At 46.5% G+C, this 72,089-nt stretch overlaps 1 protein-coding gene across 6 annotated transcripts; it reads right to left on the minus strand.

Moving 5' to 3' along the window:
* Positions 1-15,989: 15,989 nt before the first annotated feature.
* WNT11 (Wnt family member 11) lies at positions 15,990-50,523 on the minus strand. Of its 6 annotated transcripts, none has more exons than XM_074981564.1 (7): positions 48,387-48,452; positions 47,651-47,705; positions 44,671-44,857; positions 33,066-33,301; positions 32,035-32,312; positions 28,396-28,688; positions 15,990-17,405 (listed from the first exon to the last, which is right to left on the minus strand). In XM_074981564.1, exons 3-7 carry the CDS (start codon positions 44,739-44,741, stop codon positions 17,231-17,233), a joined length of 1,053 nt encoding a protein of 350 aa, XP_074837665.1. In that variant the 5' UTR covers positions 44,742-44,857; positions 47,651-47,705; positions 48,387-48,452; the 3' UTR covers positions 15,990-17,230. The 6 variants fall into 6 exon arrangements, with proteins under 6 accessions (XP_074837665.1, XP_074837737.1, XP_074837525.1 ...); XM_074981636.1 differs by lacking the exon at positions 48,387-48,452 and adding an exon at positions 48,313-48,331; XM_074981424.1 differs by lacking the exons at positions 47,651-47,705; positions 48,387-48,452 and adding an exon at positions 49,104-50,523.
* Positions 50,524-72,089: the final 21,566 nt, after the last annotated feature.

The following is a 72,089-nucleotide window of genomic DNA, read 5'->3' on the forward strand; positions in this document are numbered from 1 at the left end:
TTAGCGTGTTTCAAACTTATTTTCTTTGTAGTTCCCTGGATCACACCCGACATACGCTTCAGCTGGTATAAACAGTGACTAAAGGAGGACCATAAGTGTCTAAGCATTTGAGAAGGGTATAAGCAACAAGAATGGAGATGAATTCTGACCCAAGCAGTCATAGCAAGGCATAAAAGGATGAAATTAAGAGGAACACTTCAGCTGACTTTCAGGGAAGGTTTCCACACAGTGAGGTGTGTCAGCTATCTAACAGTCTTCCTAGGGAAGAGGAGTAACCCACAGCACTCTTCCTGACCAGGCTACTTTAAGCACTAGGAAATGTTCTGTAATGAACAATCCTGTGCTGGAAAGGACCATGTAGATGAACAGATCTTTTCTAACTCAGCTTCTCTTATTTACTGCCATCAGTTTCATTCTTTGAAGTTTCTTTTGCCTATTTATGATTCATCATTTGGAATATGCTATTGCCACAGATAGTAAATGTTTCCCTACTGATTTCATAAACAATAATACAGGCAGGGTTCTAGTAATCTGGAATCAGTACTTGGTTGTAGCTACAAAGTAGATGTGGGACTTGTTTATGTTGGTTTTGTTTCCACCTTATATGAAAAAAGCAATTTTTATTTTATTTATTTAGGATAACCTCTGTGATCCCCAGGACCACAATGCTACCTCTGCAGGGGAAAAGCCATCTGTGGCCAGCTTCATTTATATCTATTAGCATATTGGCTTACTTGACTTAAACCCATGTACTCTGGATGAAGCACAGGTCATCTACAAGTCTCCTCCACTTCACTCTGTCTTGGGACAAAACTAACTAGTTCCAGGAATGCCCCAGTTGTTGTCCTTCAGTCTCAGTAGATCTTCTCCATGTTGTCTGAGGTCTTCCTCTTTTGTGTTTTCCTTGCAGATTCCTTGTGAGAGCTTGATGGACTATGCTGGATGATTTTCTGAGAGTGTGGCCCAGCCATTCCCATTTTCTTCTCTTGATTTGAACATCAGGTGGCTCATGTCCTGCTCTCTTCCAAAGTTCCTCATTTGTGACAAAGTCTTGCCATTTGATGTGAAGAGCGTACTTCAGACATCTGTTTATGAATGTCTGTAGCTTGTGATTTGAAGACTTTTTAGTATGCCCGGTCTCACATCCGTACAAGAGCACATTCTTCACATTTGTGTTGAAGAGTCATAGTTTCGTCTTCAAGAACAACAAGAAGTCCTGTCGCACCTTAGAGACTAACAGATATTCTGGAGCATAAGCTTGTGTGGGCAAAGACCCACTTCATCAGATGTGTGAGTGGGAAAGGTGGTTTCAGAAGGGTATTTAAAGAGTGGGGTCCCAGTAAGAGGGATGGCCAGAGCTGACAAGATTATTCAGTCAGGGTGGAAAAGGCCCTTTATCAGTAGGATGTCTGAAGAGAGGAAAAAACAGGTCAGATAAGACGGGGGGATATGGCCCATTGTCAGTCTAATGTGGAGATGTTAACACCTGGGGCAGAGAAGCTCCTTTTGTAAGGTGCGAGCCACTCCCAGTCTCTGTTTAATCCTTGGGTAATGGAGTCAAATCTGCAAATAAATTGCACCTCAGAGAGTTCTCTGTCCATTTGATTTTTGAAATTTCTTTGTTTCAGGACTGCCACCCTTAAATCTGCTACTGAGTGGCCACGGAGATTGAAGTGTTCACCCACCGGCTTCTGTATATTACCGGTCCTGATGTCTGATTTATGTCCATTTATTCTTTTACAGAGAGACTGTCCAGTTTGGCCAATGTAAATTGCAGTGGGGCATTTCTGGCACATGATGGCATATATTATATTAGTAGATGTGCAGGTAAAGGAGCCCCTGATGGTACGGTTGATGTTAGGTCCTGTGATGATATCGTTGGTGTGGATATGTGAGCAGAGTTGGCAGTGGGGTTTGTTGCAGGGATTGGTTCCAGGCTTAGAGTTACTATTTTGTGATCTATAGTGGCTGGTGAGGATTTGGTTAAGGCTGGCAGGCTGTCTGTAGGTGAGGACAGGCCTGCCTCACAAGGTCTGTGAGAGTAAAAGATCATTGTTCAGGATGGGTTGCAGGTCACTGATGATGTGTTGGAGAGGCCTTAAGTGGGGGCTGTATGTGATGGTCAGTGGTATTCTTTTGTTTTCTTTATGTAATGCTGACAGACCCAGGTTGCCAGCACTAGGAATAGAACCTGTGACCATAAGGTCTAAAGCCCTGCATTCTACAATGTGAGCTAAAGGCCAGCTGGCTGGTGGCTGTAGAGCAGAGACTTTACTCACCCCAGATGAGATCTCAGTGCCTCTGGGTAGTACATGCTTTCCTGGGCTGAGGAAGCACCTCCTGAGCTTCTGAGAACTCCCAGCAGTTCTTCCTAACCAATGCACCAGTTGCAACACCAACAGACCTGGGTTGTTAGCACCAGGGATAGAACCTGCATGTATAGGGGCTAAAGCCCTGCATGCTGCCACATGAGCTAAAGGCCAGCTGGCTCTCAGTTAAGGCTGTAGAGCAGAGACTTCACTTGTCTCAGATGAGGTCTCAGTGCCTCTGGGTACTACACTTATGAGGCCTGTCTTGTAGCAGGTGGCTTCTGGGTACCTGTCTGGCTCTGTCAGTCTGTTTCCTCACTTCCTGAGGTGGGCATTGTAGTTTGAGGAAAGCTTGGTAAAGGTCTTGTAGATGTCTGTCTCTGTCTGATGGATCAGAGCAAATATGGTTGTACCTTAGTGCCCGGCTGTATACAATGGATCGGGTAGCATGCCCTGGATGGAAGCTGGAGGCATGTAGATAAGCATAGCAGCCCATGGGTTTTCGGCATAGGGTGGTATTTATGTGACCATCATTTATCTGCACAGTAGTGTCCAGGAAGTGAATTGCTTGTGTGGACTGGTCCAGGCTAAGGTTGATGGTGGGGTGGAAATTGTTGAAATCACAGTGGAACTCTTCAAAAGCCTCCATCCCATGGGTCCTGATGATTAAGATGTCATCAATGTAGAGGAGGGGCGCTAGGGGACGAGAACTGAGAAAGTGTTGTTCCAGGTCAAACATAAAAATGTTGGCATACTGTGGGGCCATGCGGGTACCCATAGCAGTGCTGCTGATTTGAAGGCATAATTTGTCCCCAAATCTGAAATAGTTGTGGGTGACAACAAAGTCACAAAGCTCCACCACCATTTGTGCCACAGTCTCATCAGGGATAATGTTCCTAACAGGTTGGAGTCCATCTGCATGTGGGATATTGGTGTAAAGGGACTCTACATCCCTGGTGGCCAGGATCGTGTTTTCAGGAAGATCACCAATGGATTGTAGTTTCCTGAGGAAGTCAGTAATATCTTGAAAAAAGCTGGGGGTGCTGGTAGCACAGGGTATAAGTAGAGAGTCCAGATATCCAGACAATCCTAACTGCCAGTGGGTTTGCCAGGTTTTTTCAAAAAACTGTTGACCAAGTGCATTTTGCTTGTACACACTCTGCACTTTTTCCCATCAAAAGCCCAGTTTTGCTGGGGAAAGCCTCTGTTTGATGTAGCCATTGCAAATAGGGCAGCAACACTATCTGGTGGAGAATAGGGAGTCTTTAATATTCATACAACAGTAGCAATGGTCCAGCAACATTGGTTATGAATCTATCTTTGCTGTCTGCCCCCAAATTATGGAATATTTGAAGGTCTGTGGGGTCAAGATTTGTATTTTGTAACTGTAGGTTCACAAAACTCCCCAATTTAAAAATATCTCCAGACTTGGAAAAATAAGGTGTGAGCAGAATCAGATCAGAACTTTGAGCTGAAGCCCAAGGCTAACATATAGAATACTAAAAGTTCTAGCAGGTGTGAAAGTATAAGAGTGACATTGTAAAAATCACACTATGATACAATAGTAACAGAGAGTAAGAAGTGGGTCTGTCCCACGAAAGCTCACCTAATAAATTATTTTGCTAGTCTTTAAAGTGCTACTTGATTGATTTTTGTTTTACTATGATACAATGTTGCTCCTAAGCTCAAGAAGGGGAAGTTATGTTGATGCTGTGTGTAGGAATGTAGGGTGGGTTTGGATGGAGCCAGGTGTGCCTGGGAAAGCAGGAACCAGAGCAGTAGGTGCTAGACGGTAATTAATTAAGGTAACCAGAGAGTCATAAATAGGAGATTGCTGAAGATGATATGGAAATGAAGATACCTGACTAGTCTCAGGGGCTAGGTGGGGTGGGTGTGTGTCTGGTTTTTTTCTTTGTTTATTAACCTGCCTTCTTTTGTCTGTATAAATTGAGACCTGAGCCCTAGGTGAGGGCTCACATTTTGCTGAATGTATTAGCAGAGCAGCTTTGCTAATAAACGGAGTGGTCTGACAAATTGTGAGTCTCGAGTCTAACTTTGACACAGGTTTCCACTTCCAGAGGACAGCATTTACTGACAGCTTCCACTGCAAACCGATCTGAGCTATTAGTAATTTCCCCTTGCTGGACTCAATTCTTCAGGGTGATGATCACTCTGGCCCAGCTACAGTAAAACATTTAAGCATGTGCTTAATTTCAATCATATGAATAATCCTGTTTAACTCAATGTTGCAACAATTAGAACCACCATTATATAAAAGAACCTCAATACATTTATTGAGGGTTAAATTCATCCCAGTACAGAGGATAGTTCAATCCTTATACAGAGAGTTGCCACCTTTCACAATTTTGTTACAAGTGTTGCAATACCTGATGGTTTTTTTAAGTCTTGGTTCTCAGTGTCATGTGGCTATGTGAAAATGTCATCCATCATTTTTATTTAAAATGGAAATTTCCAGCCCTCATGAATTGTAGAGAAAACCTTGAATCCAAAAATTTGAATAACCAAAGGGATACATAGTCTTTTAGGTCAAGAGAGACCATTAGATAATAGAATCATAGAATCATTGGGCTGGAAGTGACCCCAGGAGGTCATCTAGTCCAGCCTCCTGCTTCAAGCAGGATCAACCCCATCTAAGTTATTCCAGCCAGGACCTTGTTAAGTTGGGACTTAAAAACCTCTAAAAATAGAGGTTCCACCACCTCCCTAGGCAACCCTTTCCAGTGCTTCACCATCCTCCTGGTGAAGTAATTTTTCCTAATATCCAGCATACTCCTCTCATTCTGTAACTTCAGACCATTGCTCTTTGTTCTGCCATCTGTCACCACTGAGAACAATTTCTCTCCATCCTCTTTAGAGCACCCCTTCAGGAAGTTGAAGGCTGCTATTATATCACCCCTCAGGCTTCTCTTCTGTAAACTAAATAAACCCAAATCCCTCAGCCTCTCCTCATAGGTCATGTTCTCCAGCCCCTTAATAATTTTTGTTGCCCTCCACTGAACCTGATCCAGCACACCCACATCCTTTTTATACTGGGGGGCTCAAAACTGGACAGAATATAGAATGCAGACCATAGAATTTCATTCACTTAAGAACATTTCTTCTTGGTGGTCACTTGATAACGAGTAGAACATCATGTCACCCACCTATTTGTGAGTCCATTGATGGCTGATCAGCCCAATTCTGGAGCTACAGCTCTTATCCCGGAGAAGGCAGGCATTAGTAGCTGTTGGAGAAGCATGGGACAGTTTTTGATGCTCTTTTCTTCTTCTCCATCACTCCTCCACTGCAGTGGGGCCTCTCAAATTGTGCCATCCCCTCACGGATTGCTGTTTTCCGCTGGGGATGGTCTTGGGCAAGGTTATTGCAAGCGTCGACACTGATGCTGCACTTTTTCATATGTGCCTTCAGCATTTCCTTATATCATTTCTGCTGGCCCCCAATGCTCCTCTGTCCTTCCTCTAGCTCTGAAAATAGACTCTGTTTTGGGCGGCACTGATCAGACCTCCGAACCACGTGACCAGTCCAACGAAGTTGTTGGTGAATGATAATGGCTTCAATGCTGGTCATGTTTGACTCTTCCAGAATACTAGTGTTCATGTGACTATCCTCCCACGAGATATTTAGGATTGTCCTGGGGCAGCATTGATGATATTGTTCAAGTGCTTTCAAATGATTCTTGTATGTTGGCCAGGTTTCACATGCATATAGTAGCATTGGAACGACCACTGCACAGTATACAAGGAGCTTTGTCTTGAGATAGATGTCCTGGTTCTCAAAGACCCTTTATCTGAGGAGGGCAAAAGCAGAGCTTGCACAGCTCAGAGGGTGCTGGATTTCCACATCATTGTGGACTTTAGAGGAAAGGTGACTTCCAAGGAATGGGAAGTGCTCCACATTTTCTAGCAGTTCTTCATTGACTTCAATAGAAGGTGCGTGAGATTGTCCAGTCAGTGAAGGTTGGTGGAACACCTTGGTCTTTTTGATGTTAAGTGCGAGGCTGAGATTCTCATATGCTTCATGGAAAGTACTTAAGAAGGTCTGAAGGGCTGTGGGAGAAAGAGCAACAACCATATTGTCATCTGCATACTGGAGCTCCACAATTGAGGTCTTGCTTTTAGCCTTCAGTCTCCTGGGATTGACAAGCTTCCCATTCACTCTATAGATAATCTTCACACCATCCGGAAGCTTGCCATCAGTGAGGTGAAGGGTCATGATGATAAGGATGCAGAACAGTGATGGGAAAATGACGCAGTCTTGCTTGACTCTTGTTTTGATCTCAGAGAGGTAGAACATCCATACTGGGTCAGACCAAAGGGCCATCTGACCCGGTAGCCTGTCTTCTGACAGTGGCCAATGCCAGGTGCCCCAGAGGGAATGAACAGAACATCATCAAGTGATCAGTCCCTGTCATCCATTCCCAGCTTCTGACAGAGCCTTACTAATTCTTGTATTGTATTGATGTACAAGACAAATAAAAAAGAATAAAAAGTGTACTTTAAAATAAAAAAACCTCATCTGCTAATGTAGGGGATTTTTTAAGTGCTAGCAGTTGGCAGCCTTATATGAACCATTTAAGTCCCAACAATGGGGCATAAGCAGTATACATATAACTTGTGTTGTTCCCCATCAGCAGGGTGAAATTCACGTGAAATAAATAAACCATAGATAGCTCTGCTGAGAAGTTTAATCAATGCCTTCCAAATAATGAAACTGGTCTTAGGAAAGAAACATGTGTCTGTTAAAGTCATTAATTCCACATGGATTTTAAGCTTCCTGTTCCGCCTTCTGCTTTTTTGTCTCTCTCTTTCCTAAGCATGGCCCTCCTCTTTTGTTCTTTGTCCCACTGTTGTAGAGGTCAGTGTCTCACACCCTTTCGATCAGGAGCTCACAATCATAAACCTTGAAACCTGAAAGCCTAGCAACACTGTTTCATGTCTTTCTTCCCAACCAGTGAAATGCAAATATTGCTTTGGTGGGTAAAATCTGCGGTAAGCCTGTTTGGGGTTTCACTGCAGACCTATTTGTTACGGAGAAGCAATTGGTGAGATTTTAATCTGAAAAAATGAATCCAGAAAGTGCACAAAAGTTCCACTGCACTGGGCTTCATTTCCTGCTTGGATTTTTGCTTGGTGCCATGAACGATTCCATTAGAAACATATATTTGCACCAAACTCTGAGAGAAAAACAGAGGAGGAGGAGCTGGTTCTATCTCTGTTTTGTTTGTCTGATGATGATGCATGGGAAGGTTGAACAAAAGCACATGGGTGCAACTCAGGATCCCCAGGAGCTGAGTAACTAAATATCCCCATCTCTCCCTTTTCAACCTTTTGCTGAGCAGATAGCAGCTGTAAGAGCAGCACGGCTGGATGTGTTTTTCAAGCTAGCCCCATGCGGTGGTTAACTTAAAAGACATTTGTGGTTGTCTTCAGGGTCTGTTTTCTGACAAAAAACAGGGATATTCCCTCTGGGACTCTTCTATCACTTTCCTGACAAATTCATTGTTAACTGTATTCAGATTTTTGCCCTTCCACCCCCTACTCCTGCAAAAGCCCTTTTTGTTTGGGTGTGGAACACCCTGGCCCTGTCTGCTGTAGTCTGATTAAGGCACTTTCCATCTTTCAGTCTAAAATAAACAAGGGGTTGGGAGTTGTCTATAACAAATGTAATCCATGTAGACAAGAAGAGCAGCCTTAATAATATAAGATGAAAAGAGAGTTTGAAATGCACCACAAATACAGAGCCAACTGGATGCATGAAAAAAATCAAAACCCTGGGATTTGCACAATCACATTAAGGACAAATCATGTTATTAAAGCTTGAATAGTATTGCAAACAAATGTGATGAACCCGCTGACAAATTTTATTCCAAAACAGCTTTTTTAATATTCTGAAATAAAATGTTGGTGAGAATATGTTGGATATAGTTACATAACATAGGCCAGATTCCCAGCTAGTATTAATCAACATGGCTCCACCAAAGTGAATGGAATGTGACCAGTTTACACCAATTATGAGGATCTGGTTAAACATATTAGAGGCAGAGCTGGTGGCATAAGCTAAAGTTAAGATTGCTTCACATTTTCCACTAGAAGACCCTGTTCTCAGTCGCTCATTTCTTTGCTGCACTTCAACCATTAGCTCAAATGCCCCATGCTGAGTAACTACCTTTAAAAACAAACAGATCAATCATTTCCTAGACTGAGGGTAGGCAAAATATATGATTTATCTGTGTTAAAAAAACGCTTATCACCCTTTTGTTGACAAGTTCTAGCGCTTTCTGTAATTGGGAGCAAGGGATTGTAAAGTTATGTAAAAATCTCAGTTCACATGCACTCAGTAGAGATGGGACTTGTTTGGCAGGTCGAGCTGCACTGAGCATGCTCCATGGCAAGGCTGCAAGAGGTAGCCATTACTTGTCTTTCTTACTGCTCTCCTCAGCTGCTGTAGTGCCAGGATCTGAGACTACAGAGATTGTCCATCCTGCACCGTCATAGCCTCTCTCTTGGTTCCCAGGCAGTGTAGAGGAGGAGGAGAAAGTGGACACAGGTTTCAGGGGGATAACAGTGGATATGGGTTGTGGTAGGATAGGATGACGTGGCTCAGGCAACAGTCAATATGATTCCACATTATAGAATTTCTTACATCTCCCAAAATCTGCCATAATAAAACATTAAAGTTTCAAAGCCCAATACTCAGAATTTAGGGAATGCCAAAATTAAAGTTGCCCATGCAACCTCAATCAGCCCCCTAGTGCATTTGCACTACAATACATTCTTTAATTATGTGATCACATGCTATTTCTTCCCATATAACCCTGGCCTCATTTCCTCTGTGGCTGCTTTAGCATTGTGTCGTGAAGGAGGTTGTTGTATGTAGATATAGGCCTCATTCGTTGCAGAGGCTGGACGATGTGCAGTGGAAGAGGTTTGGGATTGCAGGAAAAGAGAGGGTGGTCATATGGCATGAAAGCCTCCTGAAGGACTCATAGACACAGAGAGGGAGAGAGAGTCAGATTCTATCTATTTAGACATCTGTTAACACCAACAGACCCAGGTGGCTGGTACCAGGGGCTGAACGTGTGATGGTAGCGGCTAATGCCCTGTGCTCTACTGCATGAGCTAAAAGCCCAGAGCCTCTCAGCTCAGGCTGTAGAGCAGAGACTTCACTCACCCTAGTATGAGGTCTCAGTGCCTCTGAGTACTACAAATCTATCTATTATGAGTTTGACTATCCACTCACTCAATTTTTCATCAGAATAATTCCACTGAAATGTACTTCTCTAGAATTACAGCAAGACATAATGGATGCAGTGGAACGGCAAATCAGGCACAGTGTGTAACATCAAGAAGTCTTGTGGCACCTTATAGAGGAGCAGATATTTTGGAGCATAAGCTTTCGTGGGCAAAGACCCGCTTCTTCAGATGCATGAGACGTGCACCTGATGATGCAGGTCTTTGCCCACTAAAGCTTATGCTCCAAAATATCTGTTTGTCTATAAGGCGCCACAGGACTTCTTGTTGTTTTTGAAGATACAGACTAACACGGCTTGTCAATGTGTAACGTGTTGACTAATTCTTCAAAATATGGGGCACCCCTAGCCTACCTGAGTAGCATAGGCACCGACTTCCCCTGCAGCTGAGGGGTGCTTGACCCCCTGGTACAACCCCAGGCCCTGCCCACACGTTCCCTTCCATCAAATCCACATCCTGCCTCTTCCCTGCTTCCCCCCCCCATCCCCCCCAAGTGTGCCCCCCCACCCCTTTCAGCCTCTGAGGGCATCCTGAATGATACAAAGTTGTTTGTGGTGGGCTGGAGGCATTGGGAGGTAGGGAAGAAGGAAGTTCTGCAGGACTGCTAGAGAGCAAAAGGCACTGTGGGGAGGCAGGGAGCTTGGGTGCCAGTGGGTGCTGAGCACCTGCTAATTTTTCCCCATGGGTGCTCTAAACCCAGAGCACCCTCAGAGTCAGTGCTCATGTGAATAAAAACATAAGAACAGCCATACTGAGTCAGACCAAAGGTCCATCTAACCCAGTGTCCTGTCTTCCAGCAGTGGCCAGTGCCAGGTGCCCCAGAGCCAATGAGTGGAACAGATAATCCTGAAGTGGTCCATCCCCTATCGCCCATTCCCAGCTTCTGGCAAGCAGAGGCTAGCGACGCCATGCTGGCTAGTACCTATTAATGGCCCCTCCTTCATAAATGTATGTAGTTCTAGTTTGAATTTTCAGGATGCAAACAACTATATTGAGACATGTACAAACTGTATAGTGCTTAAATCTTGGCAAGCCATAGTCCAATGACATTGATTCTCCTGAGATGGAAATTACCATCCTCAACATCCCGTGCAGGGACCGAAGAATTTGCTGCTTCATCACTAACCGTGACTGTCAACTTTCTGTAGGTGAAACTCATCCCCATCAAGAAACCCCGTACGAGCCTCTGTGCCCCAGTGAGCTCTTCTTAAAAGGACACCCTCAATTAGACAACTGCGTGTCTGTCTGACTTTTATGCATGTCACATGTGGGAGTGAGAAGCGAAAGACGTTTCCTGGAGGAAAACATGTTTCTTTTCTCAGGGGGGTTCATTTGCTCCACACATGCTTCCTTTCCCTCCCAGCCACGGCCGCATCTACATACATGGGAACTGAACAGAAAGAGCGTCATTTTGGCTGGGCACCACCCAAGACTTCCTCCATGGTGGGTGAAGTCTCGGCTAGCTGGCTAAGCCGACAGCCCCATTGCCCTGTGGTGCAAAGGCATGGTAGCATCAACAGCACTCTGGGTATGGACCGTCAAGGTATCTAGTAATCCGAAGCATTCGCAGCGGTCCCAGAAGACCTCTGTGCATTCTGTGTAGGATACAGTATGTGGCAGTCAGTGAAATTCTGTTGTCCCTCTAAGGTATTTAGAAACTGCATATCACTTAGTTGCACTGTCTTCCCATTTGTAACAGGAAAGGCTGCTGTTTATAGTCTTAGATTTTCTTTTAGGGACTGTATCTGCTCTATTTATGGCAGGCAGGAGATCATTTGCCCCAGGACACGTGTGCTAATACAGAACACTGCCTTGTCTCCTCCCCGGTGTGGGCTGCCAAAAGCTCATTGCATCCATCTTCAGCATTCTGCTCTGGCTCCTGATAGACCGCAAAGCTATGCTGAAGGCCTCAGCCCTTATCGTCAAGGCTCTCAATGGCCTGGGCCCAGGACTTCTTTAAGAGATTGACTGAAGTGCCAAGATGAAAATCACTGTGGACAAATCTGCTTCTAAGGCAATGGAACTTCTGCTCAAGTCACAGAATTGTAGCATTAGGAAGGGACTGCAAGAGGTCAGCTCGTCCAGCCTCCTGCACTTGTATCAGGACACGTATTACCTAGACCAGGGTTTCTCAAACTTCATTGTATCCTGATCCCCTTCTGACAACAAAAATTGCTACATGACTAGGGCCTAAGCCCCACCACCCTGAAGAGGGAGGAAAAAAATTTAAGTTATTCAGCCCTGGGCAGGGGAGTGTAACCTGAGTCCTGCTGCCCAGGGCTGTAGTCCTCAGTATCAGCTTCAGCCCTGGATGGTGTGGCCTGGATTTTGGCTTCAGCCCGGTGCCAGCAAGTCTAATGCCTGCCCTGGCCCTATTAAAATGGTGTTGTGCCCAACTTGGGGGTTCCAATCCACAATTTGAGAGTCGCTCATCTAGGTCACCCCTGAGAGGTGTTTGTCTAATCTGCTCTTAAAAATCTCTAATGATGGAAATTCCACAGCCTCCCCGGGCAATTTATTCCAGTGCTTCACCAGCCTGACAGTTCAGATGTTTTTCCTGATGTCCAACCTAAACCACCCTTGTGGCAATTTAAGCCTATTGCTTCTTGTTCTATCTTTAGAGGTTAATGAGAACAACTTTTCTCCCTACTTCTGGTAATGACCTTTTAGGTACTTGAAAACTGTTATTTTGTCCCCTCTCAGTCTTCTCTTCTCCAGACTAAACAAACCCAATTTTTTCAGTCTTTTCTCACAGGTCATATTACCTGGACCTTTAATGATTCTTGTTGCTGTTATCTGCACTTTCTCCAATTTGTCCACATCTTTTCTGGCATGTGGTTCCCAAACTGGACACAATCCTCCAGCCAAAGCCCAATCAGTACACAGTAAAGCAGAAGAATTACTTCTAGTGGTGCTTACAACATTTTCGTTAATACCTCCCAGAATTATGTTCATTTTTTGTTTGTTTTGATTTGCAATCACTAACATTTAGCTTTTGATCCACTATAACCCTTGGGTTCTTTTCTGCTGTATTCCTTCCTAGGCTGCCATTTCTTACTGTGCATGTGTGTGTGTGACACAGAGAGAGAGAGAGAGACTGATTTTTCCTTCCTAAACCAAGTACTTTGCATTTATTATTGAAATTCATTCTATTTACTTCAAGTAATTTCTCCGATTTGTCCAGACCGTGCTGAATTTTAATCTTATCCTCCAAAGCCCTTGCAACCCCTCCCAGCTTAGTATCTTTCACAAACTTTATATGTGTACTATCATCTAAATCACCAATGAAGACATTAAACAGAACCAGACCTAGTTCTGATCCCTGCAGGACCCGACTCTATCTATCCTTTCAGTTTCACAGTGAGCCAACAATAACTAATCTCCGGAGACAGTTTTTCAGCTGGTTTTGCATCCACCTTGTAGCAGTTCCTTCTAGCTCATATTTCCCTAGTCTGTTAATGAGGTCAGGTGAAACAGTATCAAAAGCCTTACTGAAGTCAAGATATACTACATCTTCCATTTCCCCCCATCTGCGACGCTTTTTATTCTGTCGAAGAAAGCCAACAAGTTGGTTTGACACAATTTGTTATTGACATATCTGTGCTATAACTTACTTATCACCTAATTATCTTCTAGCTGTGTGCCAGGCATGCCTGCAGGCCGGGACCAAGGGGGTGACTGCCCCAGAGATTCAAATGGACAGGGACTACTGGCCACCACCACTGCTACTGCAGCAGTGATGGTGGCTGAAACGTTGGGCTCTTTAAATCACAGCAGAAGCCCTGTGCTGTTGGATGCTTTGAGGGATGGCTGGGTAGCGCTGTGGTTCTGAGGACTGGCTACCCCCAGCCCTGACTCTTCTGCCTGAAGCCCCTTCTGAGAGTTCAGAGCTGCCTCCCCTACCTTGTGCAGGAGCTTAGCAAGTCTTTTGGCCCCCCGGCATGTGCAAATTGATTGCTTAATTATTTGCTTCATCATCTTTCTGGGTACTGAAGTTAAAATAACAGATCTGTAATTTTCCAGGTTGTGCTTATTCCCCTTTTTACAGCTTAGCCTATATTGTCCCTCTTCCAGCACTCTGGAATCTCTCCTGTCTTCCACGACTTTTTGAAGATAATCATTAATGGCTCAAGTCTCTCCTCAGACAGGTCCTTGGGGGGCATGTAAAATTTTGTAAGGGGGATGGAACACAATCAGCTGCTGCTCTCAGGCTCCTCCATTTCATTAAAAATGTTGAACTATGTTAACATTTTTATTTATATGTATTCACATTTATGTAACAATTAAAGTTTATACTTTCTACAGGCTTATTTTCTTACCCGCGCCAAAAGGGGTTTTCTTCCCCCTCATATGAACATAACCGAAGACAGGTGGGGCAGGGGCCAGGGGAAACCCCTGCTTATTACTGGAACAAAAACTGAAGCCCAACGTAAAAAATTTGCTCAGCTTTGCCTAAGAAACTAGAAGACGTCTAACTTGTCTTAAGTATTTTTTAACTTGTTCCTTCTCCATTTTAGCTTGTAACCCTACCCTGCTGTCCCTGGCATTCAATATGTTTGACATCAATTGCTACTAACCTCTTTTGGTGAAAACAGAAACAAAACAGTCAATTTATCACTTCTGCCATTTTCATATTTTCTGTCATTGTTTTCCATAATTATGTGAGAGGAAGGGTAAAGCTTGTCTGGGCTGTCCCTAGACTGTTGAACAAACTCCCACAGGGACTAAGGACCATCTCAGACCTCACCACTGTCCATTCTAAGTGCCAGATGCACTCCTTCAATCTTGCCTTCTCTAATATAAACACAGAGCAGTGTGTGCAGTAAGAAAACGCTTAAGCACCCCAAACAAAACACCCTGCAGCACGCACAGAATTGTCCCCTTGCGGAAAGGATTTGAGAGCGAACCAACCAGATGTGAAAAATGTTAGGGATGTTGTTTAATGCACTATGTGATGGCACTCGTGGTAAGGAGCAGTGTTCCCCGTAAGCTGAGCACTTGGTCGGCCACCCAGGAGAGATTCGGGTGCCGCCCAGCTGATTAGCAAAACACCCACAGCCAGCAACAGCTGTTTGTATTGGTGGTGCACATGTGTACATACCTTGGTGCATATAACAAAATTTATTCTACCCATGGATAGAAAAATAGAAGGAACAGTGGTAAGGAGGGTAGTATAAGGAGTGGGAGGGATAGCTCAGTGGTTTGAACGCTGGCCTGCTAAACCCATGGTTGTAAGCTCAGCTCTTGAGGGGGCTGTTTAGGGATCTCAGGCCCATAGATTCAATGAAAAACAATCTGCCAAGGACAGTGATAGGTCCTGCTATGAGTGCAGGGGAGTGGACTCAATGACCTCTGAATGTCCCTTCCAGTTGTATGAGACAGCTAGGTAGCCCTTAGAAATGAGAATAATTTCCTCTTTCTTCAGTTGTCTATATATCCATCTCACTCAGCTAAATGTTGGCTACTTCTACTTTAATTAATCTGTGACTAATCATTTTTAATTGATGGTGTGCAGAACGTAATGAACTAGGGAGACAGGGAATGGTGGAACATACTGATCACTTTCCAATGAATATTAGAGGGGTAACTATGTCAGTCTGTATCCGCAAAAAACAAAGAAGTCATAAGAACAGCCATACTGGGTCAGACCATAGGCCCATGAACCCCAGTATCCTGCCTTCTGACAGTGGCTAATGCCAAGTGCCCCAGAGGGAATGAACAGAACAGGTAATCATCAAATGAACAATTCCCTGTCGCCCATTTCCAGCCTCTGGCAAACAGAGACTGGGAATACCCTCCATGTCCATCTTGGCTAACAGCCTTTGATGGACATATCACCCATGAATTCATCTAGTTCTTTTTTAAACTCTGCTATACTCTTGGCCTTTACAACATCCTCCAGCAAGGAGTTCCACAGGCTAACTGCGTTGTATGAAAAAATATTTCCTATGGTTTATTTTAAATCTGCTACCTATTACTTTCGTTTGGTGACCCTAGTTCTTGTGTTGTGAGATGGAGTAAATGACATTTCCTTATTTACTTTCTCCACACCAGTCATGATTTTATATACTTCTATCATATCCCCACTTATTCTTTTTTCCAAGGTAAAAAGTCCCAGTCTTAATCAATTTTGTTGATGTAGCACCTTATAGACCAACAGATATTTTGGAGCATAAGCTTTCGTGGGCAAAGATCCACTACATGCATCTGATGAAGCAGGTCTTTGCCCATGACAAAAGAATCTGTTAGTCTATAAGGCGCTATGGAACTTCTCATTTTTATTCCAGTGAATGTTTCCAGCAATATTCTAACTGCTCTTCTGTAAGGAAAAATTAGACCTCTGTCCAAGCGGAAGGCAATAATAATAAAATAAAATAATAATAATAATAAAGCTCTTTTCTTTGCACCATTGAGTAATTTCAGCATTTATTTCATACTATTGTTAAGCTTGTTTATAATAGATATATTTATAGATAAAGTAGACTAGAGAAAAGCACAAGATATATTTCATAAATATTTCTGTATGTTCTGCAAACAAAATAAAATATGTACATCCACAGATAGTGGTTCTGTGCTGTTGTCATGGCAGGACCATACATATTATTCACCTACTCCAACTTGGTCTGCTTAGAATAGCTGACATCTCGCCTTGCCTGGAATTTCTAAAGATGTAAACACACCTCCCACACTGCTGATGTTTTGGCAATTTCGTGGCTCTGAGCTTATATTTTATAGAGGGAGGAGGGATGGTGCCATATTTTCATTAAGCAAAGGCATTGGAGCAGCAGTGAATCAGGGAGAAACAGCCAACGGTTGAAAGAGAGAGAAAAGGGATACATATGAGTCGACTTCTCCATTTCTGTTTTACTGTGACTTCACTGTGCAATTCATTACATCACACAGCTACTCTCTGGTCACTCAGCCCCTGTGTCTAATGGGCTCCTCTCACTGTACCTAGATCACACTGACACTGGGGTACAATATATTTTTGTGAATACTTGAATTTGACACCTTGGCAGGCTACGCTATGTAGGGACAAGGTGACTGGTCCTTAGGTTTAGCAGTAACTTAAGTCTCAGCACTGGACAAAACAAAAGGGTTAAATCGATTTGCATATGTTTTCATTTCAGGAACAGAACAAGGAATGCTTCTGGCTTTTCTCATTCTGTGTGGGTTCACCTGTTCTAAACATTTAGACTTTGGAAACTTTGGAGGCAAGGATTGTTGTCCTGGAGGCTACTGAAGAATCCAGGCCATTTGTGTAAGGATGCACAAGCAGAGGCAGATCCGGAGCCGTTTTTCCTCCCCAAGAAAATTTCTCTTTGTTTCTCGTAGTGCTAAAGGCACTTGATAGCTGGACGTCATTGGCAACCATAAGGCACGTTTTTTGCAAGAAGGTACCATCCAAAATGCATTTCGATTCAAGTCTCTTGTCTTCTCAGGAAGAATCTGGTTGGTGGGGAAACCTGCCACTTTTTAGAGTTTAAAAAACAATGCATGTTTATTATTGGAATTGCATTCTCTCTACATTGTGCCCAAGGCCAGGTCTTTGCAAGATAAAGAATGTCTAGTTCAGGGAAGGCTTCCTCCTCTATGCATAGTGCTTTGGTGCCATTGGCGTCTAAGCTCTTCGACCAAGTGGGAGATGTTTCATTTGCACACGTATCTTTCAACAGTCCTCTCGCATTTTTTACAGGTCACATAGCAGCACCAGTGGTATTTGCAGTGGCACCGCTCCACCACTTTGTCCATGTAAGGGTTGTAGCCTCGGCCACAGCACATCAGGTCGCAGCTGTCACTGCCATTGGAGGTCTTGTTGCATTGCCTGGAATAAAGGAGATAAGGGGAGTAAGTGCAAATCACCACAGAGCCTACTAAGAAAGGAAGAAACTGTCTATTTCTGCAGTTATGGCTTGGCCTGTGCGGGTGCATTGGGCCTGGAGGAGGGGCCATGGGATTGATCATCAGTGGGGCTACCTGGCTGCTTAAGCCACATGGGGACCTGCCCAATGACAATGCCACATGCCAGAACCTGCAAAGCAACCAAATAAAGTCCCAGTCCCTGTGCACTGGGGCCTGATCCAAAGCCTGCTGACGTCATGTGGGTGTTTGGAATCTCCTACTATACAAACGCTGGGCATTCTAGCCCCAGCCCGAGCACTGGTCAGCCTACAAAGGTGAGATGGATGAGAGGAAGTCAGTCCTCTTATGCTATTGCCCAGATGCCTGCACACTGGCCAGCAGCACTAGGCTAGCAGAGGAGCCAGCACTGTTCACTCTTGAAAGTGTGCAGGAAGGCCCACACGCTCCCTGAGGGACTTCAGAGGCCAGGTGCACAATGTCTGAGACAGGGAAAGTCACCTCTCTGTCTTAAAGCCTTGATCTAGCCATGGGTGCATTCTAGCTACCCACACCAAGGTAGGACTTTGCCCTTCTGGACGGGCTTCCACAGGACTTCTCCTTGCCTGGCACTGACGCTCCATCTTGTTGCAGGCAGTGGGGCATGGGAACATTGTGGGATGAGACATGGAGCTTGTCCCATAGACTTAGTCCTTTCCTTCCTTCCCCTTGTCATTCAATCCATTCTCCTGAGATTCAAGTCTGTAAAATCACCAGTCAGTTTTGAAATGTCATCTCCCCACCACCCCCAACCCTGCTACAAGTTTGGCATGGCTCTGAGGCTGGTATCACACACGGCCATGATAGAGCATCACAGTGACTAAAATCATCACGTGGAGAAAGCTGGTCTTATGGCTATACTAGTAGCTGTCCACATGACTGAGCTTTGAGTTCCATTCCTGCCTCTGTTTGACCTTAGAGAAGCTTCTTTAATCTCCTTCTGACTCTGGCTCTCACCTGTACAATGCCAATAATGCATCTTGAGTAGTTAAAATGTAAACTCTTCCGGGTAGAGACTCTCACTATGGGTACTTTGAGCACCCAGCATAACGAGGCCTCTGACCAAGCTGGGGTCTCTAGACACCAGTAACAAGGAAGAAGCCTTTCTCTAGGAAACATCTCAGACATCCTTTCCAAATCATATTTTGCTTAAGTTATTTTGGCCAGGAGTATTTTTGCATTAGATGAGAGTGGGGGGAGGTGGGAACAGCAGAGGATCGAGGGGAACGGCACATGAGGAGAGAGAATTGGACTCCTGTGCTGGAAATGAATCCAAGAGTTTTTATAGGAATTCCTCAGGAGGCAAAGCTTTATGAGAAGTTACAGGATAAATGAAGTGCTGCAATTTTTTTTTCTTGCTCGTCCCTTATTTCTTTCTGACTCGGGACGACCTCCTGTTTGTTATTTCTGACCTCCATTCGTGGCCATGTTCCAGTTTTAAAAGTTCTCCACTCACGCCCCTCTTCGAGAGTGTTGGATACGTATTTACAAACCTGTGAAAGCTTCACCAAAGCCTGCTCTTAATCGTTATGACCAACCATCAGAAGCTCAGACCGTAACCTCTGTGTGTTTACCTAGCACTGAAGGAACCATGGTGTCGTATACCCCCCTTACTGTGCACCCCTCCAACGGGAAACCTCAGAATTACTCCTCATAAACATAAGTCAATAAATTAAATATTTAGAGCAAAGGTTCAAATACATAAATATTAACATTATGGAGGGGCTTTAAAGGCTCAGTCAGCTTTGATGGCGGTTGGAAAGGTTGAAGCAACTCAATTTGTTTTGCAAGAATCATGAGTTCATAAGAGGCCATAAAATTCACAAGTTTGGGTGTGTGTTGCATCCATGCCCCCTTGTACTGCTTAGCAGAAACTAAGCAGAATTGGCTGGGGCTAGCACTTAGATGGGGTGCTCCAAGACACACACAGCTGCTTCACGAAATGGCCTGGACGATTTGATGTCACACTTTCCTCTGAGTCACAATGGTGTCAGGGACACAGTGTCTTGTAGCTGTATGTGTGTAGCACATTATGGTCAAAGTTACCCCCAAACTAGGCATGGAGCAAAACATTTATCCTTCCTCTTTCTCCTCCTCCTTTCTTCTCACCAAAAGAATGAAGGTTTGGATTCACATTAGGGTTACCATGTTTGAACTTTCCAAAGACAGGCCACTCCTGAGACCGAGTGTATCTAGAACAGTATTCACCTTGTATTAGTGTGCTATAGTGTGCATAATACCTTAATACAAGGTGAGTGAGTAGATATTATTAGAGATACACATATACAGTCCTCTTTTTTGAAAGTTAAAATATAGCAACCCTAATACACAGACTCCAACCCTGTACTACCCACAGAGTTTGGGTTTCCCAAAACTAAATCCACCCCAGTGGGACTCTTATGGGGTGGGGAAGAAAACGTTAGAGGAACATGCCAAACTTGCCTTAATGTTGTCATTTTGGGTCAAGGCTCAGAGCTGCATCATGCTGATTCTGAGGCTGAGAAAATCAGCACCTCCTCACCCCCAACCTGGTAAGCCCACCTTTGCCCCAAACACGCCTTTTGAAAGATTGTGTGTTACTGCCCATTAAGCATCTCTCTCTTTCTCTGTTGTAATTCCCAAAGCCATAGGCGCTGACTCCATAGGTGCCCTGTAGCTGGAGCAGCCCTGGGGAAAAAATGGTGGATGCTAAGCACCTCCCACTCCCCCATCCAGAGACTCCCATCCATCAGCAGACCCCACTGAGCAATGCTTTCCCCTGCCCACGCTTCCTGCCTGCTGGAGTCAGCTGTTGCCTGTGTGCAGGAGGCTGGGGAAAGGAGGAAGGGGAAGGAGTGAGGGCTTGGCCTGCTCGGGGCAGAAGGTGGACCTGGTGGCCTCCTTCGAGGTAGGTATGAAACTGAGCAATAGTGTCTGGAGACAAAGATGAAGAGACACATGCAATAATCAGCCATCCCTCCTCCTCAGTGATCCCAGATCTGCGTCAGTACAGAACACGCAGAGGGGAAAAGATCACTGGCATAAAGACCAAGCACTCTAGCAGGGCTTACTCAATAGCTGGACTGCCATGTACTCCCTACCTGTGGCCTTGCAGCAAAGGAGGGACCATGGTCCCTTCTGAGAGTCCCTGCTCACCTTGCAGTCAAGTCGCCAATTAGAAATCCAGCCAGGCCAGAAGAGCATTAACATGAGAGCAGCTGCCCCTAGCTCCACCCACTCTCTTCCACTCCACAGACCATGCCCGCATGGAAGAGTTTCTACAATGTTCAAGTCCCAGGGCAAAGAATGCACCAGAGCCTCAGCTCGCCTCTCAATGGCAGGTATGCATCCTTTCTAGCCAAGCCTTGCAGCTCTCTGCACCAGGCTGCAAAGGAACAGATAGCCCAACCTTTTCAAAGCACTGTGGGGTGAAAGGTACTCTATAAATAATATAAACGATGATTACACAGACTAGACCAATGAGAACTTGAGCAAGCTTGTCTAGATCAGATCAGATCAGATCATGGCATGATGGCCGCTTGTCCTGCATCATGAAGTCACTCATTGTCCATCACAATGCTTAGAATAATTCTTTCAGTGCTATTATGTCTTTCTTTGTCAATGCGAGTCTGTTGGATGGGGCTCCATCGAGCTACCGTATGCTGATCTCCTATGATGTAACACATGGGGAATATGACAGTCAAAGTCATGTCACTGTGATTTAAAAACTGTACAACTCCATATCTGCATGGACACTGGCAAGATCTGTTCAACAGGATGAACCTCTCTAGTCTAGCACCCTCTGGACTGACCAATGCCTCACCAGAGATGTTGCTGAACCATGGGAGGTCAATAAATATGATCTAGCAGCATTACCAACACTTCCACTGCTTACTGGGCTCCTAGAACACATTTAGGAGTAAATGCGAGCTAAATAACAGCACAGAACACTGAGCACCAGGGCTGGTGGCTGTAAACAAACTTAATGGGACCATGGGAAACTTGGCCACATCCATGATGATGCTAATTAAAATCATGCCAGATTATGGATGTTGCTGGACCAGAGTGTGCTGGACTAGGCAGATTCAACCCGCAGTTACTAATGGGCTGGAAAAAACATACTTTTAGCATGATAAAAAAAGTTATTTTATACAGTAGGTCAAAGCCAGAGGCCAAAGAGCCATTGGGAAAGAATTCCACATGACAAATTGTTTCTCTTATTTTTAGTACTACTGTGACTCCAGGGGGTGAGGTGGTGGGGCGGTTTGAGATTTTCAAAACCAGCTTTGGGAATTAGATACACAATTCCCATAAGAATATAAGAGGCGCATCTCCTACACAGCTTTGATTATCTCAGGCTTGAAGTAGAAATAAAATGAGGCAACTTTGTTTGTAAAGCACCTATCACAGCGAGGTCCTGGCCCACCACTAGGGCTCCTGAACACCGAAATAAAGAAATAAATGCTATAAAAAAGAATATTGTGAACTACCATGTTTGTTGTCTCTAAGGGATCCTGCACCACATCAGTTCAGTCTGCGGGCTGTAAAGGAAGATTTTTCTAGTTTCACCTGAGAACTCTCTGTGCTTTATATAATCTGTCAGCTGTGATAAGGACATAACTGATCATTGTGTTGATAGTAGACTAGGAGTCCCCAAGGGTCTTGGCCATTGCTATTAATTTTAGGAGGAAGGCACTCAACCTACAGCGAGGGATGGTACAGGCTGAACCTCTCTAGTCTGACACCACTGGAACCTGGCAGGGCCGGACCAGAGATGCTGGACTAGAAAGGATCAACTTGGAGTATCAAACTGATAGAGAGTCAGAGAAAGAGAGGATCCAGATAACTCTCCTGTCCTTTAGGGGAAGTGAAAACAAATGCAGTCTGGTAAGGTACACAGCAAAGCAAGAAGGGGTCCCTATGACGCAAGCCTTTCAGGGCAGGGCAACAGGCAGCTGGGATGTGGGTAGAGAGGCCTAGTGGCTGGAGCAGGAGTCAGCTCTGTTGGTCAGAGCAGGAGTCAGGCCTAGAGGGTAGAACAGGTGTCAGTCGGTAACCAGGAACTGCAGCCCCATTTCAGACTCAGAAGCCATGTGCCAGTGCCAAGGGTGACAACCAGAGTTAGAGACCAGATGCCAAAGCCAAGGGTCAGAGCTAGAGTCAGAATGAAGCCAAGTGTCCCAGCACAAAGTCAGATGACAGCAACGGGAGCCGAGGTCACCTGGTTACCAGGACTAAGTTACTTCCAGTGGGGCAAGGCTGGGAACAGGCAGGCGCTGCTGCTAGCACACCTTTCGGCAAACACTTTGAGCAGCCTCTGAACAAGAATAACGGCTGCCCTGAACAGCCAGTCTGGCCTGACCCTTCCAACCAGTCAGGCAGTGTAGTCAATCAGCCAACCTGCCACAGGCCAGGTGTATCCACTGGAGTCCCAAGAGACCAGCTCTGCTACAGGCTGTGGCTCTAACCCAAGGTTCTGTCCAATTATTTTTTCCTAAAACACCACAAGCCAGTGCATAAATGAACAGAGCCGGTCACCTTGCTGCCGGTGGCATGCAGACTGACACGAATGTAGTTAGAAAAACTGACCTAACTATTCCTCATGCATACGACACCCTGTGCATTCTTCCTGTTTCGAACACTCTCTTTTGGCCTGGAAAGAGTCATTATTTGCAAAGTATTGCATGAGATGCAGCCAAAACCCTCATGTAGAATCAAACCCAGTGAATCTGAAAAGTGGGTCTTACCCACGAAAGCTCATTTTCTAATAAACAAACATGTTAGTCTTCAAGGTGCTACAGGACTGCTTATTGCCAGTAAAGCATGTAGGCTCATAATCTGAACATCTTCACCCTCTACTGCAAGTGATGTCTCAAGTACGAAGAACTTGGTGGATGGTAGAGCTTGGGAGAGTACCACTAATTTTTCCAATTCTGCCCTGGCATATACAATCAAATTTCAGCCTCTAGGAAGTTTCCAGAATAAGTATGTGTTATTCATTGGGTCCTGCTTTGTGAAAAACAGATAGATAGATAGATAGATAGATAGATACTCTGTTTCTAAAAAATGGCTAATAAATGGCCAGTGAAAGTTATAAGCAGGTTAGAGGCACCAGCAGTTTGGTATGACTAGTGCTTAGGTGTGATAGGGCCCCATTGTATCATTTCTGCTTCCTACTTGTATGATTGAAACTCCTTAAGCAGGACAATAATTAATATCAAGTAGTAAGTGCTGTTGTACACACACAAATCCCCTTGTCCACATGCAAATACTGGTGCTCCTGCTGCAAACAGCCACTCTCCAAGCAGTCATGCAAAGAAAACCTTCCTTGTGCTACTAATGTTCCTGAGCAGTAGGATGGCAAGAGACACAAGTGTGATGAAACCAACAGCTGATTTAGAATTTGAAAGAACCACTCTGGGTCTTGTTTTAACGCTTTCAACAAGCCCTACTGGTTAGCCTCCAGAAAACCACAGCATGATTTTCCGCAGCCCAGGACTCTCTCCCTCAGCCACAAGCAATTCCATGGTCATAATAAATTTTGTTTTGTGCACCAAGGCATGTGTGGATGTGCACCACCAGTAGAAACGCACGCTGCCAACTGTGAGTGCAGTGCGGGCTCTGCTACTCAACAGGGTGGCACCTGAATCTGTCCTTGGCAGCCACCCAAGCGCTCAACTTACAGGCAACAATGGCCATGAGGAGCACCTGCTGGGCTCCAAAGCCACTCTGGGACAGATCAGTAATAAACAGCTGACTAACCCTTGTGAGATGCTAGCGGAAGGAGCATCCTGTGTGTATGGCAACATTTCCCTTTCATTCACTTTCAGATGGGACTTAAAATGATCTTTGAAGGATGATACGCTACACTTCCATAATGACAAAAGTTAATTATTTTCCCTTTTTCCTCACAGGTTGAATCCCAGTTTCATCATCTGGTATAATTTACCTTTCATTTGAAACCAACCTCACTGGGTTCTCACACAAAAGCCCCAAAACTTTTTAAGATCACCTTTCTCTGTGGGTCAATTTGTTCTAATTATTCGCAGTCATACATTCAGGGATCTGCTTTGTGTAACAGAGTCTCTAGCTGTTTATTTTTCTCAAGACCATTTTTTTTTTTTTTGGTATTTAAAATGTGGCAGTGATACATGGATTAACGTGCTCTGTCCTACATTGATAAGAGCACTGATCAAGACAGATGTTAGCAGAAATGGAGCTGCAGAATTCAGACTCTGCTCCAGACTGGGTAAACCTTAAAGATTTGGGAGTGTTCCGATCTTGGGTCTGGAACAAGGACTGAATTCTGAACACTCTCAAAAGTCTTGGGAGTGTTTGTATTTTAGGAGTTTGATCCAAAAATATTTCTAGTTTCAACATAAAACCATAAAATACCCCAGCCTGACTTAAAAATACTCCCTGGTTCATTCAGAAGGATACGTAAGGTTTCCTTTAGAGTCTTTTGACTGATGCTGGGTTTAGTTCAGAAATCCTTCATTCATGTAAGCAATGTATTACAGAAGTTAGAGATGGAAAAAAAATATTGGATTGTTCATCCGTCCACCTTTGTGGTATTGTTTCCCACAGTATATAATGAAACCCAATATCTACAGCAATAAAACTTGGCTATAAACTTCCCATATTACATAGTCAAATTTGTTCGGATTCATGGGACACTTGAGATACCCTCTTTCTCCACGTGAGCCAGAAAGGTCCCACCCCTTTTTTTGTACTGAAAATTAACAATCCAACCTTTTTAAAACAAGATTTCTTTTGAATTCTGCACTACACAGTGTTTTATGAAAATTACATTGCTTAGAAGCACTGTGCATCATGGCATGGTTTTATTTCCATGTCCGTGGTTCCCTTTTTCCCCTTTCTGTCTACTTCGCCTTGTTAATTTCACTAGACTCTCTTAAGTTAGCAGCACAATTAGCAAATATTTCTTGGTTTAAGAGTTTGGGAATGAGCTCATGTAACGCAATCTAAAATAACAAGAGGGAACACACAGTGCAGGCCTTACATGTCAGGGGAGCTGCAGTGTGCCTGTCTCTCCTCCATGAACTTTTAAACATAGCCAGCAGATCTGAAAAACTATCTGCCAAAAAACTTTGGGCTGGAGCTCTCTTAGCTTGTAGCTAGAAAGGGGGCGTGATGTACTCGGTCATCAGAAATGGACTGTGTGTGATGGAGGGGTGTGAAGTAGAGGAGAGGATGCCCTGGCTGCAGTGTGATTATAACACCTCTGCTCTGTTGATCCCTGGAGCGCTGTTGGCAGCACCGTTGAAGGGAAACATTCTTCCTCCTCTTGTGGTCAGAAAGGGGCCAGAAAGTGAGTGAGAGGGGGAAGGTGTGGAGAAAGGAAACAGGAGGAGAGACATCACTGAAATTCCTTTTAATTACATTCCCTTTTAAGTTCCTTCAAAAAAAAAAAAAATAAAAAAATCAGGCTTTAAGGGAACAGCGAGATCACAGCAAAGTTAAAGTACAGAAAGGATAAAATATTAAGATGCCTTTGGGATCCTGCTTATCAAACAAATCCTGTTTGGAACGTTTCCATATAAGCATTACACATCTTTGCGTAGTACACGCAAACTAGGCATGTATTTCCTGTACATAACAGTGACTGGTTTTTGCAACTTTCTCCTCATCTCAGTCACTGGGCACTATTGCTCAGTTACACGCACGCAGTTGGAATGAGGCCACCATATTTAGTTCATATTACAAGTGCTCTCTTTGGAAGGCAAGCTGAAAACAAGTGTCAGGAGAAGAGGTGAGGATTAGCTACTGCAACCCTGGAGAGGAACAGCAACGATCTGGAAATACACTAGCTATGTGTATGCTAGAAGCATCTGTCGACAGAAGCTGCTGTTGGAAGAGATCTTCTGACAAAACTTCCATTGACAGATCATGCCCACACTCGAAAGCGGGTCACTCTGTTGATCCGCTCTGTCGACACTGAGCAGCCACACCACTCGACTGCTCTCTCAACAGACCAATCAACCAGAAGCACAGCAGACAGGCTGCCCAGGGACCCAGAAGCCCTGTCTATAGACAGAGGGCTCCTTGGAGTGTAGACATGGCTGTTTTGTTGACAGAATCTGTCATTGCAGAGAGGCAGAAGGTTGTTGGTGGAAGTGCTGAGTTTTGTCGACACACCGTCAACAAAATGCATTGTGTGTGTAGATGCTCTGTGGGTTTTGTCAACAAAATGACAGTTTTGTGGACAAAACCCTCTAATGTAGGTGTAGCCAATGTGTGGATTTTGAACCTCTTTCTTTTGCTAATTTAACATAGGCCCCGTCTACACTGCAAATAGTATCACTGAAGCCAACATACTCACTGCAGCATCTTGCATATGGTAAGGTTGGTGGGGCGCTCTCCCATCGACGCCAGCTACTCTGCTTGTCCTGGTCCCAGCATCAACGTGCTTGGAGATCCATTTATCATGTCTAAGCAGACATGATAAATTGACAGCCGGTGGATTGATTGCTGCAGCATGGCTGTCCAGCATAGTGGAGACAAGCCCATAGAAACATGCTGCAATAGCAAAGCTTCTATCACATGGTACTTTACGTGTCCTAGTTCTGAGACACAGGGCTTCTTCTGGAGAAGCAGCTACCAATAACTGTGAACATTATTTTATATTTACATAGTCAGCTGACAATATTACTTGGCGCATGCAACACCCGCAAGTTGGAACTGCACCCTACTTGTCTTACTCCACCTGCCTCTGGGTGAACATCAACCTGGCCTCGTCTGTGAAGAAAGGGCATCATTTTCCTGGGCTGTCTTGAAAAGTCATCACCTTCTTCCTGCCTTACCATCTCGGCCCTTTACATCCTCAACCGATGTCCTGTCCAGTGGATCTTCCTCCATCACACTTTCAATACCAGATGTTACTGGACTCCAGTAACATTTCCTATAGCATTCTGGGGTACACACATGGTCCACGATCTCCAGCTTAAGGTGCTGCCATTCACTTACCAATGCTCAGACTCCATTAGCATAGAATTTGTTTTATGTGGTGTGAATCAAAGGAACCTACAGATACACCATGCATTCCACAGTGCCTGATGAAAACGTGCTCAGCACTGAGGGTGCTGTCGTTAGCAGTAAATGGAAGCAGTAATGTCTCCATTAAAGCACACACACACCCAGGTCATGCTGCAATTTTTCTAATGCTAAAAAGGTGGAATCAAACCCCCCTAGAGACTTGGCAATCTCGCTCAACGTCTCCTGCTGCTAACATTGCCTAGAAGTGTTGGCATTCAACCCAGTCATGCCTGTCCAAAGAGAGGAGTACTTACACCACTGCAGCTCCCACATGAGCTATAACTGTGTAGTGCAGATAAAAGGGGCTTAGTGAAACATTAAGTCAGGGCTTGATCATCATAAATTTCCCAAGAGACAAGTTCATGCAATTACAGCCCTGTAGCATTTCAAATAAATCAGTCAAATCACACATGGGGGAGGTCGACATTCCAAGAGGCCTGTACATAAATCTGTTGCAGCTGCTTCCACTTCCATAAAGAGGTGTATCCTGCAGAGACTACAGGTCCCAGCAGACAGTGCTCCATTTTATCTCATTTTTATCCCTCAGGATGGATCAAGGTTTGAGATGGATCAGAACCAAAACCCTGGATCTAACCAGCCACAAACCTGGAGGCAGTTTGGAGCTGGGTTGAAACTGGATAGGTTGTGCTTATCTGTCATTCAGCTAGAGTGCTGCATGCTGGGATCTGCAGGCCCCATAGGCTATTCCTGTATATTAAAGGCTTAGGCAGCTGTTGTCCATGTTGCAATTTTCCAGGGGTGGCATTAGCCCAGTGAAAGGTGATTTGACCAGCACCTATTAAATGCCACCTGAGCAGAGATGTTTATGCTCACATCTCTGCTTCCATGCACCACCTAAAAATAAAAGAATACGTTTTTACCTGTCTTGTGTCCCATGGGACCCCACTTTTTCATTCTTCATGCAGAAGTCCGGTGAACTCTGCAGATAAATCAGCTCTGTTTCTTTAACAGGCCGGATGTCAATATCCTTGGGCACGAGTTGCTTGCGTGTGCCCATGGGTCTGTGTACCACCTTGGTGGCTGACAAATACTTGTTTTTGAGATCCTGTGCAATGTCTCTCAGTTCTTGAAGACCCTTCCAGCAGGTCTTGATGGAACAGGAACCAGAAACACCATGACACTTACATTTCATTTCAAGAGAGGCTTTCAGGGCCTATGGAGAAACCAAAACGCAATGATGAGCGACAAAGCGACCTGCTCTTTACTTAAATCTCCCACAGGATTAATAAACTCTCTTTACTGGTTTGCAGCAGAGTACAGTCACTACTCTGGTTTCTGCCCTGCCAGGCTAACGTACTTGCTGTGCCAAATGAAAGAGCCCTTACAGCTTGAAGATTGCTATCAGACTAGGTGTTATTTTTGTTGTGGCCCCCGTTAAGGCAGAACCTAGAGCAATGTCATATCCTCTAAACTCTTGCAGAGTAGGAAGATGAAATAATTTGTAAATAAATAATTAATTTTGTTCCTTCAGTATATTTAAATAATTGATAATGCAGATCGCAAAGCTTACATTCATCCAGTTCCATCTGCAATGACCATATCTCTCCGTTAGCTGTAGTGCAGCACAGCTAACTAATACATGATATTGTTTCCTTTGATTTTGTAGTTTGCATAATTCCCAGAATGCAACAGGAAAGATGCTCTGGGGATGAAACTCAATTTTGCAGTGTCCCTTTAGACCAGACAAGAATTTGCCATAGGGGATTAAATATTAAGAATTGAGACATTAAGGAGCTAACAGAAAGAGAGATGTGGTACAGTGCCGAGAACTCAGGTTACCGTGACTCGCTGTGCAGCCCTGGACAAGTCTCTTGAGAACACATTTTATGACCGGCCCTAGAGTGTGTATCTGGGCCAGGTGTTTGGGAAACACAGAGGGAAGAGAGAGAAAACTTTTTCTCCTTTTGTCACAGTGGACGTATCCACCCTACACACTCAGCTGGTGCTCTGATGCAGGTTTGAGCTCACAGCCTCATTCCTATCCACTCACCAATTAAGTCAGTCTTGGGTCAGCAAACCCTTGGGACCTGGATGATAGGCCCCTGTCATAGGGGAGGTTCTGAGCCCGAGTCTCACTTTTATCTGGGTCCAAGCAAGTGCTCCCTCTAATTTTTTCCAGCTAAGGGTGGAATAAATTTTGTTATGTGCACCAAGGCATGCATGGATGTGCACCACCAATAAAAACATATAGAGTTCTCTGGAGCAGCTGCTGAAGTGCTCAGCTTACAGGGAATGCTGATAAGCCCTGTCATTTTGCACTGTGAATGCCCCTCGAACCTCACACTGAAGTCAGAAAGTCTGCATAGTGCACTAGTATGTCTGGGAAACCTGGAGCCAGCAACTGTATGGCCTGAATCACAATGTCATGTGGACACTCAAGTACAGGCTTGGAAACAGTGTCCACAGGTGCAGGTCCCAGGTTTACAGTACAGTGTAGATATGCCTAGAACAGCCACAGAGGTGGTCCGCACACTGTTTGAATGGCTAGACATCCAGCCTCCTTTTCAGCAGTGGAATCCACTGGAAAGGCCCCTCTGTTACCTCAGCGACTGGGGCAGAGTCTGCCCCCAATGTCTCTGAAGCCATATTTCAATTTGTGGAGGGCTGTTGAGGGGGTTTGTTTGTTACTATCTGTGAAGCACCACTTACATGTTATTTGTTCGTTTTATTGGAGAAAACGAATCCCTGGACTCTCTCTCAGGCCTGGTCTACACTAGGAAATTAAGTCAGTACAACTACATTGCAGAGGGGTGTGAAAAATTCCACCCCCCTAGACAATGAAGCTAAGCGAACCTAAGCCCTAGTGTAGACAGTACCAGGTCTGTATGAGAAAGCTACCGCCTTTCAAGGAGGTGGAGTGCCTATCCCAATGACATAACCCCTCTTGTGGGCACTGGCAGTGTCCTCGCTGAGTACTGCAGCAGCACCTCTGCAGCGTAAGTGGAGACCCGCCCTTAGGCATTGTACTCATCGCTCACTTGCACCACACTGACCGACAAGGGTACAGGCAGTGCTGGCCACCCCTGACAGAGCGCCGTGTGTGAGCAAAGTACTTCACAGCCATTGGGGGGGATGACAGAATTTCTGGCCCTTGGGCAAGATGTTGGGGAAGGGTTGTCCACCTTCATGCTGCTATAAGAGATGGGGCCTCAGGTGGAAGAGGCAGGGCTGGGCCTGGCCTACCACCGTCAGCCCTCAGCGTACCACCCAGGGCTCAGTCAGCAACTTAAAGGGAAGTGGCAATGGCCGGGAGCCCTGGGCCCTTTTGAATTGCTGGGCCCACGGCAGCTGCCCTCTTTTCCCCTGTCGGCAGGCTGACAGACATTAACCAATCAGTTCACACAACCCACACAGGGAAACAGCACCCTCAGATGATGGAGGATGGACCTGAAGTCGGAAGGTGAAGTGACCTGCCCAAGATCACTTGGTGAGTCAGTGGCACAGCCAGGAGTAGCTCTCAGGACTCCTGCCACCCCTGTCTACTGGAGTTCCCTGTAAGCTGAGCGCATGGGCGGCCACCCTTGAGAGATTCAAATATCGCCCAGATGATTAGCAGAGCACATGGATTTATTTTGCACATGGATTTAAAAAACAGAGGGAACACTGACCCAGTCCTGTGCCCATGCTTCCCAAATGAGCTGGCATCCAAATGAAAACAACTAAGGCAGGTTAGATAATGCACCAGGCTCACAAAGGGAGAGGAAGGATTGTCCAGGCAGTAAGTCACTCCTGAAGACCCTACCACAGACTTCCTCTGTAAGCATGGGCAAGACACTCAGACCCTCTGTGCCTCAGTTCCCCAGCTGTACAATGGGCATAAACAGCACTGCCCTGTCTCCCGGACTTTTGTGAGGATAAATATATTAACAATGTGTAGCGCATTGACACTATGGTAACAGGAGCCATGTAAGTACAGGTTGAACCTCTCTAATCCGGCATCCTTAGGACTTGACCAATGCCAGACAAGAGAAGTTGCAGGACAACAGGAGGCCAATATTGTCTGTCATCATTACCAACACTTGCACGGCTTATGGGCTCTTAAAAGACATTGGAGTAAATTACAGCTACATAACAGAGAGCCAGGACTGGTGGCTGGAAACAACCTTTATGGGACCATGGGAAACTTGGCCACACCCATGACAAATGATTGTTCGGCTAACTAAAATCATGCAGGATTACAGATGTTGCTGGATGAGAGGTTCAACTTGTACCTTATACAGACAGTCCAGCTTAGAACTGAAACTTCACGAGTGTCTAGTGCCCAGCCAAGGATACACAGCCACGCCTGTCTCTCTGCTGTGCATGCCCAGGAGCACTCAGAGGAATTACATTTCTAGAGACTGAATTATATCTTCAATGCTTATGCAGGCCACAGGAGTTTAGCGTGCTCTGGGAAAAGGCCTGCTTCCACAGCTAGCTGGCAGAGACACTGAACTTCACAAAGCCATCAACCGCTACAGAGGATTGTACAATTACAGTAACTCTCTTTGGTTTGTTACCTGTCTCCCTACTTCACTGTTGTGCAGATGCATCAGCTTATTGGCTTGTGATCCTGATTTTTTCATCTTCATGGGAGCATCTGAAAATTTGGACCCCATGACAAGACCATAGTTGAGGTTGTCAGCACATCCTCCCCATCGATACCCAGGTCCAGGTGTCTCACCTGGGATGGGACCGCAGGAGCAGCCAGGGAGGTCCCCGGTGGTGCAGGCCCTGGCAATGGTATGACTGATTGCTGCAGCAGAGAGGGCATACACAAATGCTGACTCCCTTGTACCTGCAAGACAGAAGAACTGCAACTCAGCCACCATTGCCAATGTACTGGGCAGGGGGTTGTGACAAAATTGCTGGGCCCCTGGGCAAGGTGGAAATGGGAGGCCAGCTCTGTGCTTCCAGCAGGGGAGTGGCCTCGGCAGAAGGGGCGGGACTTGGGTTAGCCTCTCCCTGCCAGGCCTTCAGTACCACCTGGAGCACGCTGCCGGAGGTTCCAGCGGCAATGTAAAGGACCCAGGACTGCAGCTGCTGCCATTTCTGCAGTAGTGGCAGCAGCATCCAGAAGCCCTGGGCCCTTTTGAAGTGCTTGTCCCTAGAACATGTGCCTTGTGCCCTCACTCCCCCCATGCCCATTGGCATTGACTGCACTGCCCCGACCTTGGAGAACATATGTATCAAACAGGCAGAGAAGCGCAGCTGGAATCTTTTCTGCTGTGCAACCCAAACTCGGTACCACACAGGAGTACTCTGGAGCTTCAGGTTTATGAGCAGGCAACACAGGCAGCACACGAGGCCCTATGCGTCACAAGGGATGCAGGAGGGATACGAGTGGGGCTACCACAGGGCGTGGGCAGGCCCTGGGTCAGGGCGTTACTCCAGAGATGAATGAGGGATAAACACATGTGCAGAGTAGCAAAGACAGCGCTTCTTGCCCTGCTTAAAACCACAGCCCCGTCCCCTCCGCGTGCCCTGTACGACACCTCCCTCCCCCAAGTCACTTCTCCCTGAGCCCTGCAAAGCCAGCTCCGACGGTTACCTCTCTCCAAATCCAACAGGTAGTTGGGCGCCAGCTCAACGGAGGAGCAGTTCCAGCGCATGTCGGAGAATGTCCTGCGGCACGTCTTCGTCACTTCCCGGGCTGCCTGGATGATCGTTTGCATCAGCTCCAGGTTGCTGCGGCACAGCTGTACCTGAGACACCACCAGGCCCTCTAGCTGCTTGCAGTGCTGGGTCTGGTTGAGAGCAAGGACTGAGGGAGTTTTGGACAGAGCTCTATGAACAGAAACACCACCAAAGCCATTAGAAAGTTACCCTTCCAGCTGGCCTCAGTTTCTCCTGTCAGGCTGCCCAAGAGCCCGCTGCAAACACTTTGCCTTGAGCATGCTGCACCCTTCTCTAGAGTTCCCTGTATGCTGAGCACCTGGGTGGCCACCCAGGAGAGATTCAGGTGCTGCTAGCTGATTAGCAGAGTGCCCACAGCCAGCAGCATGTTTCTGCTAGTGGTGCACATCACTTCGGTGCACATAACAAAATTTATTCTGCAACTGGATGGAAAAAATTAGAGGGACCATTGCCCTCCTCCTTGCTAACTCAGAAAAACATTTTAAGCTATTCAGAGGCTGTCAGAGCACCATGGAGCTTGACCAATGTAGATCATCCTTTGGGAATTCTTTTGGTTGTACCTCCCCTGCAGCAGGGAGTGAGATTTCCCACCTGCACAGACAGACTTCCCAATAGCTAGCCAGACGCGCTCAAGCCAATCTTGCCCCCCTGGCCCCGAGCTCGGATGGCTAGCCTGAGCCTCCACTGGCAGTGCGGCATCCACCCCTCTATTTTCCCATGTGCTAGTGCAGGGAACTCCCAAATGCTTTGAAAATCCCACCAGTGCGATGACAGTGAACAGCTAGATCTTCCTACAACTTTAAGAAAGCAAGCTACATGAGCACCATCAGGGTTCTGCATTCAGAGCCCATCTCACACACCTGCAAAGGGTTATGATACATGTCCAAATACATCATTACAGGGGTGGGTGGGGCAGAATCTGCAGCTTAACCTAGAGGAAAGCAGACACTTCACCAGTGAATTAATACAAACCACTCTTCCCATGTCACTATGATTACACTTAGATAAGTCAGTGTCCATGTCTTTGAAAGCAGGTGTAATACCAGTAAAACAATAGGATTGACATTGAAAGGCAGCACTATGGAGAAAGTTGAGAGCTGCTCTGAAATCAGCTGTGCAAACATTACCCTGAAGCAACACAGAGGGCAATGATGAACCATAGACCACTGGCCCACCAACCCTGGTAGCCTTTCTACAGCAGTTGCCAAGATTTGATGCATGAAGTGAAAGGGAAGCAAGGGAACCGATTAGGTCATGCAGCGTCTTTGAGCATGTGATTTTTCCCTGGTCGCAATCAGGTGGTCTGCTGAAGAACAGAGCATGGTTGCCTTTGCATCTTTGTGGTCTGTCGTGTGCAGCTGTGAATGTTCTTCCCGACCATAAAGCTGTTTTATAACTCACTGAGTCACCAACCGGTGAACAGGCTGGCAACATGCGGCTGTCAAACATATTTCCTTCTAGCCATGTTTAGTATGCCGCCTGTCAAATTTCATCTACCATCACCCTGTCCTCCTAGGGGAATTCTGTTAATTAATGATCATGCCTCTTTGATTTATGGCTACCACAGATAATGTGTCTGCAGCTTAAACAAAGAACCCAAAACAGAACAAGAGATGAGCCAAACCACAGCACTTGCCCTTTGTTCCACGCTCTCATGCCCACACTCAAATTTCACACCACTGCCCCTTACCTCAGCTAGGAGCTGAACCACAGCAGCAAACCCAAGCGGTGTGCAAAACTCCCTGTTTGTCACACACTTCCTTTATGCCCCCCCACCGCCCGAGGCTGGGAGTTTAGTTTTCCTGTGCGCTAGGTCCCTAGTTGTAATATGCAGCTAACAGCAGTGCCCCACCTCACAGGGACGTCGGGAACGTAAATACATTAAAGACCAGGAGCAGTGGGTGAGCCCCTGACTTTGGGAGGCAACCAACCAGACCCACATCTTCTGTGCCCACCAGAATCCAGCCTCCCCACCCCTCTCACTGTAGCTACTGCTGGCCCCCGATCAGCCTCCTCCCACCTCCAATAAGGCCACTGGCCTTTGCTATGTGCCCCTCAGAGCGGTGCCCCCATAGCATAGCCACAGCCCCAGAGCATCACAGAGCTAGAGGGCAACATGTCTGCAATCTCCTCTGGCCACAGAGCACCAGAGAGGAGAACTGGGTGGTGTGGCCTCAGCCTCCAAGGGCTGTGCCTGCTAGCCAGAACCCAACAAAGCTCCCCCTGCCTCGCAGCTGAGCTGCCAGCCCCATGGTTGGCCGCTTGGGAAGCCAGACATTCTAAGCTGCAAAATGTACCAAGCTATCGGGTACATTACAGTGTGGAAAAAACTCTGTGGAAGCAAGTCTCAGAGTGCCGGTGAATGGACTTGGGCTTATGGGGCTAGAGGTTCAGGGCTAAAAGCAGCAATGTCGATAATCCTGCTTGGGCTGAAGAGGCTCTCAAGATTCTCTGAGATCCTCTCCCGCCTAAGTGGAGCATCCACACTGCTATTTCCAGCCCCACAGCATGCGTCCTGCAAGCCTGAATCAGTTGACTTGGGCTCTGAGACCTATTGCCTTGTGGGTTAGGGAGGGGCTCAAACATAATTTGGGGGGCCTAGGAGAAACTCCAAACATGAACGCCCTCTCACACACATATACAACAATTTGCAGCCTGGGCCAGGCCTCCCAGGGCTTTTGGGCCCTGATAAAATGTGCCCTCCCCCCTGCCTGGAGGACCCTTGGTTTGATTAGTGGAGGTGGGGGGGTTTTTTTGTTTTTTCGGTTGGTTTTTTGTATTTGTTTTTTGTTTTTATTTTTTGTTTGTTTGGTTGGTTTTGTGCAGTGTAGCTGTACCCAGTGCAGCAGATCAAGGGAAGGAATTCTGCAAGCTTGGGCATGAGGAAAACAGGGACTGTCCCAACTGCCCTAGAAAGACCGGGCATAGAAAGCTGGAGTCATTTAGCATGAAAACAGGTGTGTCTGAAATGTGAAGTTCAGGGTGGGACAAGAGTGGATTTGATCTGTTGCTGGATATGTCTGTGAAAACAGCAGACATGAAAAGAGCCTGCTGAAATATGGCATTGCTACAGATCAAGTGGGATTATCACCACCAGGGAAGAAGCCACATGAGTGAGGATTATGCAACAATGTGGACTAAAGGAAGAAGTTTATAAGGAAAGGCAGCTTGAGCATTTCAGCAAGCCAGCCAGCAGGAACTGAGGTCACCTAGAGAAAGAAATGTTGCCACCCCGGGGAGGCCCATCAGAAGATGAAGAGAAAGCAAAGGAGTGATGGCTGGAAAGCATCACCATCTATGCCTGTGCTAATGGAGCAGTGGAAGGGCTGGTGGGCTGTGAACAGAGCATTCACAATAAGAAACTAGGTAAGGTGGAAGGATTTGCTATAAGGCAAAGAGAGAGGGTTGTGTTATAAATCCAAAGAGAGGAATGCAGGAATTGGAGGCAATCACTGTTTCTCGCTGAATAAGTCACGCTCTAGGGAGCCAGCCATGAATAAAACACAGGATGCAGACATGCATTTTGCGAACATCTCTCACGCTTGAGCTTCATGCCTCAGCTTATGAGGATTTATAATTGGAAACATCTCCGAGAGTTAGGAGGAAAATGAAGAGAGTAATGGAGATGGAAAAGAAAACTCATATTTATTGGAGTCACTTGCAGAGAATGAAATAGATATTTATAAATTGCATGGATTAGGGATGCAAGAGGCACATTAGATCTAATGCAATGATTCTCAACCTTTCCAAGCTCAGGACCCTTTTGTAAAGGTTTACAACCTGTCGCAAACCAGTAAACAGAGGGGACCTTGAGGTGGTTTTGGTTGGAGACACACCTTCCCCACCTCCCACCTAACATGCTAACATTCTAACATGCTCTGGGGCAGGCTGGGCTGGGCTGTCCACTCCAGGTGTTGTAACCTCCTGGGTTGCAGCACTGCTCAGGTTTGACCCTGCCTCTCTGACAGGACCACAGTGGTGAGTGTGTGTTGTGACATAGCTGAGGGGGTTGCCGGGCCACTCACTCAAATTTGGCCTATCTGGGCTCCTATCATGACAATAGCTGGGCCTAACATGAGTGGTGCTGGGACTCCAAAGAGCTGCAGTGCCTGGAGCAGGGAGGTGGGGCCAGCCTGCCCTGAGGGACAGGAGCCATGGGAACTTCCATGGGCCCTTTGAAACATTCTGGCCACCCAGCCTGGGGTCCCCTCCCAACCCATGGGTTGAGGAACCTTGATCTAGAACTTGATTCAGACAGCTTGTATTCAGTTACTCTACTGCACAGCTAGGAGTGCTTTGTCCCCTGCCAATCAAACCTTAAGTAACTCCAGGACTGGTGCGCCCTGGGGCTAGTCTACAGCATAACTGACATTTTATGCTCCCTGCTCTCCTCATTTACAACAAGAGTTGGCGCCAATAGGGGAAAAGCCCATCTGTGCTTTAGGATGATGCTTGCTTGCCCTGTCCGTCCCAGCATACGAGAGAGATGAGGTGAGCGATACCATACCTTTTATTGAACCAACTCATGTGACTCGGGAATGGCTCATTGGTTGAGTAGCCTGATCCTGGCTGAGGGTGCATGAAGTCCTAGTTTCAAATCGCCAATGAGCTCTCATCACTTGAGATTTTTAAGAGCAGGTTTCAGCACCTGTTGCTGATGCCTAGACAGGGCTTGGTCTGTCTCTGAGGGGAACAGACTGGATTGGATGACCTCCTGAAGTTCCTTCAGTTTCAGGAGTCTCAGCTTCCAAGCTGCACAGTGCTGTTCATTGGGTGAGATATATTACCTCACCCTCCTGGTCTTTTGAGGACATTGTTAGGTAAGAGAGACTCAAACAAACAAAACCCACCTTACCTGCTCCTAAGAGGAGCTCCCACTAGATACTGGAGTCTTCAATGGCAGCAGCTCCCCCTAGGAGCACCTCCTCTACCCTTACTCCAGCTGTGGGCACAGGGAGCATGGCTAGTGAAAGGGGGCATAGATGGGACTTCCCTGTGCCCCATGTAATTCCAGAGGTTGCAGCAGTCTCTTGTGGGCAGGTAGCCCACATTAAGGAAGCCTTCAGACTGCTGGGAAGATTCACACCGGGGAGGACCCGAGAATTGAGGGGCACAAGGTTGCAAAAACAGCCACAGACACAAACACACCCTGCCCCCCACCCTGTGCATGTGCGTGCACACACACACACACACTTTCCTGCATGGACTTCAACAGAGAATCCAGCACATTGGGATTTTCCTGGCTATTTTCTTTAATAAATATCACTTTTCACAACTCTTTAATTCTAGCTGCCCTTCCCTTTACTACCCTAAACAAACCTTCATCCTGCAGGCTCCTGAGGAGGACTGAGGATTTGGTTTTTCTGTTCAACCCTTCCCTTTAAATAAACAGATCTCAAACCAAAATTTATTCTGCCTTAAATAAAACATATTAAGGCTTTCAGCTGACGTTATGGCTACTGACAGAAAACCATAAACATAATTACTGGGGAAGTATGATGCACGCACAGATCATGACATTTATTTATTCTTTTAATTATCTTGGACAGTTTTAACAGATTCATTTGAAAACATGAATAGGCTACAGTATTTAATGCATTGGAAAGGCTGGGCACACTCCTTCACCCACTGGTTCCACTTGCATGATAAAAGTTTTGCAGGATCACTCTCCATACACGGAACAGAACCGCCATCCATCCTTTGCAGCACGATTTGCCTCCCTTTGGTCGAATTTTGTTTAAGCCTTTTCATTTTAATAGTATTTCAGGAACATTAAGGTCAGTGTTTCTTTTAAAAAAAAAAAAAAAAAAAAAGACAAGCCAGCTCCCCACCCACCAGCCAGTCCCATGGCTGGGGCTCATTACCAGCAAATACTGGCACTTAAAAAAACAAAAAAACACAGCACTGGTTCTCTGAAGAAAAGGTGCTGACGAAACAGCAGTGGCAGGCATAAGCTCCCTTCCAAGCAGTTGACCTGGGTTTGATTCACAGCTAATGCAGTCATGTCTTTCTGCTTTGGACACGGGGCTGGACTAGACAGCCTCCTGAGGACCCTTCCAGCTCTAGAATTCTATGATTCTATGTTTTCCTGTCCAAGGTGTCCAATTAGTACTGGAGCAGCGGCAACTGCAGCTATAGCAAGTTTGCCTCATTAGTCTGAAAGTGTAAATCATGTTGAGAGTCCAGCCAGCAAAGGGGTCGAATTAACAGAAAGATTTTCTAAATTTTCTTTTTTTTTTTTTAAATTCTCTGCCAGTTTTTCCTGTTACGATTTCAAATTTTTTGACTTCATTGTTCAAGCCAACTAGCCCCTCTCAATGGGCAAAAAACAGACACATGTGGCTAGTGTGTTGAACACTAGGGAATGGTCTCCAGGCAGAACCTGCAGGGAAGGAGGCAACCTTCCACATATTTTAGGACTCCCCTGTCCCCAGGCTCAAACCTGCACAGGTAAATATTTCACAAAAAGCTACACTGGTCCTTTGTGACTGATATGCCAGTTTAAAGCTAGCATGAAATTCGGCGGGGGAGGGGGGGGGCTTAGATTTGAAGCCCATGGACTTGTATTGACCACGGCAAACTCCTCCATGTCTGCAGGCACGTCTTACTGTAAAGTTTCACTTCAGTGTTTTTCTTCATATTTATTTTTTACTATATAAATGCCATTTGTCTGCCTAAAAAGGCTTTAGTATTCATTTACCCAATGCAACCATGTACCAGGGGACATGGTGGTTTCACCTTCACATGCAGTCTTTAAGTCAGGACCAGAGAGGTTTCCAAAAGATGTACTATATAGCTCAGCCTCAAAACATAAATTATGGCCTTGATTCAGAGATTACTGGGTGAGGCTGTTTGGCTTAAGTGATGCAGGTGGTCAGGCTTAAAAAAAATCATAATGGTCCTGTCTGGCTTTTAAATCTATGAACTTTTTCTTCCTTTGAGTTACACATGTTAAGTGACAGTGGCTGCAAAGTCACGCCCCCCCTTCTTTGCTGCCCACTGCAAATACACTTCCTCCCACCCCTCAGGATGGAAGGGGCAGTGTTTTTGTTTTTCCAGAGTTCTCCTAAGCATGGCAAAGAGGAGATTCCTAGGGACTGCTCTGATTTGGGTGAAGTCAGAGACCGGACAATTTCAGGGGTTAACAATAAAAGGGGCATGAGGGATAGATAGTTTAGTGGTTGGAGCAATGGCCTACCAAACCCAGGGTTGTGAGCTCAGTCCCTGAGGAGGCCCATTTAAGGCAAATTATTTTAAAGAATAAAGAAAGGGATGGTGCTTAGGCCTGCCAAAAGGGCAGGGGATTGAACTGAATGACCTACTGAGGTCCCTTCCAACTCTATGACACAAGCATCTCCAAAGCAAAACTCAAACCTGATCTGGTTTCCCTCATGAAACTCATTCATTGAGTTACGATAGTCCTGATTCTGCCTTCACTTATTCCACTTTACAGTCAAGTTCCTCCTGATTTACATCAATGGGACAAGATACTCAGGCCCACTGAGAGAAAGTTCATCTGAAAATCTTGGCAGGTGATTAAACAATTCATTTGCACTCTGCAGAAGATGGAAAGGGCCTGATCCTGCAGTCCTTACTTTTGCTCAGTGGCAGGAAGTAAAGTTCTGGACTGACTGAAACCCAAGGGAGTTTTGACACAGATTTTGATGGGAGCCATATTTTACCCTGAGAGCTGTATAGGAGTTAGTACTACAGAACCAGGCCCAAGGCAACAGAATTTTAAATAACTAAATTTATGGGACACCAGGGAGTTTGCATTACAGAGAATTTATGTGGTAACAGGGGAGAGCCAAAACAGATCTTTGGAAGAGAAAGCCTCAGAGAGCTTGATGAGTTGCAATGCCAAATACCTTTGTGTCACAAGTCCATATACTCCATGGGCTTCAGTGAACAGGTTGTAAACAGCCTATTTAAATATATCACACCCATTAAGAAGAGAATAGAGTCCTGCAGCTGTTTTATAAACCCTGATTTCGGTGCCAATTTCATATCCAGAATGAACACAGGATTGGGCCTCTGTACCAGTTCTGTCAGTGAAATTCACTCCTAAGCAGGGGCACATTACAATGCCTAGATCCCACTTAATTCCCACACAAGGGTGAATTTTCTGGTTCAGAAACGTGAATGATACTTGTTGCGGCTTCCTGGAGACTTGTTCAATGCAATTGTGAAAGTTACCTGTCCTTAAGGTGACCAGATTTTTCCAGGACAGTCCTGCTATTCGGGGCATTGTTTTATATAGCTGCCTATTCCTCCCCACCCTCCCTCTGAGGTTGACACTTGCAATCTGGTCCCCTGACCAATCTTAAGCCTGTGCAATGCAACATGCACAGCTTCCCAGAGCTCCCTCTAGTGATCCTCTCACTTATCACAAACAAGCAGCTTGCCAGCAAATCGGTGCCCCCCCCCCACCAGGCAACTCACAGGCATTCCTGGAAAAATTACAAGGCTTGATCACAAATCACACCAGAATCCCCCCAGGGGATGGCCCTTTCCAGCTCACGCAGAATGTTCATATGTGCAGGGCTCGAGGCAGCTCCGGCTGACAGCTCCCAGCTGCTGTAATGGGAATAAGGCAATGCACAGCACTTCTCCGATGGTGAAGGCTGATTTTGAAACACAAAACTCCCCCCCGCCACCCAAAACAAAAAAAAAAAACAAAACACCTGTTTTCTGGGTACAGAATGTTTGGGGAAACTTTTAGAAAAAGATTCATAAAATAAAATTCCCCTCTGGGTGCACTGGAGAGATGAGGTAGGAGAGCTAATGTGTTTTATTGGGCCAACTTCTGTTGGTGAGAGAGAGACACAAGCTAATGAGCTCTGGGTAAGCCTGAAAGCTGGTCCCTCTCAGCCACAGATCTTGGGCCAGTAAAAGGCATTACTGCCCTGCCCTCACCTTGTGTCCCTAATATCCTGGGCCCAAGCCAGCCATAAAAACACTGCACAGCCTCTGGGTTCAAAACTCTTGCTGTAAAAGTTGCACGGTAATTAACAGTCTGATCCTTAAAACTCTTACACTGGTGTAAGTAACGTCACACGCATGAGAATCCCTTGAGTTCACAGGGACTGCTCCCAAGCACAAAGTTTTGCCTGCAACTAACTATTCTGCAAGGTCCAGGCCTTGCACATCTAGGACTAGATCCTCAGCTGGTGTGAGGAGGCAGGACTCCAAGTCAGTGGGACTGTGCTGATTTATGCCAGCTGAACATCTGGCCCATGGTACCCATAAAAATAATTAGAATATTTTGAAATAACAACCTCATGTTCTATTGCATTTTCCACTTTGTTAAAAGGTACAGGTGTATCAAAGTAACATAAAAGCCCAAGTAGCTTACCACAAAGCTTTTATTTCCTTCCCACCTTTATACCACATTTTAAATCAAAATCAACTCAGTGAAGCCAGTGGCATACATGGAGGGTATGTCTATACTTATGGGGAGATCCACTGCCATGATCGATCTTCCAGAGATGGATTTTGCTGCATGTGAAGATGGGGCAAGAGAGATCTCTCCGGGCTTGGCCATTGATCCTGGTATTCCACACAGTGAGATGTCGAAGTGCCCCAATCTACACTAGGGCAGAAAGTCGATTCTCATGTCGAGTGCGTATTGTGGATCAACTTTCTTCCCTAGTTTAGACCTGACTTAAGAGTGACCCTTTAGAGCCAAAACTTTCCTCACCAGACGCAAAAGTGACTCCCCAGCACACCACCAACACAACGGATCCCAAATTGCCCCACCCTCATGTAGACAAAAAAAAGGGGAAATAACTTGAATCAAAAAAATAGTTCTCCGAAATCCCAGTTGGCTGCTTTCCACTTACAAAAAGTGCACTAGTCAGTACATATTTCCACTGGGTTTCAAACAGGTGTGACTGGCGCACAGTTCTGCATCTGGATGTAGTTCAGACTCCAAATCTCAACTTTCATCTTCCCTACTAAAAATTTAGATTGGGGGGTCACATGTGGCAGGGAAAGGCTATTCCCAAGATTGATTTTTTTTCTTCCCCCTAAAAGTAACTTTAACATAAAATGCTGAAAGCGTCTTTTTCCCCTGGCAGAACTATTTCAGACCCCTCTAGGCTTCTTGGCATGTTGCTCTGGAAATTCCCTGAAACCAATCTAATTCCTGCTTTTCAAAGAGCTGATTTCAGCACTTGCTACATGCTCCTTTCTGAGGCAATATTCCCAATGCCCTCGATGGGCTCACTGCCTTGGGCTTTGCTGTAGCAGATCACTTAAGCAGGTCCTTAACTTTAAGCACATGAGTTTTATCATTGACAGTCAAAGCTTTAAGTTAAGGATGTGCTTAAGTGGTTAATCGGGGCCTTAAGCCATGAGGCAGTCATATGAGGGAACAGATATGTTTTAATAATCTCAGACTTTACATAAATGTCAATATCAATGTGTTGCTGCACCCTGAATTTTAGTTGCATTACAATCACACCTCCAGCTCTTCTGGGACCAGGGCCCCATTGGGCTAGCCCGTCTCTTTGCTGTAGAGCTCACTAGACAAAGGGATGAGGAAGAGAAAGGATTATTAGTCCTATTTCACAGGTGGGGAATTAAGGTAGAGACCAACTGACTTTCCTGTGGTCTATGTGGTAGAGACAGAAATTGAACCCCCCCCGCCCCCAATCTCCTGAGTCCCCAGCCAGTGCATTAGCCACAAACACCCAGTTTAGGGCTACTTATGCTCTCCATACAGATTGTTAAATCTGACAACAAATTACATTTTACAATAGCTCATCCAGGACTAGCTCACAGTATTTAATCTACAGGCGCTCTTAAATTAATATAAAAACCAAGAGATCATTCACAAATAACAAAACCAGTTGGGTGTTCTAAGGGTTTGGTGGTTTATTTTGTGATAATTAACTAACTGAATTGCTTATTTAACTGGAGAAATGCCAATGATCTTTCACTGTTTGCGCTATGTGCCAGGCTATTTTAACATCGGGGCGGGGGCGGGGGTGGGGGTGGGGGTGGGGGGACTTTACAGCACTCACCAGTTTACAATCAGTACTCAGCTCTCAAAATCCTAAGGGTAAAAGGTTCACAAAAAACACGTTATCTGCCAGCTATTCTCTTTGGCTATAGATTGACAACATTATCTTAGCAGCCTGCCCTATGACTCCTAGTTTGTGCTCTGCCGATTCTTTCCCACAAGTCGCTGTGTTTCCCCAGCAATAATAGAATCTGACATGAAATGTTTCATTAAGTGGCTCAAGGTAGTCCTGTTCTTCCTTTGGTGTAAATGAGGAAGGAACTGGGCTCAAAGGATTTTATTTTTAAAATAAAGCAAGTACATATTGTTATGCTTGATCTGATTCTACATCGCTTGAACTCAGTGGGAATTTTGGTGCCTTAAGGAATTCTGTGTCAGTCTTTACAAGATGTCAAAAGCCACTAGTATTACAGTCATACAAGTATAACAGCAAATCAGATAAGATTTTAAAATAAATACTGCGTTGCTCAAAAATTTAGAGATAGATACTTACAGCCATTTTATTCCAGAGCAAATCCCAGTCTGTAAAATGAACGACAGAAATATCACGAGGCTCAGCTTCATTTTTCTACAGCCACCCACTTTCAGAAGGGAATCAACTTTTAAAAGGGGGATCTTCTGAATTTTCAGAACAATAGTGCCTTCAGCTAAGATGTTTTTCCTTCTTGGAGCGCAGCGACCTGGATTCAGGAAGAAAGCACAAAGATATGGTTAACACCCAACTGTTGAGAGACTTGGTGACAGAGAAATTTATCATCCAAATTGCAAAGGAGTGGTTTATGAATCATGAAAAAGTTTGGATTCCCTCCCCCACCCCAACCCAGTTCTTGATAGAACCTTTACACTCAACAGACAGACAAAACGTATGGCTTGAATTATGACTTGAGTTATAGTCTGATTGTGTGTTTCTAGTTAGCCCAGCATATGGCAAGACTTCATTCCCTGTTCCAGTTCCTTCCCTCCTACCCCAGGTTCTGTAAATCTGCTTGGGGAGAGAGAGAAGAAATGCAAATTTCAGATCTGTGTTTTTGCCAATCCTCTTCTTTTCAGATAGATGGATAGAAAAACCTTCAGAAAAAGACATTAAACATACACGTTGACTAATGGAGGTGCCCTTAATCTGCGAATATTTCGGTCATCCTGAGAAGTCAGTCCGAGTGGTTTTGAACAAATGTGTTTTGTTCCTTCCCTTCTGCTTTCATTCTCACCTCATTAACTTTGCTTTTTGCTTCTCCCAAACACCAACACCTGGAGTGCAAGGAAGAGATGGCCACTCCAAGTAAATATTACAATTCAGGTTGTCTCAAGGGAGCAGTCAGCAGCAAACAAGAGATATCCAGGATCCTCGTTCCTTTGTTTTAATAAAAACAAAGCACCCCACTCCTAACTTCTCACAAAACACCAGACATGTCTCAGACAGGGGTTAATGCTGCTCCCAGTAACAGTGGTAGTTTTAAACCAGATTTCTTTCCCATCACTCTTACAATCATAGGCCTGGAAAGGACTTCAGGAGGTCATTGACTTCAGCCCCCTGCTTCAAGCAGGATTGACCCTAACTAAGTCATCCCAGCCAGGACTCAAAAACCTCTAGGAATGGCGACTCCACCACCTCTCTAGGCAACACATGCCAGTGCTTCACCATCCTTCTGGTGAAGTAGTTTTTCTTAAGATCCAACCTACTCCACTCTCTCAGTAACTTCAGACCATTGTTCTTTGTGCTGACAGACAGCAGAACAAGGAGCAATCTCTCCATCCTCCTTAGAGCTCCCCTTCAGGAAATCATCCTAGACAACACTGAGGGTCTTCTTTTCCTCTTAGCCTCCAGCAGCTTTTCCTCAAGTGTACCAAATTAAAGCCACATTCTGCTCCTCTTAAAGTCAACTGGCAAGATTTCAAAAGTGACTGGTGCATGTGGGTGCTCCCATTAGGCAACATTACACACCTTAGTAGTGGTGAGGAGTGGCAGAAAAGAGCTATTTTTTTTTTTTAGTAATGACTGAGCAACAAGTCCTCTTTCACATCAGGCCTCTTTGAGATGCCTCAAGTTAGCTACCCCAAAACTGGGAAACCTGATTTCACCCATCACTTCTGCCAATGGTATTTACTAGAAGGGAGGATCACGCCCTTAAGTTTTGATCATTCGAAAGGTGCCTGACTGTGTTCTCTGACATTTGAGTGCCTGGACAGCTGTCCAGGAGAGAATCAGGTGCCCCCAGCTGATTAGAATGCCCTCAACGTAGCTGGTGCACATCTGCGCATAGCAAAATTTATTCCACACAGATGGAAAAAATTAGGGGGAATGCTGGTGCCTCCCCCCTGCTCTGAGTCTGCTGGAAGCTCTCTTCCAAACTCTTTGAAGAGTCAGTTCTTCCATCCCCAGAAGAGAGGCTCCACTTTGAAAGTGTTTGCACACCTGAGGTCTCTGCAGCGCAATTCACAGCACAGTTTGCATTGTGGACTCTCCATCACCACAGATATTTTAAGAGCAGGTTGGAGAGCATTTACTGTGGATGATCTAGGTGGTGCTTGGTCCTGCCCAGCGGGCAGGGGGCTGGACTCAGTGACCTCTCAAGGTCCCTTCCAGGTGTCCCATTGGTGTAAGAATCCCCCTCCCCCAACACTATTCCCAGGAAAGTGGCATGCACCCACTGGTCTTGTCACTAAGGCCGCATCTACACATGCACGCTACTTCGAAGTAGCGGCGCCAACTTCGAAATAGTGCCCGTCATGGCTACACGTGTTGGGCGCTATTTCGAAGTTGAAATCGACGTTAGGCGGCGAGACGTCGAAGTCACTAACCCCATGAGGGGATGGGAATAGCACCCTACTTCGAAGTTGAACGTCAAAGTAGGACACGTGTAGGCGATCCGCGTCCCACAACATCGAAATAGCGGGGTCCGCCGTGGCGGCCATCAGCTGAGGGGTTGAGAGACGCTCTCTCTCCAGCCCCTGCGGGGCTCTATGGTCACCGTGGGCAGCAGCCCTTAGCCCAGGGCTTCTGCTGCTGCAGCTGGGGAGCCATGCTGCATGCACAGGGTCTGCAACCAGTTGTCGGCTCTGTGGATCTTGTGTTGTTTAGTGCAACTGTGTCTGGGAGGGGCCCTTTAAGGGAGCGGCTGGCTGTTGAGTCCGCCCTGTGACCCTGTCTGCAGCTGTTCCTGGCACTCTTATTTCGATGTGTGCTACTTTGGCGTGTAGACGTTCCCTCGCAGCGCCTATTTCAATATGGTGCTGCCCAACGTCGAAGTTGAACATCGACGTTGCCAGCCCTGGAGGACGTGTAGACGTTATTCATCGAAATAGACTATTTCGATGTCGCTACATTGCAATAAGCTATTTCGATGTAGCGTGCACGTGTAGACGTAGCCTAACAGTGAAACCGCATGCTAGCTCTGTGGCCATCAGTCCTGCATCCTCCCAGCAGCATCAAGATTTCACCCTCACTTTTTATCCCCTCTCTTATTGTGACCCACCTCTGGAAGTTGAATGCAGCCATCTGTCAGGGGTACGCACACTTTATCTTGAGGTCTGTTTGTTGTTTTTAAAAGAAAGAACCCCTTTAAACCTTCAGCCTTAAACCCTGACCATGCACCCTGTGGGCTGGCGGCTATGTCAGAGCCCTTCTCTACCTCTCATGAAGCTGCTTCTCAGCCCGGGGTCAGTGTGAAATTTCTTACCCCTTCTCTAAGAGGAGGGAGCGATCTAACAGGGCTCTGAGGAATTCCTGCAGCACAAACGGGCTCAGCGCCCCAGCCTGTAGCTCTGTCATTGCTAAATGGAGCCGAGCCTGGGAAACCAGTCAGAAAAAACAGGCAAGGGGGAGAACAGCTATTCAAGCCATCAGCCCTGTTGCTTGCAAGGCAACCCTGGGCCAGTGGTTCCCACCCTCTTCACTAGCGCAGACCCCCCAATTAACCCCCCAGACAGTCACAGCCCCCCAATCACCCCACAAACCGTTCTCAGACCCCCCCATCAAAGCCAGTGCTAGCCACTGCCCACACTTCACCCCATGAGAAAGGAAACCCCAGCTTAGTTTTTCCAGGCAGCAATTCATAACGTTACCGGGAGATATTTAAAGCAACATACAACAAGAAGCCCTGCGGCAACTTAGAGACCAACATATTTTGCAGCTCACGTTTGCTTTACAGACGCGCCCTTCAACTTTGCAACGGATTTAAAAAATTCCACGATCATTTTTACGTCTCTTACTTTCTGCCCCGGCCGCCCTGGGTCACACCTCGAGCAAGCAGTAGGGGGCTTGCGGCTGAGCCCGACCCCTTTCCGCCCAGGTCGGTGGCTCTGCCCGGGGAGGTGGCAGGCGAGCTGCCGTTCGCAGCCGCCCCCTACTTGCGTCGCGCGGCGCTGAAGGAAACTCGCCCGGCAGAAGACAAGGCGCTGGAGGGGGAGGGGGGTTTGCAATAATTAACAGCCCCCAGGGAAAGCAACACCCCCCCCCCGGGCTCACTCGGGCGCGGGGTAGCGGTTATCCCCTTCGTTGCAAGCAGCGCCCGGACGTGCCATTGCGCGTCCCACGGACCCGGCCGCCCCAGGACAGCCGAGCGCTGCAGCACGAGTGATGGGCGCACACGTGGGAGTGTATAACAATCACCCCTCTTCCCACCCCGTTCCGGCTTGTGGGGGACACAAGCCGTCGCCCCCTGCGCCCCCTCCCCACGTTAACGGCCCCTTCACATTGCAGCGTTGCTTTTTCCAGGGTCCAGCCGCGTCCTCTGCTAGGCGGAATCGCCCCCGTCGGGGCCCCAGCCTGGTTGTTTTGCGCGGCTCCGGATGGTTTAGAGACCGCTAGATTTATCTCCCCCAGCGCAGCTATTTCTTAAGCCCCAGGGAACCGAACCGGCGTTTCCCTAGCAGCCCTGGAAAAGGGCCCCACGCGAGGATCCGGGTCCACCTCATCACTTTCCTTACCTCTGCCGCACCAGCTCCGCTTCGCCTTCAGCCTTTTCCCAGCAAGCGCCAAGTTTCGCAGCAGCGGCCAAACCCCTGTAGCTACAGATCCCAGCCCTGGAGGCCTGCTGGAGGTAAACGCTGCTCAACTCAGCTAAGGGTGGACAGAGAAGGAGGAGGAGAAGGGGAAGGGAAGGGCAACAAAAGTCACAGGCAGCGTGGAGAGGCAGCGGGGTGGATGAGTGAATCTGTCTTGCTCTGTCTCAGGAGCATGTCACTAGCTGCGCCTCCGCCTGTGCCCTCCCTGCCTGAAGAACCTGCTTATATGGGCTCCTGGTGGCTTTGATCTGTGGAGTGATGTCAGACCGTATTAGCATAACAAAGCACTCCGGATTTATTGCTTCAAACAGGGCAAATGACTGTTTGATCTCTTCCGAAGTAAGAACGTGTATTTTGCAGTGTTCTCCCATTCAGCAGTCAGCCCCAAAGGCGGCCCTCGCCTTTCCCCCTCCTAGTAAATAAAAGATTAAGACCAGGCTGCAGGTAATCTCAGGTCTAGAGAAACGACAGATAAAGTTCTGCATAGTACGGACTTCTGTAGGGCTGGTTCCACTTGATCTGGTCAGCCAGGCTAATCACACCAACATGGAAATGGTAGCTTTATAGAAGCATCCTCCTAGTCTGCCTAACCAGCCCTACAAATCAGGGGGTAATGAAGTACTGTGTTAAAGATATGAGGGTGGAGGAACTGGCAAAAGAAGAGTTACTGGAATAAGCTTCAGCTGAAGTCAAGAGGAAAAACTGATGAGCCTTTCTATTATGATTGGGAATTCTTCTGACTAGTTTGACTATTATATTTACAAAGTCTCTCTTTTCTCTAGATTTCTGCACATGTATCACAGCAAACAGCAGCCTAATCAATGCAATTTGTCACTGGAAAGTCATAGTACGGTTGCTATTCCAGAAACACAGGAGTGCCTAATGATAATTAATTATTCCTTTGAAGTTTAAAAAAAAAGCACAACACATTTTAGTTTAAAATATCGCCTTTTCCCTGAAATTAAAGGGTCTGTTTCTCAAGGGAAAGGGTAGGTATATAAAGCAGGTAACTTCCTTATTATTATTTTTATTTACTTGCTTGTATATCTATTTTGTTTTTCATATAACATAGGTGATACACAAAATGATAAAGCCCACATGCTATTTTAACAATATATGCTTTTAGTAGTCTTTTGTTTTGCGTACAAAATTACCTGTCTTTACTAATATATGTTCCAAGAACTACAAAGAAATAATACTTGGATTGTTATTACATTATGATAATGAATAGTTAATGATTAGCAACAATAACTAGTTAATATTTTAACCGAAACCTTAAATGTTGCCTTTACAGAGGGTGACCAGTATTTACTTGTCTTTACGGCTGACTTCCCAAATAAAACCAAACCACATTTTTCATTTGTTTTTTCTGTACAGGTCTGTTAACTGGATTTCCTGTTCTTCTGATAAAGTTAAAAAGCTGCAATTAGACAGTTGGCATAAAAAGCATGTTATGTAGCTGGCTTTATTGAATCATTCTGTCAATCCTCAGCTTTCATGCTACTCAGTTTATTTGATCTTCCTTTAAGCAATTGAGAGTTTTTTGGGTTTTTTTGTTTTTTTTTTTACATCAGAGTCTTTTTCTTTCAAACCAGTCTCAGCAGATGAGGGTTCAAGCGACTACAGAGCAGGACAGATCTGGATTTAGGAACCACCAAGTCTGTCATGAATTGAGAACGAATTGGTACAAAAAGTCTCTCAGCTGCCATAATATCCATGTCCTTTTGTTTTCTCCATCTAATTGTGAGTCTTAGATGAATGGGGAGGGCTAGGAACAGATAACATTACATTTCATGGGATCTTAGGACCAAACATTTGTATTTTAAAGTTGGATGAGAAGACTGTCCTAGGGGTATGCCTTGACAAAACACTTTTTGTGTGTGATGCTGCTCTTATCTGGCTTTATAACAAATACTGCCTTTAAACACATATTATTAAAATTGATCTTTGCTACCTGACTTCTAAAGAATCTTGAATCTATGCTCCCAACTTTCAAAAGCCACTCTTATTTATTTAAGGTCAACGTCTGCCAGCAGCTACACGTCTGCTTTTGTTGGTTCTAATGTTTTGGGGGAGAGGGTGGGTGGCAGTAGGACAGACAGAGACACCTATTTTTCTAGCTTCCTGACAGTCTGTTGTCCTCTAAACAGGTACAGCTCTTCAGATCTGATAGTCAGCTGGCTTGTATTCTAGATTCTCCACAGGGCACTTGCCCAGGCAGCTAATGTGGAATAGTTTCCGGATTAAGACTGCCTTTCTCTGATTTACTTAGCTCATGGAATGATAATTCTGGAATAAGTGTCCACTTGGGGAGCTATTCTGAAGTCGTTTTGCACTTTAATTCACACCTGCCTTTTTCTGAAACATCTTTCCTGTGTAGGCTAGATCTCTAGATCCTGAGTCAACAAAGCTTTTAAGCATGTGTTTAAACTGACTTCAGTGACACTTAAGCACATGCTTTGAGTGCTTTTCTGAATCAGAGCCATTATTACCAGAGTCGCTAGGTTCTTTAAATGCTGCCTTTCTCCAATAGATTTGGACCTAGTTTGGGCCATATGGGTTGCAATGGAATAACACTGATTCTGTTCAGATGTGTAGCCAGTGGAGAGCTACCTGGATAAATGGGGGTGTTTTTAATGTCTTCAAGCTGTACAGAGCTATCATGAAGTTCTGTGACACTTTCTAGAAGCCTTAGGGCCATAAACAGATGTGGATGATACCTTGATTTAATATTTTCCATCGGTTTTTCAGAAAAGGATCCGGGAGGGACTTGACCAACAAGGAGTGTTACAGTAAATAAATTACAGGTAGTGTTTTCAAAAAGGATCCAAGGGAGTCAGTCAGAGGCCCCACTCTCATAGAAAGTCAATGGGATTTGAACACCTAACCCCAATATACTGTACACATTGAACCTCTCTAATCTGGAATTCTCTCATCTGGCAAACTCTGTAATCCATCAAGGTTTTAGTTAGCAGGAGGACCTCTTATCATGGGTGTGGCCAAGTTTCCTGTGGTCCCTTAAAGTTTGTTTCCAGCCACCAGTCCTGGCTCTCAGTGTTCTGTGCTGTTATTTAGCTGTATTTTACCCCTAAACATCTTCTAAGAGCCCAGTCAGCAGTGGAAGTGTCAGTAATGTGCTAGAAAATATTGACCACCTGCTGTCCAGTAAATTCTCTTGCCCAGCACTGGTCAGGTCCTGAGGGTACCAGAAGAGAGAAGTTCAACCTGTATTTATTTTCTGCTCTAAAACATGTTAGTACAGAAGTCAGTAGGATGAATATTCTCAGGAGTGCACATTCTGATAACTATACATGTTAAACCCACAGGATTGATTGGGAAGTGGAGAACATTGTTCCTTTCTTATGAATCTTCCCATTCATTTTTACCCCTATTTTAAAAGTACAAACGAAAGTTGCTGGATTGGAAACTGAATTGGTCTGGTTGCCCCATAACACAGGTGCAAGCCTCAAACCTATTAATTTCTTGACCCTGGTGCAGATTGCAATCAAAGATCCTAATCATGTTGCTGTGTTTGTTTTTCATGTGAACGGACCACTAGAACTGAACTAAGATCACCAAACAACTTTTTGTTGCTACTGACTGGGCCTGAATGAGAATCTGCAATGCAGACGCAGAAGACCTCATAGTCCATTACTAATGCCTTTGACGCACACTTAGCACCAATTTTTGAGAGCATTATTTGCCGTTGTTTTTATGCTGGCTCCCCTGTATGCACGCACAATAAATACTCAAAACCACTCAGGCTACATATACACTGGAGAATTTGTTGACAAAACCCGTGGAGCGTCCACATTCCCAAGTGTTCTGTCAGCAGTAAATCGACAGAACACGGCACTTTGTCAACAGCGTTCTGCTGTTCCCCCATGAGGCAGCAGGCCTCTGTTGACAAAAAGCCAGTCTGGATGTTCCAGGGGGCCTTCTGTCAACAGAAAAGGCCCCCAGGGAGCCACACAACTGCCCTGAGGAACACACTGTCCACAGCAAGCAGAGCTCTATGGTCCCTGCCTGAAGCCATTCTTAAAGGCACAGGGAGCCCCAGAAACCCTGTGGCAGGCAGCTGAGTGTTGGAGCAGCAGGGTGCCGTGTGGCTCCCTCCAACATGCTCGCAGCCCCGCCTGTCAGGAGCATGGCAAAGGCACATGCACACAAGACCCCCCTGGGCCCTTGGGAGAACAGCTGGAGGGGTCCCAGGAGCCACCCCATGGCATCAAGCAGCGGGACCACTCCTGGGCTGGGGCTGAGGTCCAGGACTTGCTGGGCATATGGGCCGAGAAAGAGACCTGCCTGAACCCCAAGGCAAAGCAGAGAAATGCCCCCACATGTGCCTGGCTGGCCACTGCCCTGGAGGCGTGGGGCCACCTCGCCCACACCATGGAGCAGGTGTGAGCAAAAGTTACAGATCTCCACTAGGGCTACACCTGGGCATGTAACACCTGGTGGAGGTCAGGGGCAGGGCACACAACCTGCCCCAACTACTGGGAGCTGCAGCAGCTCCTGGATGTGGATGACACCTGCCCCCCGGCTGTCCCCATCGGCACAGGGAGGAGCCCCCCCTCCCCAGGTAGAGCCCAAGGTAGAGGAGCATCACCCCAGGACTCTACCCAAGCCAGAGGTGGACAGGGGTCTGAGGCCACAGCAGCACACTCATCATCATCCTGCACTCAGGCTCCTCCGGCCAGGCCACCTCCAGGGCACATCCAGAGGTGTTGATGGGTACCTCCAGTAAGCATCTGGTGCGTCACACGCCCCAGGCGGGTGCTGTGAGCATCGCCAGGCCAGCTCAAGAGGGACCTCGCACTGCATTCCCGGCACATGGAACCACATGCAAGGTCGTGTGTCCCACCTGTACCCAGCAGGCAGCCCTCAGGCATGGGTGCCAGCCTGCTGCCAGCCTCATGGGAGGCCCTGGGCCAGGGATGGCTACCAGCCCCAGCCATGGCTGAAAGTGGGCTATCCACAAGGGTGCCAGCCTGGCCCCAGACATACCAAGGAGTGTGGCTCCCAGCACACGGGCATTCCTGCAGGCGGGAGTCAGCGCCTGCTGCAGCAGACAACGCTGTGAGCCGCAAATATGTGGAAGGCCAGGCTGCACCTGGATCACCTGCCACCTTTGCGGGGACCCCTCTGTGGCTGGACACCCCCCTTGTATGCTAACCCATTGAGTGGAGAGTGGGGAACCTGCAACAGTCAGCCCGGTCCCAGAGGCACCACAGAATCCTGCTGTGCAGGCCACACATGCCTTTGCTCCCAGGACATTCATGTCCTGTGCCTGGGGGGTGTTGGTGAGTGCTCATGGCAAGGGGCAGAGCCCTAGGGGCTGTGTTGTATGAATGACTCGCTGTCTCCCCTCGTCTTCCTTACATCTGGACCTGCACCAAGTGAGGGCTGAGCCAGCTCCACTTCCTCACGAGGGTAAGCCAGAGTCCCCTCACCAAAAGATGTGCCCACGGCTGGAGGGGCTGTCGCCAGGCCAGTGATGACCTGCTGAGGGCCCACACTGCCACCTTCTGACGGCTGACTGACCTCCTCGAGCGATGGCTGCAGGATGATGAGTGGTGGTCACAGGCCTGGGACCAAATGATGTCCTGCTTTGACGCCACCACCTGCATCTGGTAGGACCTGTTGGCCCAGCTGCCTGCAGCTGCCACCCTGCTCCCTCCAGCACCCCTGCTATCCCCACCCTTGCCCCCCCGACCGCCTCTGACACCCCGCCCCTGCCAGCCATCCCCCAAGGCTTCCTTAATTTTTGGCAATGGATGAGGGCCATGCTCGCCCCCCCACCATGCCTGTCCCCCTGCTCCCCAGGCCCCCCCATTCCCCCTGCTGACCCACACCCTGATGCAGCTCCACTATCTCCATACTTTCTCATGCTTCCAGCCCCAACCCCCCACAACAGGGACCCCAAACTAGTGGTGGGAGGGGACCCTGAGTCCAACACTGCTTGGGGTCATGCTCCCCCAGAAGGTTGCACCTCCTGACCCCCTCCATGGCTTGATGCCCCCAAGCCCCCATCCTGAGCCCCCCTCCCCTTCCCACCAGGTTAGCAATTTGTAAATAATTTTTAGTGTAAGGTTTATTTACCACACATTTTCCCCTTCCCCTCCACAATGTTGTGTGGGGCACAACATGCTGCCACTGCCTGGGGAAACATTGTGCTCCCCCACATCCAGATAAGTTGGAAAGAACCTGAAGTGTGCCTCCAGGGGATTCCGAAGGCTCACTCAGCCTGAATCCATGCCTTGTTGAGGTGGGCACTAAACAGTTCCTGGCTCGAGTCCAGCTACCTGGTGTAGGGCTTCATAATGCACAGCGGCATGTACATGTCCCTGACTGCCAGCTCCCAGCAGGGGATGAAGGTGCCCACCTCCATCCTCCAGCACAAGCAAGAGTTGCAGAACACTCACACGTTGTGTGCCCAGATCGACCACCCAAAATAAACATTGATGAACTGCCCAGTGTGGTCAAGCAGGACCTGCAGCACAATGGAGAAATATCCCTTCTAGCTGATTAACTGAGCCATGCCATGGTCTGGGACACAGATGGGGATACGGGTCCTGTCAAAAGCCCTGAAGCAGTTGGAGAACCTGAGGGTGGCAAATCCAGCCACAACCACGTCTACATCTGCCAGACAGATGACCCTTCACAGGAGGAGCATCTTGATGGCCATCACAACCTATGGATGGAGGGGACCAAACACACATATCAGAGACTGGGGGACAGAATCCCTGGTCCCCAAGAGACTTCCCAGCCCTCTCCCATCCCCTCCTGATGAGCTCTCTAGGAGTGTCCCCTGTGAGGCCACTCCCCCCCACCTGCCAGCAGCTGGGCTGTGTGAGGGCAGGACGGCACTGTCCACCAGAGATGGGGCTTCCCTCCACCCCACCCCTTGCACCCTTGACCCTGCCTCACGAGGTTCCCCCTTGTGTGGGGGACACACACCCTGCTCTGTGCAGAGTCTGCAGCCCGAGAGTTCCTTACCTCCATGAGGAAGGCCCCCAGTGGTGGAGTTTCCCACACTGAACTGGTTCCCGACAGAAAGGTAGGTGTCCGGGGTGTCAAACTTCCACAGGGCGATGGCGACCGACTTTTCCACAGGGATGGCAGGCCGTGGATAGGTGTCCTGTCTCCGGAGGGCAGGGGCAAGTCAGGAACAAAGCTCCAGGAAGAAGCCACTGCTGGTTGTCCCAGTGCTCCATGACCAGCCAATCCCACTAGCTGGAACTGGTGTGGTGCCTTCAGACCCATCAGAGCACCTGGGGGTGGGGCAAGCATGGGTGAGGCCATGTGGCAGCAACAGCATGCTCCTCAGAGGCGGTGTCAGGAAGAGGAGGACAGCCATGATGAGAAGCAGCAGATGCTCAAGCACCTCTGGGTGGGGCCGGTGCAAGCCCAGGGGCTGCTCTGGCACCACAGCTATCCAGAAGGTGCTGTGTCTCTCTCAGCAAGCACTGAAGCCCTGCTGTAGCAGCTGTGCTACATCATGGAGGTAGGCGAGCCGCAGACAGGGCAGGGAGCAAGCGTCAGGAGGGGGATCAAGGGCACACCTCGCCGAGACGCTCTGAAGGGATTGCCAGCCATGCGACCTTGTCTGACGGTGTCCGGGGCCATTTCGCCGAGAGAGTGGCCAGGCAGTCTGTCCGCACTCTGCCAACAAAGCAGATCGCTTTTTCGAGCCGCTTTGTGGTCTGGCTGCAATCCGTCGACAGAAGTTTAGTCAGAAGATCTGACAGAATCTTCTGTCAACAGATCGTTCTAGTCTAGACATGGCCTCTGTGGGGATTAGTCACATGGGTAATGTTAAACATGCCCATAGGAATTTGCAGAACTGTGTCCTACAGCTTTGAACTCTTCCAGAGCAGAGACCAGGTCCTTTTTAAAAATCTCCACAGCACTGCACCAAATCATGGCACTATGTTAACGTTTATTAATTTGACACAGCCATGTATACAGCGCTGGTGTGGCGTAGTGGTTTTATCAACACACATGGAAGATGCTGTGTGCTCCAAGTGAGGTCATTGCATACAAGGGCCAGTAACTATTTATTCTACACTACTGTGTGTTCTGGGTCTTGCATTACAGAAGAAGCTGTTCTGAAAATATTTTTGAGAGTTTTGAATTTCTAATGGAGCTGTTTTTTTTCATATCCCTCCACCTGTAATGCCAGGGCACAGAGTCATGATGGCATTCTATGTATAGCTATTCACTAAGCAAATTGCATAGCTTATTTCAAGTCAACTTAGAAATAGGCTGTTTCAGCAGGTGGCACTGTCTAAACAGAGCCACATGTTGAATTAAAGCACTGTTTCAAGGCATCCCTTTCTCCTGCGATGAGGTGAACAGGGCTGTTGAAATAGCGTGCCTCTTTATTTTGAAAAAATATTTCAAAATGACAGGCACACTGCACAGACGTGGGGCAGCTATTTTGGCTTACTGCAGTAGCCCGAAATAGCTCCTACCATGCAGACATAGCCTCTGGGTATAATCCTCACATACACGGAGGCTACTTTACACAGTATGAATGGTGTATAGAGTCCTTAAAGTAAATGAGAACTAGGCTCCTCAGTCCACTCGTACAGTCTGCTGAAGGAGAAAGGAAAAGTCTGATTATTATATTTTAAAACCTTTTAGCAAAGTATTTAAAACAGAGACACTTACAAACTACATGTCTTGAAAGTCCAGCGTCTTAGGCCATTCCAGGCTGGGAAGAAAGTTTTGCATCACATATTGTACTGCAGTTAAGGTATGTTAGAATAAATCCTGGCAGAGGTGGATGTGTAAGCAGAGTGAAGGGAGGCGAGCAAGCAGATTAGGCCAGGAAGAGGATCCTAGACGTACGAGGTTCCATAGAAATCACAGCAGTAAGAGTGGAAGGAAGAGAAGTAAATGCAGGCCTGTCAATCGGGGCAGGTGTAGGGCAGGAACAAAAGGGGCAGTTGCTCCAGGGCTCCATCTCTTTGTGGGGGGTGGTCTGAGTGGGGCTAAAGGCTGACTGCCCTTGGTCCCATGCCTTCCACCCTTGGCATGGAGCTGGGCCCAATTCCCACCTTGCTGTCAGCCCTGCTGAGTGGGTTAGATACACAAGCTTAGCCTGGCAGGTTGCGGGGTTAAGTGTCACTAGGCCTGAAGGAGAGGCCATAGATGCAGAAGGCTTGCTAGCAAGGAGGTGTGAGGGAGGGTCTGGCAGTGGTCAGCACAGTGAACAATGATGATGGTTTAGTGCAGCTGCTGGTGGATGAGAGGAGACTCAGAGGAGGGAGTTGAATAGGACTGGATCCAGGGCTGTGCTCCAGGAATGGAAGGGAACCAGCTGATTGTGGAGATGAGGTGGAGAAATAACAGTAGAATTTTTCACAGCAGCCATTGGGCAGGTAGAGAACCAGGGTACTAGAGTTAGGTATATGGAGGTACACATCTCACAGAGAGAGGAAGGAACCGTGGGCTGTCATTGAGTCCAGCCCCTTGCCCTCTTGTCAGGACCAAGCACCATCCCTGAAGGATTTTTTTTCCCTTTTGTTGATTTATTTGGCTCAGACCTGTTAGGGCCCCCTGAAGACTTGGGCTCACAATTCTGGGTTTAGTAGGCCAATGCTCAAGCCACTGAGCTATCTGGACCCCCCGATACCTGACAGAGTTGCTGACAAGAGCAAGACAGGGGTGGGGCTAGGGAACAGATCACTGTGCTGAGTTTGGTTTGGTGACCAGTGATCACCATTGCTCATTTGGGGACCATTTGGGAACATTGGCTGAGGTGGGAGAGGCTGGTCTCCTTTGGGGGAATGTTCTATAAGCACACAAAGGGGGTGTGTAGCAACAGTGGAAGTGCTTGAGCCAGGAGACGGGGAACACCTGATGAGCGCCCCATGACGGGCTGGCAATTTGTTAAGCGGCTTGGCAGGGAACAAATGAGAGCTCAGTAACTCTGACTGAAGTATTTATGCCCTCAAGCAGTTGTCATAGTATCCAAGCTCACATATTTATCCTCAAACCACCCTTGTGAGGTAAGGCAGGGCCATTATCTCCATGTTACAGATGGGGAACTAAGACACACAGAGACAATGTGACTTGCCCAGAGCCACATTGAAAGTCTGCAGCAAAGCGGGGAAGTGACCCAAGATTTCCAGAAAATTGATAGTGAACACCTGCACCTTTGTCTCCTTGCTATAGGGGGAAGAGGTTGGTGTCAAAGGATAGTGGGGAGACTCCAGATGCGGAAGGGTTGGACAACCTGTTCCAGAGATGCAGGAACAGCAAGAGAGCTAGGGACATGTCTATACAGCACAGTTATTTCCAAATAACTTTCCTAGAGTTTACACAACACAATCGCTATTTCAAAATTATTTTGAAATAGCGGTTGGATTATTCTATGCTGAATAGCACCTCATCTTCTCATTCTACAGGGAATAGCACCTATTTCAAAGTAGGGGCTGTGTAGACAGGGAATAGAGCCTATTTTGAAATAAGCCCTAGGCTCTATTGTGTGTAGGCCTGCAGCGTCCAATATGCTCAGGGCAACGGGATGTGGCAAATGCAGGTCAGGAGAGCTGCGTACGTGGCGCGCCCCTCCCTCCGCTCTGCACACACATCCTACTCCTTGCTGGCGGCAGCGGCTCGGAGCTGGGCTCCTGCAGCCCAGGCAGTGATTCCAGTCATGGGACAGCACGGCTCACACAGTGCAGATCCAGCCCCATGGCGCTCGCGCAGAGGTGCAACTCCAGCTATGCGGCGCTTGTGTTGCGGTGACCCCTGCCATGCAGTGGCAGCTCCAGTGAGTAATCTCAGGGGGAGAGGGGATGGCACCTCGCTCCAGGGCAGTGGGTGGGGGGGCATGTGGTGAGCCATTCCATTTTCTTTGGACACCACTGGTGTAGACGATGTATTTCAAAATAGCTCAGTGCTATTTCAAAATGCATTTTTGTGTGTAGCAGCATTATTCGGAAATAAACCTTGCCGGAAGAGCTTATTTTGAAATAAGGCTGCTACGTAGACTGCCCTGGGTCTGACCAAGCAGGAGAGGCCAGAAGGGGCAAAGCCAAGAGGGAAAGATTTAGGGAGAAATTACTCCCCAGAGCCGCATAAGCAACAGGCCTTGAACTTGCAGACAGCCAATCCCTTAGTTACCACACACCTTTCCTTTCAGTCAAGCAGCCAGCAAGAAAGTCTTCACAGACAGGACCAGCTTGGCAGTCCTTCCTCCATCAAACTCCCACTCAGCCTGAGGCTTGCTTTATCCAACATGCAGAAGTGCCCAAGAAAAAAGGAGTACAGAAAGAACAGAACTTCTTTAATTTGCTTTTAATACCTAATTTTAACACTCCACACAGGTCTTATTAAAAGCCTTTTAGGATGAAAAACAAAGTTTTTGATTGCTCCCTTGGGTGATTTACTCATTTGCTTGTGGCTCTGCTTGGCTCCATTTCTTGAGGATGAGGCTGCTGCAGTACCTCATGAAAATAAACAGCACCCTACACCTTGTGAGGAGATGGGTAGCATTTTTCTCTTCCTCTCCCTCTCCCCCCACCAGCTCACGTGCCTGGAGACAGTGAAAACAAAATGAAAATCCAGGCATTCACTGCTCCGTATTAAATGTCCTAGGAGTGAGCCCAACGCAGAGGTGAAAAGTCATGTCAGAGATCCACAAGCTGCCTAGATTTGGAAAGCAGAGGACCTGATTCTACTCTCACACGGGTTATATACTGAGTTTAATAGAGTTGTTGTTGTTTCCATTCGTGTGTGTGATAAGAGAATGGAGCCCTTAGGCCTCAAATCTCAAACAATTGCATGCTTTTTTTCTGGTAAGGTCCTTCCCTTATTATTATTATTATTCTTTATTATTATTTGGATGGTGGTGGTGCCTAGTCACAGAGCTGGACTCCATCGTGCTCAGTGCTGTACAAACAGGCTACGTCTATACGTGAAGCCTACATCGAAGTAGCTTATTTTGATGTAGCAACATCGAAATAGGCTATTTCGATGAATAACGTCTACACGTCCTCCAGGGCTGGCAACATCGACGTTCAACATAGACGTTGCGCAGCATCACATTGAAATAGGCGCTGCAAGGGAACGTCTACACGCCAAAGTAGCACACATCGAAACAAGGGTGCCAGGCACAGCTGCAGACAGGATCACAGGGCGGACTCAACAGCAAGCCGCTCCCTTAAAGGGCCCCTCCCAGACACAGTTGCACTAAACAACACAAGATCCGCAGAGCCGACAACTGGTTGCAGACCCTGTGCATGCAGCATGGAGCCCCAGCTGCAGCAGCAGCAGCCAGAAGCCCTGGGCTAAGGCCTGCTGCACACAGTGACCATAGAGCCCCGCAGGGGCTGCAGAGAGAGCGTCTCTCAACCCCTCAGCTGATGGCCGCCATGGCGGACCCCGCTATTTCGATGTTGCGGGACGCGGATCGTCTACACGTGCCCTACTTCGACGTTCAACTTCGAAGTAGGGCGCTATTCCCATCCCCTCATGGGGTTAGCGACTTCGACGTCTAGCCGCCTAACATCGATTTCAACTTCGAAATAGCGCCCAACACGTGTAGCCATGACGGGCGCTATTTCGAAGTTAGTGCCGCTACTTTGAAGTAGCGTGCACGTGTAGACATGGCTACACAGAACAACGAGGCAGTTCTTGCCCCAAAGAACATAGAGTCTAAGCATGAGATGCACGACAACATCAGGTGGCTACAGACTAACAAGTGGGAAAGCCCAAAGAAACCACGAGACTGCCGCTAATTTCCTCAGTCTGTGTGGGGGAGAGAGCTAGCATAGTTATTCAGTGGTGACTGAGAAAACAGGATTCCTAGATTCAATTCCCAACCATGCCGCTGTTCCACTGTGGGCAAGAAATGTAACTTTACTGAGCCTCAGTTTACCTATGAAATAGTTACAGTCATACTTCCGTGACAAGAACACTGCCAACGGCTTAGTGGTGGAAACATGGGATCAGCAAGAGTCAAAAACACTTTTGAATAAAACCAAACCTTGTAAATCGTGGGTAGTAGACGTTTTTATGTAACAAACCCTCACACCTTCCCCTGTTCATTAACATGGCATGACAGTGAGTTACAGAATCAACTCCCACTCCAGCACACAGCTTTGGGAATAATGCTGCTTATACTGGGAATTTCCTTTGGGGCTAGAGAGGGTCAGAACCATCCACCAATAAAACTAGTGAGCTCTGGGATTCCTGAGCTCCTCTCCGCAGGGTCATGAAGCAAAGATGGCTGGTGGAGCTCGTCCTGGAGAGAACCCCTATGAAAGTAGCCTCTGCAGCACACACAACTCTCATGACAGCTTCAGAAATCTGCCCCCCTCCGTGTCACGGGGTCGGGGGGGGGGCAGGTGGGATGATGATTCATAGAAGTGTGCACACAGCAAGCCGTACGGTAGTTTAGGGGTTGTATTCGAAAGTCCCTGTAGGGGTGGGGGCTAAACATTCAGCAATCAAACCTGGTTCTGCAGGGGATGCTACACCACCAGCCCCCTAATGCAGATTAAGCTCAGAGGGCCTGGTGTTCCACTCATTTAAACCATTGCAATATCAGTGTCTTCATGGACCTGAGGCGGGGAAATCAAGCCCTGCCTCTCTAACACCCTGCCAGTTGGCTGCAGACCATTCTGGTAACGGGCCTTCTGGCCTGGTGCGTGAAGCACACACATTCTTCCCGTGAACCAAAGGTCCCATCCTTGCCCCAGACGCTGCCCTCTAAAGGTCTCCTTCCTTAACAAAAGTCTCGACTACCTCTACACTAGCATTCCTCTTTCGAAAGGGGCATGCAAATGAAGGAAATCAAAAATGCAAACGAGGCACAGATTTATATGTCTGGCACTTCATTTGCATATTCTTCTTTTGAAAGAAAAGCTGTGTAGATGCAGCTCTTTCTAAAGTAATCCCCGTCTTCAAAAGAACCCTTTTTTTTGAGGAGAAAAGGTTCTTTCGAAGATGGGGATTACTTTAGAAAGAGCTGTGTCTACACGGCTTTTCTTTCGGAAGAAGAACATGCAAATGAGGTGCCAGATGTGTAAATCTGTGCCTCCTCTGCATTTTTGATTTCCTTCATTTGCATGCCCCTTTCGAAAGAGGAATGCTAGTGTAGACGTAACCTCTCAGTAGAGGCCTACTCTCCCAGGCTCAGAGCCTGAATGTGCTCTCCAAAGTAGACAGGTATGCAGCGGGGGAGGGTGTGTCCATCAAGCAGCTTGGGATGCTTGAGCAACACCTGTGCACCCAGAAAAAAAAGCCAAAAGTGAACTTCTAGGAGCAAACAATGACTTGAGCAGTTGAATATAACTTTACCACCGTGACTAGAAGTAACAATTCCACCATGGCTTGTCCCAAACCTGGATAAGAATGGAGGAGGGTTGAGCGTGGGGCTGGCACCCCTACCCTCTAAAACAATTCCAGCTACAGAAACATTGATGACAGTTCAACATATTCAACTCCTGGGAGAAAAAGGGCCCTCATCTCTAGAGTATGAGGTGGCGTAATGAAAAAGGAAAAGAGTGCTCCCAAGAAACACCTGGCGTAGAGACCTGAAGGCTGACACTAAAAAAACAGGGTACACCTGGTCAGCACTGGAAAAGATCACCCCGGACAGAGTGAAAGAAGCTTCAACAACAACGAACACAAGTAACTTAGAAGAATACTGTGCAGTTATGGTTACCAATGACAATTTTACCTGTCTGAGGTACAATTCTAATGTGAGGGAACAACACAACTCATCAGTACACATTTGTTAAGTTTTCATATAGTTGCTATTTTTTATTTTTATGCCCAGATCCTTCAAGTGGCACCCCCATGGCTGGATCCATGCATCTGTGTGGAGCGACAATGATTTCTGCTCCCAACCAATGGCAAGGCAGGACCTTAATGTTCACAGTAGCCGGAAGGCCAGATATTCTGTAAAGCTCGTCTCCCATTTATGCATGTGAATAAGGGACCAAGTTTTCAAAACAGCTCCTCACCCAACATGCTGAGCTCCTGTGAAAATCTGGTTCCTTATTTTGGTGCCTAAATGGAAGCTGAACTCTTCTGCTGATCTGGCCTTGACAGCAGACATTGAGCACATCTGGCTCCTGAAATGGCTAATTCCAGGTAGGAAACCATTTTCCAGTTAGAACAAAAGTACATTTGCAGGGGGAAAATAATCAAACTTTGAAATCATAATTGCTTTTTAAACCCAAAACCAGTTTTTCTGGCAGAATTCACCACCACTCCCCCAACCCCAAAAAGACATGTAAATATTTGAATTCATGACAGAAACTTTATTCTCATTGCCTCTGAAGTGTACACACATCTATGTTACAAGTGCATGTTATTAATGATGGTTGTGATTTTGCCATGGGCTCCACTGATGGCCTTTTCATTGGAGGATTGGGGCCCATATTTCTCCAGGGCAGTGTTCCAGAGTTGGCTGCATCTTCTCTTTCTCAAATATAAAACATACAGCGCCAGGGTGGGGGAATTACAAAGTGGTCCAGGGTTTTCCTGCCTCAACAAAACATTCCTCTGTGTGGTCTATGGGGAAAAGTGTATATTCTGGTGGAGGTAAGGAGTAGGGTTAATGGAGGTCACCATCAATGTATAATTTAAGGTGACAATAACTATTAAATGTGAACAAAGCACTGTAATTTAAAATTAAATTTGGAACAGTTTGGACTAGGAAACCCTTTATCAGCTACATGCTCAACTATGTAACCATATACTGTACAAAATAGGTTTTTATTTGGTTTTCACTTCCTTAAATTTGTTAGGCATTAGCTTACATCCCCCAGCACTGTTTGAGGCTCTCACTGCTGTCCATTATGAGTTCCATCTTGCTCACAATGAGGTCAACACCAAAACTCTTGCTGACCCCAGCAAGAACAGGACTGGGGCCTTGGGGGGCAGATTGTCAAGTACTCAGCACACATAGTCAGAGCCAGATTTTCAGAAGAACTCCACTTCCATTAGGCACCACAAATAAATGGCCAGTTTCTTCAGCTGTACTGAGTGGAGCACTTTTGGAAACATTACCTTACAATAGGAGCTGCTGGAAATAGCCTTTGAAAACATGCCCCTCATGACAGACGCTGTCTCAGAAAATCAGTCCCCATGCTTTAAAGGCTAAAACAGATTAGTCCTGATTCCCATCAATCTGACCTAGTATGGCCATGCTTAATAGTCTTCTCCATATATCCCTTAACTTCTGACTGCCAGATGTGCTGGGGGACGACCGGGGATGGATCACTCAATAAATGTTCCATTCTCTGCATTCCCTGTGATGCTTCTGGACAGAGGTGGAAAAAGTACCCAAAAAGTTACTTGAGTAAAAGTACAGCTGCGTGGGAGGATGGTGATGCACTTAAATACAAGACACCGGTGTCCCTCTGGGAAACTACTTGAGTAAAAGTACACACACACATCTACACAAACACGTCACATCTTTATTGTAGTCAAGTATCCAGAAGTGAAAGCAGCTGCACTTTCACTTAAATAACCTTTTGGGTACTTTTTCCACCTCTGCATCTGGCATTGGCCACTGTCAGAAGCCAGGATACTAGGCTAGCTGGACCATTAGGCTGACCCAATATGGCCGTTCTCATGTTCCCCATAGGAAATAATGAAGAAAAGCTGTTGGCCTTTTCCCAATAACACCAACAATGCCTTCACTGTTAGACAAAACTGCCTGGAAAATTTTGGAGGCAAATTCTTTCCTACAACAGCTCAGATTTTTCTACAAAGTGGCATATGTGTTCTACTACCTGAATTCAATTTGCCTGTTTAGTTAGTGTTTCTGTTTACTTACGAAAATCTGATTACACAGTTTGGTTCATCCTATAAACATCTGAATTACACATTTAAACTTACACATGTGTACACTGCCATAGAACCCTTTTGGGGTTAATTCACATACGACGCTTTCTAAACTAACCAACCAGAAAGTGTATCCCGAAACAGACTACATGTTGAACCTCTCTAATCTGGAACGCTGAAACACCCACAATCCGGCATGTTTTTTTAGCCTGATGGCCACTTATCATGAGTGTGGCCAAGTTTCCAGCCATCAGTCCTGGCTCTCAGTGTTCTGTGCTGTTATTTAGCTGTAATTTACCCTTCAATGCCTTCTAAGAGCCCAGTAAGCAGTGGAAGTGTTAGTAATGCTGCTAGATAATACGACCCCCTGTGGTCCAGCAAATTCTCTCAGCCGGCACCAGTCAGGTCCAGAGGGTGTCGGATTAGAGAGGTTCAATCTGTACTGATGCTCATGTATGTCTATGACATCACAATAAAGTGCATGCCAAACGTTTTCAAAATAGGAGCACACCAAAGCATAAACTTTCTGAGGGCAATTTAAAGTTTCAGGGCGTCATTCGCCACTGTGTTCCTCCAGACTGGCCCCTCTTTGTAGCATGCGTATGCAACCATTTGGACACCTTCCCACTCTCAGGCAACTACGTATGTATTCGCGTATTCACTTCATTCTGTGGAATGTGCAGACCAAATACTCATGAAGCTATTTTAACTCAGGAAATCTAGAGGGTAAATATTCATGAAGCTTATTCTCTCTTAGATGAAGTGCAATGACGTTTGAAATCCATCATTGCGCCCCTTGAAAAGAAGAGAGCTTGACAGGAAAATTATAGGTAATTCATCAAGGCAACAGTCTGAGAAGAAAGATGCAGGCCCTGTGTAGCTCTCTTTACTAGGCAATATTTCCCTCTTCCCACCCACCCACCACTGAGGTCACTGGGCATGTGGCTGGGAGAGTAAGTGCTGACTGAGGACCTGAGGGAAGGCGAGAGAGAAAAAGCTTCCCAGATCTCTGAGGTAAATCAAGAATGTAAAATAATGGTGTGCTTTCCTGATGTGCCAGACTCTGGAATATGTCTCTGTGAGTCTCTGAAGACCTCAGCTTTGGACAGAAGGCCTGAGAAGGGGAGCGTAAGCATGTAAAGCCCAAAGCAGCTCTAAAACTTGTCTGAACATGTGAAGAGTGTGGACAGACCCGCACCACCTGGACCCAATCCTCCAGCTCTGCTGTGTACACGGAAGGATTTCTTTTGCTGTCTGACCTGAATGATGATTGTAGGGATCAACCCATCCCTTAGTAGTGGACATACACTTTGGCTATGGCTACACTACAGAGGTATTTCGAAATAAGACAGCTACACATAAAATGCACTTTGAAATAGCACCCAGCTATTTTGAAATAGCATTTCTGGACATGCAGCACTAGTTCAAATTAGTGCCGTTGGGTGCCATAATGGCCTGTTTCAAAATAGCTCTTTTCCATGTCCTCATAGCCCCTATTTAAAAATATCTGTTTCAAAATAGGCGTTATTCCTTCTGCCATGAGGGTTACCGATTTCAAAATAAAGCACCCGCTATTGTGAGATCATTTTGAAACAGCAAAGATTCTGAGAACAGAAGGTCACCAGTGAGGAATTATATAGGAAGATACAGCCGAAAGAGAACCTGCTGCAGAAGGTTATACAATGGAAGCTACAACTATTCAGACATATTTGCAGAATGAACGATGAAGGAAAAATCAAGACCCTGGAATTCAGCATAATGGACGGTTTGAATAGGAGAGGCAGACCACACAGAGAATGGGTAGATGATATAGTAGAAACTAAGCCAATGATATCTACGGAAACTAAGGCACTCTGCTCTGGACAGGGAAAGATGGAAGGAAATAGTGAGAGAGGCATCAGACACCAATGGGCACTGAGCCCATGGTTATTATTGATGATGATGATGATGAGTGTAGATGCTAGCAAAGTTACTTAGAAATAGCAGCTGCTATCTCAAAATAACTCCGTAGTGTAGATGTAGCCATTGTGTCCAGGCCTTGGAGTTATTGCCTATGGTGAGATCCCATGGATCAAACCCCATGTGCGCCAAAAGGATGGTTGGGTGTCTCCATCACACCACCCCTCCACTTCCCTGGAGGGGGCTCTTCTTGTAGTCCAGTGTCTTTATGTGAGGAGGTAAAGGCCTGGAATAGAGTCAGGGGGTTGCAAATTATTTCACCACTGGCCCTGTGAAACTTCCCAGGAACAGTTCATAGAGCCCTGACTCATATTCACTGTTCTGTGCGTGACTTGCCCCCCGCTGTCCCTGAGGCGAAGCCACAGACAGAAGGAGTCCCTGGCAATATAGCTCAACTGGAGCTACACTAGCAAGTTCTTGGGGGACAGGACTTCTGGGCAGGTGGTGCTAGTCTCCTGCAGATGCCCAAATGCCTCTGAAACACCCACCTTTTGTGACGGCACCTCGGTAAGGAAACTACTGAGCTGTGTTCTCCAGAGAGAAGCGCCCTTCTGCAACGGGAATGGACAAACTGTGCCACTTAACTGTGATCGTCCATGGCCATAACCAAACACCGAGTTTTCCTCTTTCAGAACTCAGTGAAGAATTCATGCCTGGAAAGAGGCCCCGTCTGCATTAAGGAAAGTCACACCAACATAACAACATCGTAGGGTCCAACGCCAGAAGAGACCACTGTGACCACCCGCCTGCTCTCCTGTATAGCACAGGCCATCTGTCACTAAAGTTACACTGCTGGATTAACACTACCCCAGTGCAAGGCAGAGCACACACTCATACCCTTACATTGGTACAAATGTGAGTTAACCTATATCGGTGTATGTCCCGCTATTCACCCCAAGTTTGCCGCAGTTCAGACTTTCTTAGAAAGGGCCTTACTTAGCTTGCCCTCAATGAATTGTTCAACAAACACATATAGCCACAGCCATCTGTAAACAAAAGGCTGAGCAAACTGCAAAGAATGAGATTGTTATCATAAGCGTAGTGTAACTGAGAAGCATGGTCAACTCACAGAGCCCTGGGCTAGCCATCAGGAAACCAGTTAGTTCTGTGACGCAAAGTGGTTTACTTCAGTTTCCTCTTCCACTACTTGCCTATTTGAACTGTAAACTGTAGGGCAGAGACCAGTGTTCCTTGTAAGGTGACCACTAGGGCGGCCACCCAGGAAAGATTCAAGTGCTGCCCAGTTGATTAGCCGTGCGCCTACAGCTTGTTGCAGATGGCATCATATGTTTCTACCGGTGGTGCACATCCATGCATGCCTTGGAAAACATTACAAAATTTATTCTGCTCCTGAATGGGAAAAAACAGAGCAAACACTGGCAGAGACTGTCGCCTTGCTTATATACAGCACCTAGCATACCAGGCCCTGATCATTACTGAGACTTGAAGTGCTGGCAAAGTATAGATGATAATTTATGTTTTTAAATTATGGTTTGAATAGGAGAGGCAGACCCCACAGAGAATGGGTGTAGATGATACAGTAGATTGATGCTGACCTAGTCTACAGAAACTAAGCCACTCCACTGGACAGAGAAAGATGGAAAGGAATAGTGAGAGAGGCATCAGACACCAATGGGCACTGAGCCCATGGTTGTCGCTGATGATGTTTTTATATACTTACACACAGAAACCAGAGTATCAGGGGTCATAGAATTACCTAGAAAGATGGCCTATCATAGAATCATAGGGCTAGAGGGACCTCGGGAGGTCATTGAGTCCAGCCCCCTGATTAAAGCAGGATCACCCCCAACTAAATCATCCTAGCCAGGACTTGTTTTGCTGGGACTTAAAAACCTCTAGGGATGGAGAATTCACCACCTCTCTAGGCAACGCATTCCAGTGCTTCGCCGCCCACCTGGTGAAGTAGTTTTCCTAATATCCAACCTACTCTTCTCCTTCTGTAACTTCAGGCCATTGCTCCTTGTTCTGCCATCTGTCACCACTGAGAACAGTTTCTCTCCATCCTCTTCAGAACTCCCCTTCAGGAGGTTGAAGTCTGCTATTAAATCACCCCTCAGTCTTCTCTTCTGTAAACTAAACAAGCCCAAATCCCTCAGCCTCTTCTCATAGGTCTTGAGCTCCACCCCCTTAAGCATTTTCATTGCCCTCCACTGAACCTGCTCCAGCACTTCCACACCCTTTCGGTACTGGGGGCGGGGGAAGGCCGAAAACTCCTCACAATATTCAAGATGTGGCCTCACCAGTGCCAAATAGAGGGGAACAACAACTTCTCTAGATCTGCTTGAAATTCTCCTCCTAATTCACCCCAATATGCCCTTAGCCTTCTTGGCTACAAGGACACGCTGTTTACACAAATCCAGCCTTTCATTCACCATAACTCCTAGGTCCCTTTCTGCTATACTGTTGCTTAGCCCATCTGTCCCCAGTCTACAACAACGCTCGGGATTCTTCTGTCCCATGTGCAGGACTCTAAACTTCTCCTTGTTGAAACCCATCAGATTTCTTTTGGCCCACTTCCCCAATTTATCCAGGTCACAGCTTGAGCTATGTTAGTGCATATTTTGATGCTCAGGAATCTAAATGTAATGAGTATATTAAAAGATTTTAAACGAGTATTTTATCTTTTACTGGCCTTCATCTCTAAAGTCATGATCCCAACAAGATGATTCCAACCAATCACAGCTCAAAAAGACATTATGGGCTTGTGCATTAATTACTCAGGTAGAGTTTTTGGGTCTATATGGTGCAGGTCAGACTAAGTGGAGGTGGGCAGTAAGCAGCCCATGGACCATTTATAGTCTCCCCCATGGGTCATCACAGAATTATCTTTGGCCCTGAACATCTATGAATTCTGTGCTCACTGAAGGACAGGTAAACCACCACTGACTTCCATGGCACAGGATAAGTCGCTGGAAGCTGATTAGGAGCCACCCACTTGGCTGGCTCCATCAATTTACATCAGCTGAGAATCTGATCCTACCGGTTGTCTCCCTCTCAAAAGTGGTTTATGACTTGATGCTAAGCATGTTCCCTAAATTTACCACATTCGTGTTTGTTTGTTTTTTTTAGTAGACAATCTTAATATTTTTCTGGACAACTCCCATGTTGTTCCAGTTAATAATGTTTGTGTTCTGCACAGTCATGTGATCTTATTCTCACCGGTGCAAAAATAATCGCTAATAACTCCATTTTTGGTTTTGTTTTGGAAAGAGCTAGGTTTGGGTTGGGAGGAAGGGAAGGATGACCAAATGTTTACTTGTGAAACAGAATACCCTGAGACATACAGTGAAATGGCAAGCCAGGCATTAGAGCATGTGTGGAGAAAGCATCTTTAAACGAAAAAAAAAGGTTGAAAGTTCTCTGTTCATCCCACCAGGCCAAAAAAAAAATCTGGCAAGGAACAATCTGAGAAAGTGTCTAAAGTGTTGGAAGAAGGTGCTGTATCACATGTCGGAGCCAAAAATGTGTTTGGCCACAAACAGCGTGTGATACATTGCAAAATGTTTCACTATGAGACACTGAGAGGCTGGAATGGCTGGCATGAAGAGTAAGAAAGGGGAGGTTGCTTGCAGGAGGGGTATCTTTAGTCTTCAGACAACAGTCTCTAAAATATCTTGAATGCTGTGAGTCACCAGAGGTGCAGTGCTTTAAAAGCCTTGCATGGAAAAGCTTTTTTTGGGGGGGACACCTAACCTAATTTTAAACTCTTATGACGTTCAGCTACTGCACTGTTGTTGGTGTTTTATTTTTTTAAAGCAAAGATAAGGCCTGATTCAAAGCTCGTTGAAATCAGTGAACTTCGGATCAGGTCTACACTGCAGGAAAAAAGCTTTTAAACCTAGCCACCAACAAAGTTTCTCCCATTAAAGTACAGATAATTGTTTCTATTTATTGAATTGAGAAAGTCAATTGAGACCCATAATTCTCTGCAACAAGCATGTGCTGGCCAAGACAGCAGCAGATAAAGCCTAGAGGAGCATCAATCATAGCTTTCATAAGTCAATTTCATGAAATAATCAGCAAATAAGCCAATAATATTTGACTCTCATTTCTTTACTGCATCATTTGCTGCATTTGGTTTATGCCAGAGCCCCTGTAATTTCAGCTCTG

This window comes from Carettochelys insculpta, chromosome 1, assembly GCF_033958435.1.
Source record: "Carettochelys insculpta isolate YL-2023 chromosome 1, ASM3395843v1, whole genome shotgun sequence".
NCBI lineage: Eukaryota > Metazoa > Chordata > Testudines > Carettochelyidae > Carettochelys > Carettochelys insculpta.

What these genes read in the sequence shown, in the direction of transcription:
- WNT11 (XM_074981424.1), bottom strand. Translation starts at nt 44,741, where the DNA reads ATGAAGCTGAGCCTCGTGATATTTCTGTCGTTCATTTTACAGACTGGG. An exon ending in TGCTCTGGAATAAAATGGCT is followed by an intron (nt 33,302 to 44,670) that starts GTAAGTATCTAT and finishes TTCTGTTCATAG; the next exon opens with AGCTCTGTCCAAAACTCCCT. An exon ending in ACAGTGAAGTAGGGAGACAG is followed by an intron (nt 28,689 to 32,034) that starts GTAACAAACCAA and finishes GTTTCTCCATAG; the next exon opens with GCCCTGAAAGCCTCTCTTGA.